Below are 70,075 nucleotides of genomic sequence, written 5' to 3'. Positions count from 1 at the left end.
ACATTTCTTCAGAGCTATCAGCCCAAAGAAAAAAAAGTGCCGCACCACCACCATGTGGGCTCGTACCTCCAACATTTCGGTTAACAGCGGATCGCGATAGCAAATTGCGCCACGGAGACAGTCATGCTCCACTCTCACCACCATCAGAACATATCTTCTAAGCTATCAGCCCAAAAAAAGCAACACAGCACTCCCGGGAGGGCTGGAACCTCAGACCTCTCAGTTAACAGCCGATCGCGCTAGCCAATTGCGCCACGGAGACAATCGTGCTCCACTCTCACCACCATCAGGACATATCTTCTAAGCTATCAGGCCAAAAAAAAAAAGCGCCGCACCTCCACCGAGTGGGCTCGTACCTCCAACCTTTCGGTTAACAGCCGATCGCGCTAGCCAATTGCGTCACGGAGACAGTCCTGCTTCACACTCACCACCATCAAAACATATTTTCAAAGCTATCAGCCCAAAATAAAAAAAGCAACACACCACTCCCGGGAGGGCTCGAACCTCCAACCTGTCGGTTAACAGCCGACCGCGCTAGCCAATTGCGCCACGGAGACAGTCGTGCTCCACTCTCACCACCATCAGAACATTTCTTCAAAGCTATCAGCCCAAAGAAAAAAAAGCGCCGCACCACCACCGGGTGGGCTCGTACCTCCAACCTCTCGGTTAACACTAATCGCGCTAGCCAATTGCGCCACGGAGACAGTCCTGCTCCACTCTCACCACCATGAGAACATATCTTCAAAGCTATCAGCCCAAAGAAAAAAAAAGCAACACACCACTCCCGGGAGGGCTCCAACCTCCAGCCTTTCAGTTAACAGCCGATCGCATAGCCAATTGCGCCACGAAGACAGTCGTGCTCCACTCTCACCACCGTCAGAACATTTCTTCAGAGCTATCAGCCCAAAGAAAAAAAAGCGCCACACCACCACCGGGTGGGCTCGTACCTCCAAACTTTCGGTTAACAGCCGATCGCGCTAGCCAATTGCGCCACGGAGACAGTCGTGCTCCACTCTCACCACCATCAGAACATATTTTCAAAGCTATCAGCCCAAAGAAAAAAAAGCAATACACCACTCCCGGGAGGACTCGAACCTCCAACCTTTCAGTTAATAGCCGATCGCATAGCCAATTGCGCCATGGAGACAATCGTGCTCCACTCTCACCACCGTCAGAACATTTCTTCAGAGCTATCAGCCAAAAGGAAAAAAATCGCCGCACCACCACCGGGTGGGCTCCAACCTCCAACCTCTCGGTTAACAGCAGATCGCGCTAGCCAATTGCGCAAGGAGACAGTCGTGCTCCACTCTCACCACCATCAGAACATATCTTCAAAGCTATCAGCCCAAAAAAAAAGCGCCGCACCTCAACCGGGTAGGCTCGTACCTCCAACCTTTCGGTTAACAGCCGATCGCGCTAGCCAATTGCGCCACGGAGACAGTCCTGCTCCACACTCACCACCATCAGAACATATTTTCAAAGCTCTAAGCCCAAAATAAAAAAAGCAACACACCACTCCCGGGAGGGCTCGAACCTCCAACCTTTCGGTTAACAGCCGATCGCGCTTGCCAATTGCGCCACGGAGACAGTCGTGCTCCACTCACACCACCGTCAGAACATTTCTTCAGAGCTATCAGCCCAAAGAAAAAAAAGTGCCGCACCACCACCGTGTGGGCTCGTACCTCCAACCTTTCGGTTAACAGCCGATCGCGATAGCAAATTGCGCCACGGAGACAGTCGTGCTCCACTCTCACCACCATCAGAACATATCTTCTTAGCTATCAGCCCAAAAAAAGAAACACACCACTCCCGGGAGGGCTGGAACCTCCAACCTTTCAGTTAACAGCCGATCGCATAGCCACTTGCGCCATGGAGACAGTCGTGCTCCACTCTCACCACCGTCAGAACATTTTTTCAGAGCTATCAGCCCAAAAGGAAAAAATCGCCGCATCACCACCGGGTGGGCTCGAACCTCCAACCTCTCGGTTAACAGCCGATCTCGCTAGCCAATTACGCCACGAAGACAGTCGTGCTCCACTCTCACCACCATCAGGACATATCTTCAAAGCTATCAGTCCAAAGAAAAAAAAGCGCCGCACCTCCACCGGGTGGGCTCGTACCTCCAACCTTCCGGTTAACAGCCTTTCGCATAGCCAATTGCGCCACGGAGACAGTCGTGCTCCACTCTCACCACCATCAGAACATTTCTTCAAAGCTATCAGCCCAAAGAAAAAAAAGCGCCGCACCACCAACGGGTGGGCTCGTACCTCCAACCTCTCGGTTAACAGCCGATCGCGCTAGCCAATTGCGCCACGGAGACAGTCGTTCTCCACTCTCACCACCATCAGGACATATCTTCAAAGCTATCAGCCCAAAGAAAAAAAAGCGCCGCACCTCCACCGGGTGGGCTCGTACCTCCAACCTTTCGGTTAACAGCCGTTCGCGCTAGCCAATTGCGTCACGGAGACAGTCCTGCTCCACTCTCACCACCATCAGAACATATCTTCAAAGCTATCAGCCCAAAGAAAAAAAGCAACACACCACTCCCGGGAGGGCTCGAACCTCCAACCTTCCGGTTACCAGCCTTTCGCATAGCCAATTGCGCCACGGAGACAGTCGTGCTCCACTCTCACCACCGTCAGAACATTTCTTCAGAGCTATCAGCCCAAAGAAAAAAAAAGTGCCAACCACCACCGTGTGGGCTCGTACCTCCAACCTTTCGGTTAACAGCCGATCGCGATAGCAAATTGCGCCACGGAGACAATCGTGCTCCACTCTCACCACCATCAGAACATATCTTCTAAGCTATCAGCCCAAAAAAAAGCAACACACCACTCCCGGGAGGGCTGGAACCTCCAACCTTTCAGTTAACAGCAGATCGCATAGCCACTTGCGCCATGGAGACAGTCGTGCTCCACTCTCACCACCGTCAGGACATATCTTCAAAGCTATCAGGCCAAAGAAAAAAAAGCGCCGCACGTCCACCGGGTGGGCTCGTACCTCCAACCTTTCGGTTAACAGCCGATCGCGCTAGCCAATTGCGTCACGGAGACAGTCCTGCTTCACACTCACCACCATCAAAACATATTTTCAAAGCTATCAGCCCAAAATAAAAAAAGCAACACACAACTCCCGGGAGGGCTCGAACCTCCAACCTGTCGGTTAACAGCCGACCGCGCTAGCCAATTGCGCCACGGAGACAGTCGTGCTCCACTCTCACCACCATCAGAACATTTCTTCAAAGCTATCAGCCCAAAGAAAAAAAAGCGCCGCACCACCACCGGGTGGGCTCGTACCTCCAACCTCTCGGTAACAGCCAATCGCGCTAGCCAATTGCGCCACGGAGACAGTCCTGCTCCACTCTCACCACCATGAAAACATATCTTCAAAGCTATCAGCCCAAAGAAAAAAAAGCAACACACCACTCCCGGGAGGACTCGAACCTCCAACCTTCCTGTTAACAGCCTTTCGCATAGCCAATTGCGCCACGGCGACAGTCGTGCTCCACTCTCACCACCGTCAGAACATTTCTTCAGAGCTATCAGCCCAAAGAAAAAAAAAGTGCCGCACCACCACCATGTTGGCTCGTACCTCCAACCTTTCGGTTAACAGCCGATCGCGATAGCAAATTGCGCCACGGAGACAGTCGTGCTCCACTCTCACCACCATCAGAACATTTCTTCAAAGCTATCAGCCCAAAGAAAAAAAAGCGCCGCACCACCACCGGGTGGGCTCGTACCTCCAACCTCTCGGTAACAGCCAATCGCGCTAGCCAATTGCGCAACGGAGACAGTCCTGCTCCACTCTCACCACCATGAGAACATATCTTCAAAGCTATCAGCCCAAAGAAAAAAAAGCAACACACCACTCCCGGGAGGGCTCGAACCTCCAACCTTCCTGTTAACAGCCTTTCGCATAGCCAATTGCGCCACGGAGACAGTCGTGCTCCACTCTCACCACCGTCAGAACATTTCTTCAGAGCTATCAGCCCAAAGAAAAAAAAGTGCCGCACCACCACCATGTGGGCTCGTACCTCCAACATTTCGGTTAACAGCCGATCGCGATAGCAAATTGCGCCACGGAGACAGTCATGCTCCACTCTCACCACCATCAGAACATATCTTCTAAGCTATCAGCCCAAAAAAAGCAACACAGCACTCCCGGGAGGGCTGGAACCTCAGACCTCTCAGTTAACAGCCGATCGCGCTAGCCAATTGCGCCACGGAGACAATCGTGCTCCACTCTCACCACCATCAGGACATATCTTCAAAGCTATCAGGCCAAAGAAAAAAAAGCGCCGCACCTCCACCGAGTGGGCTCGTACCTCCAACCTTTCGGTTAACAGCCGATCGCGCTAGCCAATTGCGTCACGGAGACAGTCCTGCTTCACACTCACCACCATCAAAACATATTTTCAAAGCTATCAGCCCAAAATAAAAAAAGCAACACACCACTCCCGGGAGGGCTCGAACCTCCAACCTGTCGGTTAACAGCCGACTGCGCTAGCCAATTGCGCCACGGAGACAGTCGTGCTCCACTCTCACCACCATCAGAACATTTCTTCAAAGCTATCAGCCCAAAGAAAAAAAAGCGCCGCACCACCACCGGGTGGGCTCGTACCTCCAACCTCTCGGTTAACACTAATCGCGCTAGCCAATTGCGCCACGGAGACAGTCCTGCTCCACTCTCACCACCATGAGAACATATCTTCAAAGCTATCAGCCCAAAGAAAAAAAAAGCAACACACCACTCCCGGGAGGGCTCCAACCTCCAGCCTTTCAGTTAACAGCCGATCGCATAGCCAATTGCGCCACGAAGACAGTCGTGCTCCACTCTCACCACCGTCAGAACATTTCTTCAGAGCTATCAGCCCAAAGAAAAAAAAGCGCCACACCACCACCGGGTGGGCTCGTACCTCCAAACATTCGGTTAACAGCCGATCGCGCTAGCCAATTGCGCCACGGAGACAGTCGTGCTCCACTCTCACCACCATCAGAACATATTTTCAAAGCTATCAGCCCAAAGAAAAAAAAGCAATACACCACTCCCGGGAGGACTCGAACCTCCAACCTTTCAGTTAATAGCCGATCGCATAGCCAATTGCGCCATGGAGACAATCGTGCTCCACTCTCACCACCGTCAGAACATTTCTTCAGAGCTATCAGCCAAAAGGAAAAAAATTGCCGCACCACCACCGGGTGGGCTCCAACCTCCAACCTCTCGGTTAACAGCAGATCGCGCTAGCCAATTGCGCAAGGAGACAGTCGTGCTCCACTCTCACCACCATCAGAACATATCTTCAAAGCTATCAGCCCAAAAAAAAAGCGCCGCACCTCAACCGGGTAGGCTCGTACCTCCAACCTTTCGGTTAACAGCCGATCGCGCTAGCCAATTGCGCCACGGAGACAGTCCTGCTCCACACTCACCACCATCAGAACATATTTTCAAAGCTCTAAGCCCAAAATAAAAAAAGCAACACACCACTCCCGGGAGGGCTCGAACCTCCAACCTTTCGGTTAACAGCCGATCGCGCTTGCCAATTGCGCCACGGAGACAGTCGTGCTCCACTCACACCACCGTCAGAACATTTCTTCAGAGCTATCAGCCCAAAGAAAAAAAAGTGCCGCACCACCACCATGTGGGCTCGTACCTCCAACCTTTCGGTTAACAGCCGATCGCGATAGCAAATTGCGCCACGGAGACAGTCGTGCTCCACTCTCACCACCATCAGAACATTTCTTCAAAGCTATCAGCCCAAAGAAAAAAAAGCGCCGCACCACCACCGGGTGGGCTCGTACCTCCAAACTTTCGGTTAACAGCCGATCGCGCTAGCCAATTGCGCCACGGAGACAGTCGTGCTCCACTCTCACCACCATCAGAACATATCTTCAAAGCTATCAGCCCAAAGAAAAAAAAGCGCCGCACCACCACCGGGTGGGCTCGTACCTCCAAACTTTCGGTTAACAGCCGATCGCGCTAGCCAATTGCGCCACGGAGACAGTCGTGCTCCACTCTCACCACCATCAGAACATATCTTCAAAGCTATCAGCCCAAAGAAAAAAAAGCAATACAGCACTCCCGGGAGGACTGGAACCTCCAACCTTTCAGTTAACAGCCGATCGCATAGCCAATTGCGCCATGGAGACAATCGTGCTCCACTCTCACCACCGTCAGAACATTTCTTCAGAGCTATCAGCCAAAAGGAAAAAAATCGCCGCACCACCACCGGGTGGGCACCAACCTCCAACCTCTCGGTTAACAGCCGATCGCGCTAGCCAATTGCGCCAAGGAGACAGTCGTGCTCCACTCTCTCCACCATCAGAACATATCTTCAAAGCTATCAGCCCAAAGAAAAAAAAGCGCCGCACCTCCACCGGGTAGGCTCGTACCTCCAACCTTTCGGTTAACAGCCCATCGCGCTAGCCAATTGCGCCACGGAGACAGTCCTGCTCCACACTCACCACCATCAGAACATATTTTCAAAGCTATCAGCCCAAAATAAAAAAAAGCAACACACCACTCCCGGGAGGGCTCGAACCTCCAACCTTTCGGTTAACAGCCGATCGCGCTAGCCAATTGCGCCACGGAGACAGTCGTGCTCCACTCACACCACTGTCAGAACATTTCTTCAGAGCTATCAGCCCAAAAAAAAGCGCCGCACCACCACCGGGTGGGCTCGTACCTCTAACCTTTCGGTTAACAGCCGATCGCGCTAGCCGATTGCGCCACGGAGACAGTCGTGCTCCACTCTCACCACCATCAGAACATATCTTCAAAGCTATCAGCCCAAAGAATAAAAAGCAACACACCACTCCTTGGAGGGCTCGTACCTCCAACCTTTCGGTTAAGAGCCGATCGCGCTAGCCTATTGCGCCACGGAGACAGTCGTGCTCCACTCTCACCACCATCAGAACATATCTTCAAAGCGATCAGCCCAAAAAGAAGCAACACACCACTCCCGGGAGGGCTCGAACCTCCAACCTGTCGGTTAACAGCCGACCGCGTAGCCAATTGCGCCACGGAGACAGTCGTGCTCCACTCTCACCACCATCAGAACATTTCTTCAAAGCTATCAGCCCAAAGAAAAAAAAGCGCCGCACCACCACCGGGTGGGCTCGTACCTCCAACCTCTCGGTAACAGCCAATCGCGCTAGCCAATTGCGCCACGGAGACAGTCCTGCTCCACTCTCACCACCATGAGAACATATCTTCAAAGCTATCAGACCAAAGAAAAAAAAGCAACACACCACTCCCGGTAGGGCTCGAACCTCCAACCTTCCTGTTAACAGCCTTTCGCATAGCCAATTGCGCCACGGAGACAGTCGTGCTCCACTCTCACCACCGTCAGAACATTTCTTCAGAGCTATCAGCCCAAAGAAAAAAAAGTGCCGCACCACCACCATGTGGGCTCGTACCTCCAACATTTCGGTTAACAGCCGATCGCGATAGCAAATTGCGCCACGGAGACAGTCCTGCTCCACACTCACCACCATCAGAACATATTTTCAAAGCTATCAGCCCAAAATAAAAAAAGCAACACACCACTCCCGAGAGGGCTCGAACCTCCAACCTTTCGGTTAACAGCCGATCGCGCTAGCCAATTGCGCCACGGAGACAGTCATGCTCCACTCTCACCACCATCAGAACATATCTTCTAAGCTATCAGCCCAAAAAAAGCAACACAGCACTCCCGGGAGGGCTGGAACCTCAGACCTCTCAGTTAACAGCCCATCGCGCTAGCCAATTGCGCCACGGAGACAATCGTGCTCCACTCTCACCACCATCAGGACATATCTTCAAAGCTATCAGGCCAAAGAAAAAAAAGCGCAGCACCTCCACCGGGTGGACTCGTACCTCAAACCTTTCGGTTAACAGCCGATCGTGCTAGCCAATTGCGTCACGGAGACAGTCCTGCTTCACACTCACCACCATCAAAACATATTTTCAAAGCTATCAGCCCAAAGAAAAAAAAGCGCCGCACCTCCACCGGGTAGGCTCGTACCTCCAACCTTTCGGTTAACAGCCCATCGCGCTAGCCAATTGCGCCACGGAGACAGTCCTGCTCCACACTCACCACCATCAGAACATATTTTCAAAGCTATCAGCCCAAAATAAAAAAAAGCAACACACCACTCCCTGGAGGGCTCGAACCTCCAACCTTTCGGTTAACAGCCGATCGCGCTAGCCAATTGCGCCATGGAGACAGTCATGCTCCACTCTCACCACCATCAGAACATATCTTCTAAGCTATCAGCCCAAAAAAAAAGCAACACAGCACTCCCGGGAGGGCTGGAACCTCAGACCTCTCAGTTAACAGCCGATCGCGCTAGCCAATTGTGCCACGGAGACAATCGTGCTCCACTCTCACCACCATCAGGACATATCTTCAAAGCTATCAGGCCAAAGAAAAAAAAGTGCCGCACCTCCACCGGGTGGGCTCGTACCTCCAACCTTTCGGTTAACAGCCGATCGTGCTAGCCAATTGCGTCACGGAGACAGTCCTGCTTCACAGTCACCACCATCAAAACATATTTTCAAAGCTATCAGCCCAAAATAAAAAAAGCAACACACCACTCCCGGGAGGGCTCGAACCTCCAACCTGTCGGTTAACAGCCGACCGCGCTAGCCAATTGCGCCACGGAGACAGTCGTGCTCCACTCTCACCACCATCAGAACATTTCTTCAAAGCTATCAGCCCAAAGAAAAAAAAGCGCCGCACCACCACCGGGTGGGCTCGTACCTCCAACATCTCGGTTAACACCAATCGCGCTAGCCAATTGCGCCACGGAGACAGTCCTGCTCCACTCTCACCACCATGAGAACATATCTTCAAAGCTATCAGCCCAAAGAAAAAAAAAGCAACACACCACTCCCGGGAGGGCTCCAACCTCCAGCCTTTCAGTTAACAGCCGATCGCATAGCCAATTGCGCCACGAAGACAGTCGTGCTCCACTCTCACCACCGTCAGAACATTTCTTCAGAGCTATCAGCCCAAAGAAAAAAAAGCGCCACACCACCACCGGGTGGGCTCGTACCTCCAAACCTTCGGTTAACAGCCGATCGCGCTAGCCAATTGCGCCACGGAGACAGTCGTGCTCCACTCTCACCACCATCAGAACATATTTTCAAAGCTATCAGCCCAAAGAAAAAAAAGCAATACACCACCACCGGGTGGGCTCGTACCTCCAAACTTTCGGTTAACAGCCGATCGCGCTAGCCAATTGCGCCACGGAGACAGTCCTGCTCCACACTCACCACCATCAGAACATATTTTCAAAGCTCTAAGCCCAAAATAAAAAAAGCAACACACCACTCCCGGGAGGGCTCGAACCTCCAACCTTTCGGTTAACAGCCGATCGCGCTAGCCAATTGCGCCACGGAGACAGTCGTGCTCCACTCACACCACCGTCAGAACATTTCTTCAGAGCTATCAGCCCAAAGAAAAAAAAAGTGCCGCACCACCACCATGTGGGCTCGTACCTCCAACCTTTCGGTTAACAGCCGATCGCGATAGCAAATTGCGCCACGGAGACAGTCGTGCTCCACTCTCACCACCATCAGAACATTTCTTCAAAGCTATCAGCCCAAAGAAAAAAAAGCGCCGCACCACCACCGGGTGGGCTCGTACCTCCAAACTTTCGGTTAACAGCCGATCGCGCTAGCCAATTGCGCCACGGAGACAGTCGTGCTCCACTCTCACCACCATCAGAACATATCTTCAAAGCTATCAGCCCAAAGAAAAAAAAGCGCCGCACCACCACCGGGTGGGCTCGTACCTCCAAACTTTCGGTTAACAGCCGATCGCATAGCCAATTGCGCCATGGAGACAATCGTGCTCCACTCTCACCACCGTCAGAACATTTCTTCAGAGCTATCAGCCAAAAGGAAAAAAATCGCCGCACCACCACCGGGTGGGCTCCAACCTCCAACCTCTCGGTTAACAGCCGATCGCGCTAGCCAATTGCGCCAAGGAGACAGTCGTGCTCCACTCTCTCCACCATCAGAACATATCTTCAAAGCTATCAGCCCAAAGAAAAAAAAGTGCCGCACCTCCACCGGGTGGGCTCGTACCTCCAACCTTTCGGTTAACAGCCGATCGTGCTAGCCAATTGCGTCACGGAGACAGTCCTGCTTCACAGTCACCACCATCAAAACATATTTTCAAAGCTATCAGCCCAAAATAAAAAAAGCAACACACCACTCCCGGGAGGGCTCGAACCTCCAACCTGTCGGTTAACAGCCGACCGCGCTAGCCAATTGCGCCACGGAGACAGTCGTGCTCCACTCACACCACTGTCAGAACATTTCTTCAGAGCTATCAGCCCAAAAAAAAGCGCCGCACCACCACCGGGTGGGCTCGTACCTCTAACCTTTCGGTTAACAGCCGATCGCGCTAGCCGATTGCGCCACGGAGACAGTCGTGCTCCACTCTCACCACCATCAGAACATATCTTCAAAGCTATCAGCCCAAAGAATAAAAAGCAACACACCACTCCTTGGAGGGCTCGTACCTCCAACCTTTCGGTTAAGAGCCGATCGCGCTAGCCTATTGCACCACGGAGACAGTCGTGCTCCACTCTCACCACCATCAGAACATATCTTCAAAGCGATCAGCCCAAAGAAAAAAAAGCGCCGCACCACCACCAGGTGGACTCGTACCTCCAACCTTTCGGTTAACAGCCAATCGCGCTAGCCAATTGCGCCACGGAGACAGTCCTGCTCCACTCTCACCACCATCAGAACATATCTTCAAAGCTATCAGCTCAAAGAAAAAAAAGCAACACACCACTCCCGGGAGGGCTCGAACCTCCAACCTTCCGGTTAACAGCCTTTCGCATAGCCAATTGCGCCACGGAGACAGTCGTGCTCCACTCTCACCACCGTCAGAACATTTCTTCAGAGCTATCAGCCTAAAAAAAAGTGCCGCACCACCACTGTGTGGGCTCGTACCTCCAACCTTTGGGTTAACAGCCGATCGCGATAGCATATTGCGCCACGGAGACAGTCGTGCTCCACTCTCACCACCATCAGAACATATCTTCTTAGCTATCAGCCCAAAAAAAAGCAACACACCACTCCCGAGAGGGCTGGAACCTCCAAACTTTCAGTTAACAGCCGATCGCATAGCCACTTGCGCCATGAAGACAGTCGTGCTCCACTCTCACCACCATCAGAACTTTTTTCAGAGCTATCAGCCCAAAGGGAAAAAATCGCCGCATCACCACCGGGTGGGCTCGTACCTCCAACCTCTCGGTAACAGCCAATCGCGCTAGCCAATTGCGCCACGGAGACAGTCCTGCTCCACTCTCACCACCATGAAAACATATCTTCAAAGCTATCAGCCCAAAGAAAAAAAAGCAACACACCACTCCCGGGAGGGCTCTAACCTCCAACCTTCCTGCTAACAGCCTTTCGCATAGCCAATTGCGCCACGGAGACAGTCGTGCTCCACTCTCACCACCGTCAGAACATTTCTTCAGAGCTATCAGCCCAAAGAAAAAAAAGTGCCGCACCACCACCATGTGGGCTCGTACCTCCAACATTTCGGTTAACAGCCGATCGCGATAGCAAATTGCGCCACGGAGACAGTCGTGCTCCACTCTCACCACCATCAGAACATATCTTCTAAGCTATCAGCCCAAAAAAAAGCAACACAGCACTCCCGGGAGGGCTGGAACCTCAGACCTCTCAGTTAACAGCCGATCGCGCTAGCCAATTGCGCCACGGAGACAATCGTGCTCCACTCTCAGCACCATCAGGACATATCTTCAAAGCTATCAGGCCAAAGAAAAAAAAGCGCCCCACCTCCACCGGGTGGGCTCGTACCTCCAACCTTTCAGTTAACAGCCGATCGCGCTAGCCAATTGCGTCACGGAGACAGTCCTGCTTCACACTCACCACCATCAAAACATATTTTCAAAGCTATCAGCCCAAAATAAAAAAAGCAACACACCACTCCCGGGAGGGCTCGAACCTCCAACCTGTCGCTTAACAGCCGACCGCGCTAGCCAATTGCGCCACGGAGACAGTCGTGCTCCACTCTCACCACCATCTGAACATTTCTTCAAAGCTATCAGCCCAAAGAAAAAAAAGCGCCGCACCACCACCGGGTGGGCTCGTACCTCCAACCTCTCGGTTAACACCAATCGCGCTAGCCAATTGCGCCACGGAGACAGTCCTTCTCCACTCTCACCACCATGAGAACATATCTTCAAAGCTATCAGCCCAAAGAAAAAAAAAGCAACACACCACTCCCGGGACGGCTCCAACCTCCAGCCTTTCAGTTAACAGCCGATCGCATAGCCAATTGCGCCACGAAGACAGTCGTGCTCCACTCTCACCACCGTCAGAACATTTCTTCAGAGCTATCAGCCCAAAGAAAAAAAAGCGCCACACCACCACCGGGTGGGCTCGTACCTCCAAACTTTCGGTTAACAGCCGATCGCGCTAGCCAATTGCGCCACGGAGACAGTCGTGCTCCACTCTCACCACCATCAGAACATATTTTCAAAGCTATCAGCCCAAAGAAAAAAAAGCAATACACCACTCCCGGGAGGACTCGAACCTCCAACCTTTCAGTTAACAGCCGATCGCATAGCCAATTGCGCCATGGAGACAATCGTGCTCCACTCTCACCACCGTCAGAACATTTCTTCAGAGCTATCAGCCAAAAGGAAAAAAATCGCCGCACCACCACCGGGTGGGCTCCAACCTCCAACCTCTCGGTTAACAGCCGATCGCGCTAGCCAATTGCGCAAGGAGACAGTCGTGCTCCACTCTCACCACCATCAGAACATATCTTCAAAGCTATCAGCCCAAAGAAAAAAAAGCGCCGCACCTCCACCGGGTAGGCTCGTACCTCCAACCTTTCGGTTAACAGCCGATCGCGCTAGCCAATTGCGCCACGGAGACAGTCCTGCTCCACACTCACCACCATCAGAACATATTTTCAAAGCTCTAAGCCCAAAATAAAAAAAGCAACACACCACTCCCGGGAGGGCTCGAACCTCCAACCTTTCGGTTAACAGCCGATCGCGCTAGCCAATTGCGCCACGGAGACAGTCGTGCTCCACTCACACCACCGTCAGAACATTTCTTCAGAGCTATCAGCCCAAAGAAAAAAAAAGTGCCGCACCACCACCATGTGGGCTCGTACCTCCAACCTTTCGGTTAACAGCCGATCGCGATAGCAAATTGCGCCACAGAGACAGTCGTGCTCCACTCTCACCACCATCAGAACATTTCTTCAAAGCTATCAGCCCAAAGAAAAAAAGCGCCGCACCACCACCGGGTGGGCTCGTACCTCCAAACTTTCGGTTAACAGCCGATCGCGCTAGCCAATTGCGCCACGGAGACAGTCGTGCTCCACTCTCACCACCATCAGAACATATCTTCAAAGCTATCAGCCCAAAGAAAAAAAAGCGCCGCACCACCACCGGGTGGGCTCGTACCTCCAAACTTTCGGTTAACAGCCGATCGCGCTAGCCAATTGCGCCACGGAGACAGTCGTGCTCCACTCTCACCACCATCAGAACATATCTTCAAAGCTATCAGCCCAAAGAAAAAAAAGCAATACACCACTCCCGGGAGGACTGGAACCTCCAACCTTTCAGTTAACAGCCGATCGCATAGCCAATTGCGCCATGGAGACAATCGTGCTCCACTCTCACCACCGTCAGAACATTTCTTCAGAGCTATCAGCCAAAAGGAAAAAAATCGCCGCACCACCACCGGGTGGGCTCCAACCTCCAACCTCTCGGTTAACAGCGGATCGCGCTAGCCAATTGCGCCAAGGAGACAGTCGTGCTCCACTCTCTCCACCATCAGAACATATCTTCAAAGCTATCAGCCCAAAGAAAAAAAAGGGCCGCACCTCCACCGGGTAGGCTCGTACCTCCAACCTTTCGGTTAACAGCCCATCGCGCTAGCCAATTGCGCCACGGAGACAGTCCTGCTCCACACTCACCACCATCAGAACATATTTTCAAAGCTATCAGCCCAAAATAAAAAAAGCAACACACCACTCCCGGGAGGACAGGAACCTCCAACCTTTCAGTTAACAGCCGATCGCATAGCCAATTGCGCCATGGAGACAATCGTGCTCCACTCTCACCACCGTCAGAACATTTCTTCAGAGCTATCAGCCAAAAGGAAAAAAATCGCCGCACCACCACCGGGTGGGCTCCAACCTCCAACCTCTCGCTTAACAGCCGATCGCGCTAGCCAATTGCGCCAAGGAGACAGTCGTGCTCCACTCTCTCCACCATCAGAACATATCTTCAAAGCTATCAGCCCAAAGAAAAAAAAGCGCCGCACCTCCACCGGGTAGGCTCGTACCTCCAACCTTTCGGTTAACAGCCCATCGCGCTGGCCAATTGCGCCACGGAGACAGTCCTGCTCCACACTCACCACCATCAAAACATATTTTCAAAGCTATCAGCCCAAAATAAAAAAAGCAACACACCACTCCCGGGAGGGCTCGAACCTCCAACCTTTCGGTTAACAGCCGATCGCGCTAGCCAATTGCGCCACGGAGACAGTCGTGCTCCACTCACACCTTTGTCAGAACATTTCTTCAGAGCTATCAGCCCAAAAAAAGCGCCGCACCACCACCGGGTGGGCTCGTACCTCTAACCTTTCAGTTAACAGCCGATCGCGCTAGCCGATTGCGCCACGGAGACAGTCATGCTCCACTCTCACCACCATCAGAACATATCTTCAAAGCTATCAGCCCAAAGAATAAAAAGCAACACACCACTCCTTGGAGGGCTCGTACCTCCAACCTTTCGGTTAAGAGCCGATCGCGCTAGCCTATTGCGCCACGGAGACAGTCGTGCTCCACTCTCACCACCATCAGAACATATCTTCAAAGCGATCAGCCCAAAGAAAAAAAAGCGCCGCACCACCACCGGGTGGACTCGTACCTCCAACCTTTCGGTTAACAGCCAATCGCGCTAGCCAATTGCGTCACGGAGACAGTCCTGCTCCACTCTCACCACCATCAGAACATATCTTCAAAGCTATCAGCCCAAAGAAAAAAAGCAACACACCACTCCCGGGAGGGCTCGAACCTCCAACCTTCCGGTTAACAGCCTTTCGCATAGCCAATTGCGCCACGGAGACAGTCGTGCTCCACTCTCACCACCATGAGAACATTTCTTCAAAGCTATCAGCCCAAAGAAAAAAAAGCGCCGCACCACCAACGGGTGGGCTCGTACCTCCAACCTCTCGGTTAACAGCCGATCGCGCTAGCCAATTGCGCCACGGAGACAGTCGTTCTCCACTCTCACCACAATCAGGACATATCTTCAAAGCTATCAGCCCAAAGAAAAAAAGCGCCGCACCTCCATCGGGTGGGCTCGTACCTCCAACCTTTCGGTTAACAGCCGATCGCGCTAGCCAATTGCGTCACGGAGACAGTCCTGCTCCACTCTCACCACCATCAGAACATATCTTCAAAGCTATCAGCCCAAAGAAAAAAAGCAACACACCACTCCCGGGAGGGCTCGAACCTCCAACCTTCCGGTTAACAGCCTTTCGCATAGCCAATTGCGCCACGGAGACAGTCGTGCTCCACTCTCACCACCGTCAGAACATTTCTTCAGAGCTATCAGCCTAAAAAAAAGTGCCGCACCACCACCGTGTGGGCTCGTACCTCCAACCTTTGGGTTAACAGCCGATCGCGATAGCAAATTGCGCCACGGAGACAGTCGTGCTCCACTCTCACCACCATCAGAACATATCTTCTTAGCTATCAGCCCAAAAAAAGCAACACACCACTCCCGAGAGGGCTGGAACCTCCAACCTTTCAGTTAACAGCCGATCGCATAGCCACTTGCGCCATGGAGACAGTCGTGCTCCACTCTCACCACCATCAGAACTTTTTTCAGAGCTATCAGCCCAAAGGGAAAAAATCGCCGCATCACCACCGGGTGGGCTCGTACCTCCAACCTCTCGGTAACAGCCAATCGCGCTAGCCAATTGCGCCACGGAGACAGTCCTGCTCCACTCTCACCACCAAGAAAACATATCTTCAAAGCTATCAGCCCAAAGAAAAAAAAGCAACACACCACTCCCGGGAAGGCTCGAACCTCCAACCTTCCTGTTAACAGCCTTTCGCATAGCCAATTGCGCCACGGAGACAGTCGTGCTCCACTCTCACCACCGTCAGAACATTTCTTCAGAGCTATCAGCCCAAAGAAAAAAAAGTGCCGCACCACCACCATGTGGGCTCGTACCTCCAACATTTCGGTTAACAGCCGATCGCGATAGCAAATTGCGCCACGGAGACAGTCGTGCTCCACTCTCACCACCATCAGAACATATCTTCTAAGCTATCAGCCCAAAAAAAGCAACACAGCACTCCCGGGAGGTCTGGAACCTCAGACCTCTCAGTTAACAGCCGATCGCGCTAGCCAATTGCGCCACGGAGACAATCGTGCTCCACTCTCACCACCATCAGGACATATCTTCAAAGCTATCAGGCCAAAGAAAAAAAAGCGCCCCACCTCCACCGGGTGGGCTCGTACCTCCAACCTTTCAGTTAACAGCCGATCGCGCTAGCCAATTGCGTCACGGAGACAGTCCTGCTTCACACTCACCACCATCAAAACATATTTTCAAAGCTATCAGCCCAAAATAAAAAAAGCAACACACCACTCCCGGGAGGGCTCGAACCTCCAACCTGTCGCTTAACAGCCGACCGCGCTAGCCAATTGCGCCACGGAGACAGTCGTGCTCCACTCTCACCACCATCTGAACATTTCTTCAAAGCTATCAGCCCAAAGAAAAAAAAGCGCCGCACCACCACCGGGTGGGCTCGTACCTCCAACCTCTCGGTTAACACCAATCGCGCTAGCCAATTGCGCCACGGAGACAGTCCTTCTCCACTCTCACCACCATGAGAACATATCTTCAAAGCTATCAGCCCAAATAAAAAAAAAGCAACACACCACTCCCGGGACGGCTCCAACCTGCAGCCTTTCAGTTAACAGCTGATCGCATAGCCAATTGCGCCACGAAGACAGTCGTGCTCCACTCTCACCACCGTCAGAACATTTCTTCAGAGCTATCAGCCCAAAGAAAAAAAAGCGCCACACCACCACCGGGTGGGCTCGTACCTCCAAACTTTCGGTTAACAGCCGATCGCGCTAGCCAATTGCGCCACGGAGACAGTCGTGCTCCACTCTCACCACCATCAGAACATATTTTCAAAGCTATCAGCCCAAAGAAAAAAAAGCAATACACCACTCCCGGGAGGACTCGAACCTCCAACCTTTCAGTTAACAGCCGATCGCATAGCCAATTGCGCCATGGAGACAATCGTGCTCCACTCTCACCACCGTCAGAACATTTCTTCAGAGCTATCAGCCAAAAGGAAAAAAATCGCCGCACCACCACCGGGTGGGCTCCAACCTCCAACCTCTCGGTTAACAGCCGATCGCGCTAGCCAATTGCGCAAGGAGACAGTCGTGCTCCACTCTCACCACCATCAGAACATATCTTCAAAGCTATCAGCCCAAAGAAAAAAAAGCGCCGCACCTCCACCGGGTAGGCTCGTACCTCCAACCTTTCGGTTAACAGCCGATCGCGCTAGCCAATTGCGCCACGGAGACAGTCCTGCTCCACACTCACCACCATCAGAACATATTTTCAAAGCTCTAAGCCCAAAATAAAAAAAGCAACACACCACTCCCGGGAGGGCTCGAACCTCCAACCTTTCAGTTAACAGCCGATCGCATAGCCACTTGCGCCATGGAGACAGTCGTGCTCCACTCTCACCACCGTCAGGACATATCTTCAAAGCTATCAGGCCAAAGAAAAAAAAGCGCCGCACGTCCACCGGGTGGGCTCGTACCTCCAACCTTTCGGTTAACAGCCGATCGCGCTAGCCAATAGCGTCACGGAGACAGTCCTGCTTCACACTCACCACCATCAAAACATATTTTCAAAGCTATCAGCCCAAAATAAAAAAAGCAACACACAACTCCCGGGAGGGCTCGAACCTCCAACCTGTCGGTTAACAGCCGACCGCGCTAGCCAATTGCGCCACGGAGACAGTCGTGCTCCACTCTCACCACCATCAGAACATTTCTTCAAAGCTATCAGCCCAAAGAAAAAAAAGCGCCGCACCACCACCGGGTGGGCTCGTACCTCCAACCTCTCGGTAACAGCCAATCGCGCTAGCCAATTGCGCCACGGAGACAGTCCTGCTCCACTCTCACCACCATGAAAACATATCTTCAAAGCTATCAGCCCAAAGAAAAAAAAGCAACACACCACTCCCGGGAGGACTCGAACCTCCAACCTTCCTGTTAACAGCCTTTCGCATAGCCAATTGCGCCACGGCGACAGTCGTGCTCCACTCTCACCACCGTCAGAACATTTCTTCAGAGCTATCAGCCCAAAGAAAAAAAAAGTGCCGCACCACCACCATGTTGGCTCGTACCTCCAACCTTTCGGTTAACAGCCGATCGCGATAGCAAATTGCGCCACGGAGACAGTCGTGCTCCACTCTCACCACCATCAGAACATTTCTTCAAAGCTATCAGCCCAAAGAAAAAAAAGCGCCGCACCACCACCGGGTGGGCTCGTACCTCCAACCTCTCGGTAACAGCCAATCGCGCTAGCCAATTGCGCAACGGAGACAGTCCTGCTCCACTCTCACCACCATGAGAACATATCTTCAAAGCTATCAGCCCAAAGAAAAAAAAGCAACACACCACTCCCGGGAGGGCTCGAACCTCCAACCTTCCTGTTAACAGCCTTTCGCATAGCCAATTGCGCCACGGAGACAGTCGTGCTCCACTCTCACCACCGTCAGAACATTTCTTCAGAGCTATCAGCCCAAAGAAAAAAAAGTGCCGCACCACCACCATGTGGGCTCGTACCTCCAACATTTCGGTTAACAGCCGATCGCGATAGCAAATTGCGCCACGGAGACAGTCATGCTCCACTCTCACCACCATCAGAACATATCTTCTAAGCTATCAGCCCAAAAAAAGCAACACAGCACTCCCGGGAGGGCTGGAACCTCAGACCTCTCAGTTAACAGCCGATCGCGCTAGCCAATTGCGCCACGGAGACAATCGTGCTCCACTCTCACCACCATCAGGACATATCTTCAAAGCTATCAGGCCAAAGAAAAAAAAGCGCCGCACCTCCACCGAGTGGGCTCGTACCTCCAACCTTTCGGTTAACAGCCGATCGCGCTAGCCAATTGCGTCACGGAGACAGTCCTGCTTCACACTCACCACCATCAAAACATATTTTCAAAGCTATCAGCCCAAAATAAAAAAAGCAACACACCACTCCCGGGAGGGCTCGAACCTCCAACCTGTCGGTTAACAGCCGACCGCGCTAGCCAATTGCGCCACGGAGACAGTCGTGCTCCACTCTCACCACCATCAGAACATTTCTTCAAAGCTATCAGCCCAAAGAAAAAAAAGCGCCGCACCACCACCGGGTGGGCTCGTACCTCCAACCTCTCGGTTAACACTAATCGCGCTAGCCAATTGCGCCACGGAGACAGTCCTGCTCCACTCTCACCACCATGAGAACATATCTTCAAAGCTATCAGCCCAAAGAAAAAAAAAGCAACACACCACTCCCGGGAGGGCTCCAACCTCCAGCCTTTCAGTTAACAGCCGATCGCATAGCCAATTGCGCCACGAAGACAGTCGTGCTCCACTCTCACCACCGTCAGAACATTTCTTCAGAGCTATCAGCCCAAAGAAAAAAAAGCGCCACACCACCACCGGGTGGGCTCGTACCTCCAAACATTCGGTTAACAGCCGATCGCGCTAGCCAATTGCGCCACGGAGACAGTCGTGCTCCACTCTCACCACCATCAGAACATATTTTCAAAGCTATCAGCCCAAAGAAAAAAAAGCAATACACCACTCCCGGGAGGACTCGAACCTCCAACCTTTCAGTTAATAGCCGATCGCATAGCCAATTGCGCCATGGAGACAATCGTGCTCCACTCTCACCACCGTCAGAACATTTCTTCAGAGCTATCAGCCAAAAGGAAAAAAATCGCCGCACCACCACCGGGTGGGCTCCAACCTCCAACCTCTCGGTTAACAGCAGATCGCGCTAGCCAATTGCGCAAGGAGACAGTCGTGCTCCACTCTCACCACCATCAGAACATATCTTCAAAGCTATCAGCCCAAAAAAAAGCGCCGCACCTCAACCGGGTAGGCTCGTACCTCCAACCTTTCGGTTAACAGCCGATCGCGCTAGCCAATTGCGCCACGGAGACAGTCCTGCTCCACACTCACCACCATCAGAACATATTTTCAAAGCTCTAAGCCCAAAATAAAAAAAGCAACACACCACTCCCGGGAGGGCTCGAACCTCCAACCTTTCGGTTAACAGCCGATCGCGCTTGCCAATTGCGCCACGGAGACAGTCGTGCTCCACTCACACCACCGTCAGAACATTTCTTCAGAGCTATCAGCCCAAAGAAAAAAAAGTGCCGCACCACCACCATGTGGGCTCGTACCTCCAACCTTTCGGTTAACAGCCGATCGCGATAGCAAATTGCGCCACGGAGACAGTCGTGCTCCACTCTCACCACCATCAGAACATTTCTTCAAAGCTATCAGCCCAAAGAAAAAAAAGCGCCGCACCACCACCGGGTGGGCTCGTACCTCCAAACTTTCGGTTAACAGCCGATCGCGCTAGCCAATTGCGCCACGGAGACAGTCGTGCTCCACTCTCACCACCATCAGAACATATCTTCAAAGCTATCAGCCCAAAGAAAAAAAAGCGCCGCACCACCACCGGGTGGGCTCGTACCTCCAAACTTTCGGTTAACAGCCGATCGCGCTAGCCAATTGCGCCACGGAGACAGTCGTGCTCCACTCTCACCACCATCAGAACATATCTTCAAAGCTATCAGCCCAAAGAAAAAAAAGCAATACAGCACTCCCGGGAGGACTGGAACCTCAAACCTTTCAGTTAACAGCCGATCGCATAGCCAATTGCGCCATGGACAATCGTGCTCCACTCTCACCACCGTCAGAACATTTCTTCAGAGCTATCAGCCAAAAGGAAAAAAATCGCCGCACCACCACCGGGTGGGCTCCAACCTCCAACCTCTCGGTTAACAGCCGATCGCGCTAGCCAATTGCGCCAAGGAGACAGTCGTGCTCCACTCTCTCCACCATCAGAACATATCTTCAAAGCTATCAGCCCAAAGAAAAAAAAGCGCCGCACCTCCACCGGGTAGGCTCGTACCTCCAACCTTTCGGTTAACAGCCCATCGCGCTAGCCAATTGCGCCACGGAGACAGTCCTGCTCCACACTCACCACCATCAGAACATATTTTCAAAGCTATCAGCCCAAAATAAAAAAAAGCAACACACCACTCCCGGGAGGGCTCGAACCTCCAACCTTTCGGTTAACAGCCGATCGCGCTAGCCAATTGCGCCACGGAGACAGTCGTGCTCCACTCACACCACTGTCAGAACATTTCTTCAGAGCTATCAGCCCAAAAAAAAGCGCCGCACCACCACCGGGTGGGCTCGTACCTCTAACCTTTCGGTTAACAGCCGATCGCGCTAGCCGATTGCGCCACGGAGACAGTCGTGCTCCACTCTCACCACCATCAGAACATATCTTCAAAGCTATCAGCCCAAAGAATAAAAAGCAACACACCACTCCTTGGAGGGCTCGTACCTCCAACCTTTCGGTTAAGAGCCGATCGCGCTAGCCTATTGCGCCACGGAGACAGTCGTGCTCCACTCTCACCACCATCAGAACATATCTTCAAAGCGATCAGCCCAAAAAGAAGCAACACACCACTCCCGGGAGGGCTCGAACCTCCAACCTGTCGGTTAACAGCCGACCGCGTAGCCAATTGCGCCACGGAGACAGTCGTGCTCCACTCTCACCACCATCAGAACATTTCTTCAAAGCTATCAGCCCAAAGAAAAAAAAGCGCCGCACCACCACCGGGTGGGCTCGTACCTCCAACCTCTCGGTAACAGCCAATCGCGCTAGCCAATTGCGCCACGGAGACAGTCCTGCTCCACTCTCACCACCATGAGAACATATCTTCAAAGCTATCAGACCGAAGAAAAAAAAGCAACACACCACTCCCGGTAGGGCTCGAACCTCCAACCTTCCTGTTAACAGCCTTTCGCATAGCCAATTGCGCCACGGAGACAGTCGTGCTCCACTCTCACCACCGTCAGAACATTTCTTCAGAGCTATCAGCCCAAAGAAAAAAAAGTGCCGCACCACCACCATGTGGGCTCGTACCTCCAACATTTCGGTTAACAGCCGATCGCGATAGCAAATTGCGCCACGGAGACAGTCCTGCTCCACACTCACCACCATCAGAACATATTTTCAAAGCTATCAGCCCAAAATAAAAAAAGCAACACACCACTCCCGAGAGGGCTCGAACCTCCAACCTTTCGGTTAACAGCCGATCGCGCTAGCCAATTGCGCCACGGAGACAGTCATGCTCCACTCTCACCACCATCAGAACATATCTTCTAAGCTATCAGCCCAAAAAAAGCAACACAGCACTCCCGGGAGGGCTGGAACCTCAGACCTCTCAGTTAACAGCCCATCGCGCTAGCCAATTGCGCCACGGAGACAATCGTGCTCCACTCTCACCACCATCAGGACATATCTTCAAAGCTATCAGGCCAAAGAAAAAAAAGTGCAGCACCTCCACCGGGTGGACTCGTACCTCAAACCTTTCGGTTAACAGCCGATCGTGCTAGCCAATTGCGTCACGGAGACAGTCCTGCTTCACACTCACCACCATCAAAACATATTTTCAAAGCTATCAGCCCAAAGAAAAAAAAGCGCCGCACCTCCACCGGGTAGGCTCGTACCTCCAACCTTTCGGTTAACAGCCCATCGCGCTAGCCAATTGCGCCACGGAGACAGTCCTGCTCCACACTCACCACCATCAGAACATATTTTCAAAGCTATCAGCCCAAAATAAAAAAAAGCAACACACCACTCCCTGGAGGGCTCGAACCTCCAACCTTTCGGTTAACAGCCGATCGCGCTAGCCAATTGCGCCACGGAGACAGTCATGCTCCACTCTCACCACCATCAGAACATATCTTCTAAGCTATCAGCCCAAAAAAAAGCAACACAGCACTCCCGGGAGGGCTGGAACCTCAGACCTCTCAGTTAACAGCCGATCGCGCTAGCCAATTGTGCCACGGAGACAATCGTGCTCCACTCTCACCACCATCAGGACATATCTTCAAAGCTATCAGGCCAAAGAAAAAAAAGTGCCGCACCTCCACCGGGTGGGCTCGTACCTCCAACCTTTCGGTTAACAGCCGATCGTGCTAGCCAATTGCGTCACGGAGACAGTCCTGCTTCACAGTCACCACCATCAAAACATATTTTCAAAGCTATCAGCCCAAAATAAAAAAAGCAACACACCACTCCCGGGAGGGCTCGAACCTCCAACCTGTCGGTTAACAGCCGACCGCGCTAGCCAATTGCGCCACGGAGACAGTCGTGCTCCACTCTCACCACCATCAGAACATTTCTTCAAAGCTATCAGCCCAAAGAAAAAAAAGCGCCGCACCACCACCGGGTGGGCTCGTACCTCCAACATCTCGGTTAACACCAATCGCGCTAGCCAATTGCGCCACGGAGACAGTCCTGCTCCACTCTCACCACCATGAGAACATATCTTCAAAGCTATCAGCCCAAAGAAAAAAAAAGCAACACACCACTCCCGGGAGGGCTCCAACCTCCAGCCTTTCAGTTAACAGCCGATCGCATAGCCAATTGCGCCACGAAGACAGTCGTGCTCCACTCTCACCACCGTCAGAACATTTCTTCAGAGCTATCAGCCCAAAGAAAAAAAAGCGCCACACCACCACCGGGTGGGCTCGTACCTCCAAACCTTCGGTTAACAGCCGATCGCGCTAGCCAATTGCGCCACGGAGACAGTCGTGCTCCACTCTCACCACCATCAGAACATATTTTCAAAGCTATCAGCCCAAAGAAAAAAAAGCAATACACCACCACCGGGTGGGCTCGTACCTCCAAACTTTCGGTTAACAGCCGATCGCGCTAGCCAATTGCGCCACGGAGACAGTCCTGCTCCACACTCACCACCATCAGAACATATTTTCAAAGCTCTAAGCCCAAAATAAAAAAAGCAACACACCACTCCCGGGAGGGCTCGAACCTCCAACCTTTCGGTTAACAGCCGATCGCGCTAGCCAATTGCGCCACGGAGACAGTCGTGCTCCACTCACACCACCGTCAGAACATTTCTTCAGAGCTATCAGCCCAAAGAAAAAAAAAAGTGCCGCACCACCACCATGTGGGCTCGTACCTCCAACCTTTCGGTTAACAGCCGATCGCGATAGCAAATTGCGCCACGGAGACAGTCGTGCTCCACTCTCACCACCATCAGAACATTTCTTCAAAGCTATCAGCCCAAAGAAAAAAAAGCGCCGCACCACCACCGGGTGGGCTCGTACCTCCAAACTTTCGGTTAACAGCCGATCGCGCTAGCCAATTGCGCCACAGAGACAGTCGTGCTCCACTCTCACCACCATCAGAACATATCTTCAAAGCTATCAGCCCAAAGAAAAAAAAGCGCCGCACCACCACCGGGTGGGCTCGTACCTCCAAACTTTCGGTTAACAGCCGATCGCATAGCCAATTGCGTCACGGAGACAGTCCTGCTTCACAGTCACCACCATCAAAACATATTTTCAAAGCTATCAGCCCAAAATAAAAAAAGCAACACACCACTCCCGGGAGGGCTCGAACCTCCAACCTGTCGGTTAACAGCCGACCGCGCTAGCCAATTGCGCCACGGAGACAGTCGTGCTCCACTCACACCACTGTCAGAACATTTCTTCAGAGCTATCAGCCCAAAAAAAAGCGCCGCACCACCACCGGGTGGGCTCGTACCTCTAACCTTTCGGTTAACAGCCGATCGCGCTAGCCGATTGCGCCACGGAGACAGTCGTGCTCCACTCTCACCACCATCAGAACATATCTTCAAAGCTATCAGCCCAAAGAATAAAAAGCAACACACCACTCCTTGGAGGGCTCGTACCTCCAACCTTACGGTTAAGAGCCGATCGCGCTAGCCTATTGCACCACGGAGACAGTCGTGCTCCACTCTCACCACCATCAGAACATATCTTCAAAGCGATCAGCCCAAAGAAAAAAAAGCGCCGCACCACCACCAGGTGGACTCGTACCTCCAACCTTTCGGTTAACAGCCAATCGTGCTAGCCAATTGCGCCACGGAGACAGTCCTGCTCCACTCTCACCACCATCAGAACATATCTTCAAAGCTATCAGCTCAAAGAAAAAAAAGCAACACACCACTCCCGGGAGGGCTCGAACCTCCAACCTTCCGGTTAACAGCCTTTCGCATAGCCAATTGCGCCACGGAGACAGTCGTGCTCCACTCTCACCACCGTCAGAACATTTCTTCAGAGCTATCAGCCTAAAAAAAAGTGCCGCACCACCACTGTGTGGGCTCGTACCTCCAACCTTTGGGTTAACAGCCGATCGCGATAGCATATTGCGCCACGGAGACAGTCGTGCTCCACTCTCACCACCATCAGAACATATCTTCTTAGCTATCAGCCCAAAAAAAAGCAACACACCACTCCCGAGAGGGCTGGAACCTCCAAACTTTCAGTTAACAGCCGATCGCATAGCCACTTGCGCCATGAAGACAGTCGTGCTCCACTCTCACCACCATCAGAACTTTTTTCAGAGCTATCAGCCCAAAGGGAAAAAATCGCCGCATCACCACCGGGTGGGCTCGTACCTCCAACCTCTCGGTAACAGCCAATCGCGCTAGCCAATTGCGCCACGGAGACAGTCCTGCTCCACTCTCACCACCATGAAAACATATCTTCAAAGCTATCAGCCCAAAGAAAAAAAAGCAACACACCACTCCCGGGAGGGCTCTAACCTCCAACCTTCCTGCTAACAGCCTTTCGCATAGCCAATTGCGCCACGGAGACAGTCGTGCTCCACTCTCACCACCGTCAGAACATTTCTTCAGAGCTATCAGCCCAAAGAAAAAAAAGTGCCGCACCACCACCATGTGGGCTCGTACCTCCAACATTTCGGTTAACAGCCGATCGCGATAGCAAATTGCGCCACGGAGACAGTCGTGCTCCACTCTCACCACCATCAGAACATATCTTCTAAGCTATCAGCCCAAAAAAAAGCAACACAGCACTCCCGGGAGGGCTGGAACCTCAGACCTCTCAGTTAACAGCCGATCGCGCTAGCCAATTGCGCCACGGAGACAATCGTGCTCCACTCTCAGCACCATCAGGACATATCTTCAAAGCTATCAGGCCAAAGAAAAAAAAGCGCCCCACCTCCACCGGGTGGGCTCGTACCTCCAACCTTTCAGTTAACAGCCGATCGCGCTAGCCAATTGCGTCACGGAGACAGTCCTGCTTCACACTCACCACCATCAAAACATATTTTCAAAGCTATCAGCCCAAAATAAAAAAAGCAACACACCACTCCCGGGAGGGCTCGAACCTCCAACCTGTCGCTTAACAGCCGACCGCGCTAGCCAATTGCGCCACGGAGACAGTCGTGCTCCACTCTCACCACCATCTGAACATTTCTTCAAAGCTATCAGCCCAAAGAAAAAAAAGCGCCGCACCACCACCGGGTGGGCTCGTACCTCCAACCTCTCGGTTAACACCAATCGCGCTAGCCAATTGCGCCACGGAGACAGTCCTTCTCCACTCTCACCACCATGAGAACATATCTTCAAAGCTATCAGCCCAAAGAAAAAAAAAAGCAACACACCACTCCCGGGACGGCTCCAACCTCCAGCCTTTCAGTTAACAGCCGATCGCATAGCCAATTGCGCCACGAAGACAGTCGTGCTCCACTCTCACCACCGTCAGAACATTTCTTCAGAGCTATCAGCCCAAAGAAAAAAAAGCGCCACACCACCACCGGGTGGGCTCGTACCTCCAAACTTTCGGTTAACAGCCGATCGCGCTAGCCAATTGCGCCACGGAGACAGTCGTGCTCCACTCTCACCACCATCAGAACATATTTTCAAAGCTATCAGCCCAAAGAAAAAAAAGCAATACACCACTCCCGGGAGGACTCGAACCTCCAACCTTTCAGTTAACAGCCGATCGCATAGCCAATTGCGCCATGGAGACAATCGTGCTCCACTCTCACCACCGTCAGAACATTTCTTCAGAGCTATCAGCCAAAAGGAAAAAAATCGCCGCACCACCACCGGGTGGGCTCCAACCTCCAACCTCTCGGTTAACAGCCGATCGCGCTAGCCAATTGCGCAAGGAGACAGTCGTGCTCCACTCTCACCACCATCAGAACATATCTTCAAAGCTATCAGCCCAAAGAAAAAAAAGCGCCGCACCTCCACCGGGTAGGCTCGTACCTCCAACCTTTCGGTTAACAGCCGATCGCGCTAGCCAATTGCGCCACGGAGACAGTCCTGCTCCACACTCACCACCATCACAACATATTTTCAAAGCTCTAAGCCCAAAATAAAAAAAGCAACACACCACTCCCGGGAGGGCTCGAACCTCCAACCTTTCGGTTAACAGCCGATCGCGCTAGCCAATTGCGCCACGGAGACAGTCGTGCTCCACTCACACCACCGTCAGAACATTTCTTCAGAGCTATCAGCCCAAAGAAAAAAAAAGTGCCGCACCACCACCATGTGGGCTCGTACCTCCAACCTTTCGGTTAACAGCCGATCGCGATAGCAAATTGCGCCACAGAGACAGTCGTGCTCCACTCTCACCACCATCAGAACATTTCTTCAAAGCTATCAGCCCAAAGAAAAAAAGCGCCGCACCACCACCGGGTGGGCTCGTACCTCCAAACTTTCGGTTAACAGCCGATCGCGCTAGCCAATTGCGCCACGGAGACAGTCGTGCTCCACTCTCACCACCATCAGAACATATCTTCAAAGCTATCAGCCCAAAGAAAAAAAAGCGCCGCACCACCACCGGGTGGGCTCGTACCTCCAAACTTTCGGTTAACAGCCGATCGCGCTAGCCAATTGCGCCACGGAGACAGTCGTGCTCCACTCTCACCACCATCAGAACATATCTTCAAAGCTATCAGCCCAAAGAAAAAAAAGCAATACACCACTCCCGGGAGGACTGGAACCTCCAACCTTTCAGTTAACAGCCGATCGCATAGCCAATTGCGCCATGGAGACAATCGTGCTCCACTCTCACCACCGTCAGAACATTTCTTCAGAGCTATCAGCCAAAAGGAAAAAAATCGCCGCACCACCACCGGGTGGGCTCCAACCTCCAACCTCTCGGTTAACAGCGGATCGCGCTAGCCAATTGCGCCAAGGAGACAGTCGTGCTCCACTCTCTCCACCATCAGAACATATCTTCAAAGCTATCAGCCCAAAGAAAAAAAAGGGCCGCACCTCCACCGGGTAGGCTCGTACCTCCAACCTTTCGGTTAACAGCCCATCGCGCTAGCCAATTGCGCCACGGAGACAGTCCTGCTCCACACTCACCACCATCAGAACATATTTTCAAAGCTATCAGCCCAAAATAAAAAAAGCAACACACCACTCCCGGGAGGACAGGAACCTCCAACCTTTCAGTTAACAGCCGATCGCATAGCCAATTGCGCCATGGAGACAATCGTGCTCCACTCTCACCACCGTCAGAACATTTCCTCAGAGCTATCAGCCAAAAGGAAAAAAATCGCCGCACCACCACCGGGTGGGCTCCAACCTCCAACCTCTCGGTTAACAGCCGATCGCGCTAGCCAATTGCGCAAGGAGACAGTCGTGCTCCACTCTCACCACCATCAGAACATATCTTCAAAGCTATCAGCCCAAAGAAAAAAAAGCGCCGCACCTCCACCGGGTAGGCTCGTACCTCCAACCTTTCGGTTAACAGCCGATCGCGCTAGCCAATTGCGCCACGGAGACAGTCCTGCTCCACACTCACCACCATCACAACATATTTTCAAAGCTCTAAGCCCAAAATAAAAAAAGCAACACACCACTCCCGGGAGGGCTCGAACCTCCAACCTTTCGGTTAACAGCCGATCGCGCTAGCCAATTGCGCCACGGAGACAGTCGTGCTCCACTCACACCACCGTCAGAACATTTCTTCAGAGCTATCAGCCCAAAGAAAAAAAAAGTGCCGCACCACCACCATGTGGGCTCGTACCTCCAACCTTTCGGTTAACAGCCGATCGCGATAGCAAATTGCGCCACAGAGACAGTCGTGCTCCACTCTCACCACCATCAGAACATTTCTTCAAAGCTATCAGCCCAAAGAAAAAAAGCGCCGCACCACCACCGGGTGGGCTCGTACCTCCAAACTTTCGGTTAACAGCCGATCGCGCTAGCCAATTGCGCCACGGAGACAGTCGTGCTCCACTCTCACCACCATCAGAACATATCTTCAAAGCTATCAGCCCAAAGAAAAAAAAGCGCCGCACCACCACCGGGTGGGCTCGTACCTCCAAACTTTCGGTTAACAGCCGATCGCGCTAGCCAATTGCGCCACGGAGACAGTCGTGCTCCACTCTCACCACCATCAGAACATATCTTCAAAGCTATCAGCCCAAAGAAAAAAAAGCAATACACCACTCCCGGGAGGACTGGAACCTCCAACCTTTCAGTTAACAGCCGATCGCATAGCCAATTGCGCCATGGAGACAATCGTGCTCCACTCTCACCACCGTCAGAACATTTCTTCAGAGCTATCAGCCAAAAGGAAAAAAATCGCCGCACCACCACCGGGTGGGCTCCAACCTCCAACCTCTCGGTTAACAGCGGATCGCGCTAGCCAATTGCGCCAAGGAGACAGTCGTGCTCCACTCTCTCCACCATCAGAACATATCTTCAAAGCTATCAGCCCAAAGAAAAAAAAGGGCCGCACCTCCACCGGGTAGGCTCGTACCTCCAACCTTTCGGTTAACAGCCCATCGCGCTAGCCAATTGCGCCACGGAGACAGTCCTGCTCCACACTCACCACCATCAGAACATATTTTCAAAGCTATCAGCCCAAAATAAAAAAAGCAACACACCACTCCCGGGAGGACAGGAACCTCCAACCTTTCAGTTAACAGCCGATCGCATAGCCAATTGCGCCATGGAGACAATCGTGCTCCACTCTCACCACCGTCAGAACATTTCCTCAGAGCTATCAGCCAAAAGGAAAAAAATCGCCGCACCACCACCGGGTGGGCTCCAACCTCCAACCTCTCGCTTAACAGCCGATCGCGCTAGCCAATTGCGCCAAGGAGACAGTCGTGCTCCACTCTCTCCACCATCAGAACATATCTTCAAAGCTATCAGCCCAAAGAAAAAAAAGCGCCGCACCTCCACCGGGTAGGCTCGTACCTCCAACCTTTCGGTTAACAGCCCATCGCGCTGGCCAATTGCGCCACGGAGACAGTCCTGCTCCACACTCACCACCATCAAAACATATTTTCAAAGCTATCAGCCCAAAATAAAAAAAGCAACACACCACTCCCGGGAGGGCTCGAACCTCCAACCTTTCGGTTAACAGCCGATCGCGCTAGCCAATTGCGCCACGGAGACAGTCGTGCTCCACTCACACCTTTGTCAGAACATTTCTTCAGAGCTATCAGCCCAAAAAAAGCGCCGCACCACCACCGGGTGGGCTCGTACCTCTAACCTTTCAGTTAACAGCCGATCGTGCTAGCCGATTGCGCCACGGAGACAGTCATGCTCCACTCTCACCACCATCAGAACATATCTTCAAAGCTATCAGCCCAAAGAATAAAAAGCAACACACCACTCCTTGGAGGGCTCGTACCTCCAACCTTTCGGTTAAGAGCCGATCGCGCTAGCCTATTGCGCCACGGAGACAGTCGTGCTCCACTCTCACCACCATCAGAACATATCTTCAAAGCGATCAGCCCAAAGAAAAAAAAGCGCCGCACCACCACCGGGTGGACTCGTACCTCCAACCTTTCGGTTAACAGCCAATCGCGCTAGCCAATTGCGTCACGGAGACAGTCCTGCTCCACTCTCACCACCATCAGAACATATCTTCAAAGCTATCAGCCCAAAGAAAAAAAGCAACACACCACTCCCGGGAGGGCTCGAACCTCCAACCTTCCGGTTAACAGCCTTTCGCATAGCCAATTGCGCCACGGAGACAGTCGTGCTCCACTCTCACCACCATGAGAACATTTCTTCAAAGCTTTCAGCCCAAAGAAAAAAAAGCGCCGCACCACCAACGGGTGGGCTCGTACCTCCAACCTCTCGGTTAACAGCCGATCGCGCTAGCCAATTGCGCCACGGAGACAGTCGTTCTCCACTCTCACCACAATCAGGACATATCTTCAAAGCTATCAGCCCAAAGAAAAAAAGCGCCGCACCTCCATCGGGTGGGCTCGTACCTCCAACCTTTCGGTTAACAGCCGATCGCGCTAGCCAATTGCGTCACGGAGACAGTCCTGCTCCACTCTCACCACCATCAGAACATATCTTCAAAGCTATCAGCCCAAAGAAAAAAAGCAACACACCACTCCCGGGAGGGCTCGAACCTCCAACCTTCCGGTTAACATCCTTTCGCATAGCCAATTGCGCCACGGAGACAGTCGTGCTCCACTCTCACCACCGTCAGAACATTTCTTCAGAGCTATCAGCCTAAAAAAAAGTGCCGCACCACCACCGTGTGGGCTCGTACCTCCAACCTTTGGGTTAACAGCCGATCGCGATAGCAAATTGCGCCACGGAGACAGTCGTGCTCCACTCTCACCACCATCAGAACATATCTTCTTAGCTATCAGCCCAAAAAAAAGCAACACACCACTCCCGAGAGGGCTCGAACCTCCAACCTTTCAGTTAATAGCCGATCGCATAGCCACTTGCGCCATGGAGACAGTCGTGCTCCACTCTCACCACCATCAGAACTTTTTTCAGAGCTATCAGCCCAAAGGGAAAAAATCGCCGCATCACCACCGGGTGGGCTCGTACCTCCAACCTCTCGGTAACAGCCAATCGCGCTAGCCAATTGCGCCACGGAGACAGTCCTGCTCCACTCTCACCACCAAGAAAACATATCTTCAAAGCTATCAGCCCAAAGAAAAAAAAGCAACACACCACTCCCGGGAGGGCTCGAACCTCCAACCTTCCTGTTAACAGCCTTTCGCATAGCCAATTGCGCCACGGAGACAGTCGTGCTCCACTCTCACCACCGTCAGAACATTTCTTCAGAGCTATCAGCCCAAAGAAAAAAAAGTGCCGCACCACCACCATGTGGGCTCGTACCTCCAACATTTCGGTTAACAGCCGATCGCGATAGCAAATTGCGCCACGGAGACAGTCGTGCTCCACTCTCACCACCATCAGAACATATCTTCTAAGCTATCAGCCCAAAAAAAGCAACACAGCACTCCCGGGAGGGCTGGAACCTCAGACCTCTCAGTTAACAGCCGATCGCGCTAGCCAATTGCGCCACGGAGACAATCGTGCTCCACTCTCACCACCATCAGGACATATCTTCAAAGCTATCAGGCCAAAGAAAAAAAAGCGCCCCACCTCCACCGGGTGGGCTCGTACCTCCAACCTTTCAGTTAACAGCCGATCGCGCTAGCCAATTGCGTCACGGAGACAGTCCTGCTTCACAGTCACCACCATCAAAACATATTTTCAAAGCTATCAGCCCAAAATAAAAAAAGCAACACACCACTCCCGGGAGGGCTCGAACCTCCAACCTGTCGCTTAACAGCCGACCGCGCTAGCCAATTGCGCCACGGAGACAGTCGTGCTCCACTCTCACCACCATCTGAACATTTCTTCAAAGCTATCAGCCCAAAGAAAAAAAAGCGCCGCACCACCACCGGGTGGGCTCGTACCTCCAACCTCTCGGTTAACACCAATCGCGCTAGCCAATTGCGCCACGGAGACAGTCCTTCTCCACTCTCACCACCATGAGAACATATCTTCAAAGCTATCAGCCCAAATAAAAAAAAAGCAACACACCACTCCCGGGACGGCTCCAACCTGCAGCCTTTCAGTTAACAGCCGATCGCATAGCCAATTGCGCCACGAAGACAGTCGTGCTCCACTCTCACCACCGTCAGAACATTTCTTCAGAGCTATCAGCCCAAAGAAAAAAAAGCGCCACACCACCACCGGGTGGGCTCGTACCTCCAAACTTTCGGTTAACAGCCGATCGCGCTAGCCAATTGCGCCACGGAGACAGTCGTGCTCCACTCTCACCACCATCAGAACATATTTTCAAAGCTATCAGCCCAAAGAAAAAAAAGCAATACACCACTCCCGGGAGGACTCGAACCTCCAACCTTTCAGTTAACAGCCGATCGCATAGCCAATTGCGCCATGGAGACAATCGTGCTCCACTCTCACCACCGTCAGAACATTTCTTCAGAGCTATCAGCCAAAAGGAAAAAAATCGCCGCACCACCACCGGGTGGGCTCCAACCTCCAACCTCTCGGTTAACAGCCGATCGCGCTAGCCAATTGCGCAAGGAGACAGTCGTGCTCCACTCTCACCACCATCAGAACATATCTTCAAAGCTATCAGCCCAAAGAAAAAAAAGCGCCGCACCTCCACCGGGTAGGCTTGTACCTCCAACCTTTCGGTTAACAGCCGATCGCGCTAGCCAATTGCGCCACGGAGACAGTCCTGCTCCACACTCACCACCATCAGAACATATTTTCAAAGCTCTAAGCCCAAAATAAAAAAAGCAACACACCACTCCCGGGAGGGCTCGAACCTCCAACCTTTCGGTTAACAGCCGATCGCGCTAGCCAATTGCGCCACGGAGACAGTCGTGCTCCACTCACACCACCGTCAGAACATATCTTCAAAGCTATCAGCCCAAAGAAAAAAAAGCGCCGCACCACCACCGGGTGGGCTCGTACCTCCAAACTTTCGGTTAACAGCCGATCGCGCTAGCCAATTGCGCCACGGAGACAGTCGTGCTCCACTCTCACCACCATCAGAACATATCTTCAAAGCTATCAGCCCAAAGAAAAAAAAGCAATACACCACTCCCGGGAGGACTGGAACCTCCAACCTTTCAGTTAACAGCCGATCGCATAGCCAATTGCGCCATGGAGACAATCGTGCTCCACTCTCACCACCGTCAGAACATTTCTTCAGAGCTATCAGCCAAAAGGAAAAAAATCGCCGCACCACCACCGGGTGGGCTCCAACCTCCAACCTCTCGGTTAACAGCGGATCGCGCTAGCCAATTGCGCCAAGGAGACAGTCGTGCTCCACTCTCTCCACCATCAGAACATATCTTCAAAGCTATCAGCCCAAAGAAAAAAAGGGCCGCAACTCCACCGGGTAGGCTCGTACCTCCAACCTTTCGGTTAACAGCCCATCGCGCTAGCCAATTGCGCCATGGAGACAGTCCTGCTCCACACTCACCACCATCAGAACATATTTTCAAAGCTATCAGCCCAAAATAAAAAAAGCAACACACCACTCCCGGGAGGACAGGAACCTCCAACCTTTCAGTTAACAGCCGATCGCATAGCCAAATGCGCCATGGAGACAATCGTGCTCCACTCTCACCACCGTCAGAACATTTCTTCAGAGCTATCAGCCAAAAGGAAAAAAATCGCCGCACCACCACCGGGTGGGCTCCAACCTCCAACCTCTCGCTTAACAGCCGATCGCGCTAGCCAATTGCGCCAAGGAGACAGTCGTGCTCCACTCTCTCCACCATCAGAACATATCTTCAAAGCTATCAGCCCAAAGAAAAAAAAGCGCCGCACCTCCACCGGGTAGGCTCGTACCTCCAACCTTTCGGTTAACAGCCCATCGCGCTAGCCAATTGCGCCACGGAGACAGTCCTGCTCCACACTCACCACCATCAAAACATATTTTCAAAGCTATCAGCCCATAATAAAAAAAGCAACACACCACTCCCGGGAGGGCTCGAACCTCCAACCTTTCGGTTAACAGCCGATCGCGCTAGCCAATTGCGCCACGGAGACAGTCGTGCTCCACTCACACCTTTGTCAGAACATTTCTTCAGAGCTATCAGCCCAAAAAAAGCGCCGCACCACCACCGGGTGGGCTCGTACCTCTAACCTTTCAGTTAACAGCCGATCGCGCTAGCCGATTGCGCCACGGAGACAGTCATGCTCCACTCTCACCACCATCAGAACATATCTTCAAAGCTATCAGCCCAAAGAATAAAAAGCAACACACCACTCCTTGGAGGGCTCGTACCTCCAACCTTTCGGTTAAGAGCCGATCGCGCTAGCCTATTGCGCCACGGAGACAGTCGTGCTCCACTCTCACCACCATCAGAACATATCTTCAAAGCGATCAGCCCAAAGAAAAAAAAGCGCCGCACCACCACCGGGTGGACTCGTACCTCCAACCTTTCGGTTAACAGCCAATCGCGCTAGCCAATTGCGTCACGGAGACAGTCCTGCTCCACTCTCACCACCATCAGAACATATCTTCAAAGCTATCAGCCCAAAGAAAAAAAGCAACACACCACTCCCGGGAGGGCTCGAACCTCCAACCTTCCGGTTAACAGCCTTTCGCATAGCCAATTGCGCCACGGAGACAGTCGTGCTCCACTCTCACCACCATGAGAACATTTCTTCAAAGCTATCAGCCCAAAGAAAAAAAAGCGCCGCACCACCAACGGGTGGGCTCGTACCTCCAACCTCTCGGTTAACAGCCGATCGCGCTAGCCAATTGCGCCACGGAGACAGCCGTTCTCCACTCTCACCACCATCAGGACATATCTTCAAAGCTATCAGCCCAAAGAAAAAAAGCGCCACACCTCCACTGGGTGGGCTCGTACCTCCAACCTTTCGGTTAACAGCCGATCGCGCTAGCCAATTGCGTCACGGAGACAGTCCTGCTCCACTCTCACCACCATGAGAACATATCTTCAAAGCTATCAGCCCAAAGAAAAAAAGCAACACACCACTCCCGGGAGGGCTCGAACCTCCAACCTTCCGGTTAACAGCCTTTCGCATAGCCAATTGCGCCACGGAGACAGTCGTGCTCCACTCTCACCACCGTCAGAACATTTCTTCAGAGCTATCAGCCCAAAGAAAAAAAAAGTGCCGCATCACCACCGTGTGGGCTCGTACCTCCAACCTTTCGGTTAACAGCCGATCGCGATAGCAAATTGCGCCACGGAGACAGTCGTGCTCCACTCTCACCACCATCAGAACATATCTTCTAAGCTATCAGCCCAAAAAAAAGCAACACACCACTCCCGGGAGGGCTGGAACCTCCAACCTTTCAGTTAACAGCCGATCGCATAGCCAATTGCGCCATGGAGACAATCGTGCTCCACTCTCACCACCGTCAGAACATTTCTTCAGAGCTATCAGCCAAAAGGAAAAAAATCGCCGCACCACCACCGGGTGGGCTCCAACCTCCAACCTCTCGCTTAACAGCCGATCGCGCTAGCCAATTGCGTCACGGAGACAGTCCTGCTTCACACTCACCACCATCAAAACATATTTTCAAAGCTATCAGCCCAAAATAAAAAAAGCAACACACCACTACCGGGAGGGCTCGAACCTCCAACCTGTCGGTTAACAGCCGACCGCGCTAGCCAATTGCGCCACGGAGACAGTCGTGCTCCACTCTCACCACCATCAGAACATTTCTTCAAAGCTATCAGCCCAAAGAAAAAAAAGCGCCACACCACCACCGGGTGGGCTCGTACCTCCAACCTCTCGGTAACAGCCAATCGCGCTAGCCAATTGCGCCACGGAGACAGTCCTGCTCCACTCTCACCACCATGAAAACATATCTTCAAAGCTATCAGCCCAAAGAAAAAAAGCAACACACCACTCCCGGGAGGGCTCGAACCTCCAACCTTCCTGTTAACAGCCTTTCGCATAGCCAATTGCGCCACGGCGACAGTCGTGCTCCACTCTCACCACCGTCAGAACATTTCTTCAGAGCTATCAGCCCAAAGAAAAAAAAAGTGCCGCACCACCACCATGTGGGCTCGTACCTCCAACCTTTCGGATAACAGCCGATCGCGATAGCAAATTGCGCCACGGAGACAGTCGTGCTCCCCTCTCACCACCATCAGAACATATCTTCTAAGCTATCAGCCCAAAAAAAAGCAACACACCACTCCCGGGAGGGCTCGTACCTCCAACCTTTCGGTTAACAGCCGATCGCGCTAGCCAAATGCGTCACGGAGACAGTCCTGCTCCACACTCACCACCATCAAAACATATTTTCAAAGCTATCAGCCCAAAATAAGAAAAAAGCTACACACCACTCCCGGGAGGGCTCGAACCTCCAACCTTTTGGTTAACAGCCGACCGCGCTAGCCAATTGCGCCACGGAGACAGTGGTGCTCCACTCTCACCACCATCAGAACATTTCTTCAAAGCTATCAGCCAAAAGAAAAAAAAGCGCCGCACCACCAACGGGTGGGCTCGTACCTCCAACCTCTCGGTTAACAGCCGATCGCGCTAGCCAATTGCGCCACGGAGACAGTCGTGCTCCGCTCTCACCACCATCAGAACATTTCTTCAAAGCTATCAGCCCAAAGAAAAAAAAGCGCTGCACCACCACCGGGTGGGCTCGTACCTCCAAACTTTCGGTTAACAGCCGATCGCGCTAGCCAATCGCGCCACGGAGACAGTCGTGCTCCGTTCTCACCACCATCAGAACATATCTTCAAAGCTATCAGCCCAAAGAAAAAAAAGCAATACACCACTCCCGGGAGGACTGGAACCTCCAACCTTTCAGTTAACAGCCGATCGCATAGCCAATTGCGCCATGGAGACAATCGTGCTCCACTCTCACCACCGTCAGAACATTTCTCAGAGCTATCAGCCAAAAGGAAAAAAATCGCCGCACCACCACCGGGTGGGCTCCAACCTCCAACCTCTCGCTTAACAGCCGATCGCGCTAGCCAATTGCGCCAAGGAGACAGTCGTGCTCCACTCTCTCCACCATCAGAACATATCTTCAAAGCTATCAGCCCAAAGAAAAAAAAGCGCCGTACCTCCACCGGGTAGGCTCGTACCTCCAACCTTTTGGTTACCAGCCCATCGCGCTAGCCAATTGCGCCACGGAGACAGTCCTGCTCCACACTCACCACCATCAAAACATATTTTCAAAGCTATCAGCCAAAAATAAAAAAAGCAACACACCACTCCCGGGAGGGCTCGAACCTCCAACCTTTCGGTTAACAGCCGATCGCGCTAGCCAATTGCGCCACGGAGACAGTCGTGCTCCACTCACACCTTTGTCAGAACATTTCTTCAGAGCTATCAGCCCAAAAAAAGCGCCGCACCACCACCGGGTGGGCTCGTACCTCTAACCTTTCAGTTAACAGCCGATCGCGCTAGCCGATTGCGCCACGGAGACAGTCATGCTCCACTCTCACCACCATCAGAACATATCTTCAAAGCTATCAGCCCAAAGAATAAAAAGCAACACACCACTCCTTGGAGGGCTCGTACCTCCAACCTTTTGGTTAAGAGCCGATCGCGCTAGCCTATTGCGCCACGGAGACAGTCGTGCTCCACTCTCACCACCATCAGAACATATCTTCAAAGCGATCAGCCCAAAGAAAAAAAAGCGCCGCACCACCACCGGGTGGACTCGTACCTCCAACCTTCCGGTTAACAGCCTTTCGCATAGCCAATTGCGCCATGGAGACAGTCGTGCTCCACTCTCACCACCGTCAGAACATTTCTTCAGAGCTATCAGCCCAAAGAAAAAAAAAGTGCCGCACCACCACCGTGTGGGCTCGTACCTCCAACCTTTCGGTTAACAGCCGATCGCGATAGCAAATTGCGCCACGGAGACAGTCGTGCTCCACTCTCACCACCATCAGAACATATCTTCTAAGCTATCAGCCCAAAAAAAGCAACACATCACTCCCGGGAGGGCTGGAACCTCCAACCTTTCAGTTAACAGCCGATCGCATAGCCACTTGCGCCATGGAGACAGTCGTGCTCCACTCTCACCACCGTCAGGACATATCTTCAAAGCTATCAGGCCAAAGAAAAAAAAGCGCCGCACGTCCACCGGGTGGACTCGTACCTCCAACCTTTCGGTTAACAGCCGATCGCGCTAGCCAATTGCGTCACGGAGACAGTCCTGCTTCACACTCACCACCATCAAAACATATTTTCAAAGCTATCAGCCCAAAATAAAAAAAGCAACACATCACTACCGGGAGGGCTCGAACCTCCAACCTGTCGGTTAACAGCCGACCGCGCTAGCCAATTGCGCCACGGAGACAGTCGTGCTCCACTCTCACCACCATCAGAACATTTCTTCAAAGCTATCAGCCCAAAGAAAAAAAAGCGCCGCACCACCACCGGGTGGGCTCGTACCTCCAACCTCTCGGTAACAGCCAATCGCGCTAGCCAATTGCGCCACGGAGACAGTCCTGCTCCACTCTCACCACCATGAAAACATATCTTCAAAGCTATCAGCCCAAAGAAAAAAAAGCAACACACCACTCCCGGGAGGGCTCGAACCTCCAACCTTCCTGTTAACAGCCTTTCGCATAGCCAATTGCGCCACGGCGACAGTCGTGCTCCACTCTCACCACCGTCAGAACATTTCTTCAGAGCTATCAGCCCAAAGAAAAAAAAAGTGCCGCACCACCACCATGTGGGCTCGTACCTCCAACCTTTCGGTTAACAGCCGATCGCGATAGCAAATTGCGCCACGGAGACAGTCGTGCTCCCCTCTCACCACCATCAGAACATATCTTCTAAGCTATCAGCCCAAAAAAAAGCAACACACCACTCCCGGGAGGGCTCGAACCTCCAACCTGTCGGTTAACAGCCGACCGCACTAGCCAATTGCGTCACGGAGACAGTCCTGCTTCACACTCACCACCATCAAAACATATTTTCAAAGCTATCAGCGCAAAATAAAAAAAGCAACACACCACTCCCGGGAGGGCTCGAACCTCCAACCTGTCGGTTAACAGCCGACCGCGCTAGCCAATTGCGCCACGGAGACAGTCGTGCTCCACTCTCACCACCATCAGAACATTTCTTCAAAGCTATCAGCCCAAAGAAAAAAAAGCGCCGCACCACCACCGGGTGGGCTCGTACCTCCAACCTTTCGGTTAACAGCCGATCGCGCTAGCAAATTGCGTAACGGAGACAGTCCTGCTTCACACTCACCACCATCAAAACATATTTTCAAAGCTATCAGCCCAAAGAAAAAAAAAGCAACACACCACTCCCGGGAGGGCTCCAACCTCCAGCCTTTCAGTTAACAGCCGATCGCATAGCCAATTGCGCCACGAAGACAGTCGTGCTCCACTCTCACCACCGTCAGAACATTTCTTCAGAGCTATCAGCCCAAAGAAAAAAAAGCGCCACACCACCACCGGGTGGGCTCGTACCTCCAAACTTTCAGTTAACAGCCGATCGCGCTAGCCAATTGCGCCACGGAGACAGTCGTGCTCCACTCTCCCCACCATCAGAACATATTTTCAAAGCTATCAGCCCAAAGAAAAAAAAGCAATACACCACTCCCGGGAGGACTCGAACCTCCAACCTTTCAGTTAACAGCCGATCGCATAGCCAATTGTGCCATGGAGACAATCGTGCTCCACTCTCACCACCGTCAGAACATTTCTTCAGAGCTATCAGCCAAAAGGAAAAAAATCGCCGCACCACCACCGGGTGGGCTCCAACCTCCAACCTCTCGGTTAACAGACGATCGCGCTAGCCAATTGCGCAAGGAGACAGTCGTGCTCCACTCTCACCACCATCAAAACATATTTTCAAAGCTATCAGCCCAAAATAAAAAAGCAACACACCACTCCCGGGAGGGCTCGAACCTCCAACCTTTCGGTTAACAGCCGATCGCGCTAGCCAATTGCGCCACGGAGACAGTCGTGCTCCACTCACACCTTTGTCAGAACATTTCTTCAGAGCTATGAGCCCAAAAAAAAGCGCCGCACCACCACCGGGTGGGCTCGTACCTCTAACCTTTCAGTTAAGAGCCGATCGCGCTAGCCGATTGCGCCACGGAGACAGTCATGCTCCACTCTCACCACCATCAGAACATATCTTCAAAGCTATCAGCCCAAAGAATAAAAAGCAACACACCACTCCTTGGAGGGCTCGTACCTCCAACCTTTCGGTTAAGAGCCGATCGCGCTAGCCTATTGCGCCACGAAGACAGTCGTGCTCCACTCTCACCACCATCAGAACATATCTTCAAAGCGATCAGCCCAAAGAAAAAAAAGCGCCGCACCACCACCGGGTGGACTCGTACCTCCAACCTTCCGGTTAACAGCCTTTCGCATAGCCAATTGCGCCACGGAGACAGTCGTGCTCCACTCTCACCACCGTCAGAACATTTTTTCAGAGCTATCAGCCCAAAGGTAAAAAATCGCCGCATCACCACCGGGTGGGCTCGAACCTCCAACCTCTCGGTTAACAGCCGATCTCGCTAGCCAATTACGCCACGAAGACAGTCGTGCTCCACTCTCACCACCATCAGGACATATCTTCAAAGCTATCAGTCCAAAGAAAAAAAAGCGCCGCACCTCCACCGGGTGGGCTCGTACCTCCAACCTTTCGGTTAACAGCCGATCGCGCTAGCCAAATGCGTCACGGAGACAGTCCTGCTCCACACTCACCACCATCAAAACATATTTTCAAAGCTATCAGCCCAAAATAAAAAAAAGCTACACACCACTCCCGGGAAGGCTCGTACCTCCAACCTCTCGGTTAACAGCCGATCGCGCTAGCCAATTGCGCCACGGAGACAGTCGTTCTCCACTCTCACCACCATCAGGACATATCTTCCAAGCTATCAGCCCAAAGAAAAAAAGCGCCGCACCTCCACCGGGTGGGCTCGTACCTCCAACCTTTCGGTTAACAGCCGATTGCGCTAGCCAATTTGTCACGGAGACAGTCCTGCTCCACTCTCACCACCATCAGAACATATCTTCAAAGCTATCAGCCCAAAAAAAAGCAACACACCACTCCCGGGAGGGCTCGAACCTCCAACCTTCCGGTTAACAGCCTTTCGCATAGCCAATTGCGCCACGGAGACAGTCGTGCTCCACTCTCACCACCGTCAGAACATTTCTTCAGAGCTATCAGCCCTAAGAAAAAAAAAGTGCCGCACCACCACCGTGTGGGCTCGTACCTCCAACCTTTCGGTTAACAGCCGATTGCGATAGCGAATTGCGCCACGGAGACAGTCGTGCTCCACTCTCACCACTATCAGAACATATCTTCTAAGCTATCAGCCCAAAAAAAGCAACACACCACTCCCGGGAGGGCTGGAACCTCCAACCTTTCAGTTAACAGCCGATCGCATAGCCACTTGCGCCATGGAGACAGTCGTGCTCCACTCTCACCACCTTCAGGACATATCTTCAAAGCTATCAGGCCAAAGAAAAAAAAGCGCCGCACGTCCACCGGGTGGACTCGTACCTCCAACCTTTCGGTTAACAGCCGATCGCGCTAGCCAATTGCGTCACGGAGACAGTCCTGCTTCACACTCACCACCATCAAAACATATTTTCAAAGCTATCAGCCCAAAATAAAAAAAAGCAACACACCACTCCCGGGAGGGCTCGAACCTCCAACCTGTCGGTTAACAGCCGACCGCGCTAGCCAATTGCGCCACGGAGACAGTCGTGCTCCACTCTCACCACCATCAGAACATTTCTTCAAAGCTATCAGCCCAAAGAAAAAAAAGCGCCGCACCACCACCGGGTGGGCTCGTACCTCCTACCTCTCGGTAACAGCCAATCGCGCTAGCCAATTGCGCCACGGAGACAGTCCTGCTCCACTCTCACCACCATGAAAACATATCTTCAAAGCTATCAGCCCAAAGAAAAAAAAGCAACACACCACTCCCGGGAGGGCTCGAACCTCCAACCTTCCTGTTAACAGCCTTTCGCATAGCCAATTGCGCCACGGCGACAGTCGTGCTCCACTCTCACCACCGTCAGAACATTTCTTCAGAGCTATCAGCCCAAAGAAAAAAAAAGTGCCGCACCACCACCATGTGGGCTCGTACCTCCAACCTTTCGGTTAACAGCCGATCGCGATAGCAAATTGCGCCACGGAGACAGTCGTGCTCCCCTCTCACCACCATCAGAACATATCTTCTAAGCTATCAGCCCAAAAAAAAGCAACACACCACACCCGGGAGGGCTCGAACCTCCAACCTGTCGGTTAACAGCCGACCGCGCTAGCCAATTGCGCCACGGAGACAGTCGTACTCCACTCTCACCACCATCAGAACATTTCTTCAAAGCTATCAGCCCAAAGAAAAAAAAGCGCCGCACCAACACCGGGTGGGCTCGTACCTCCAACCTCTCGGTAACAGCCAATCGCGCTAGCCAATTGCGCCACGGAGACAGTCCTGCTCCACTCTCACCACCATGAGAACATATCTTCAAATCTATCAGCCCAAAGAAAAAAAAGCAACACACCACTCCCGGGAGGGCTCGAACCTCCAACCTTCCTGTTAACAGCTTTTCGCATAGCCAATTGCGCCACGGAGACAGGCGTGCTCCACTCTCACCACCGTAAGAACATTTCTTCAGAGCTATCAGCCCAAAGAAAAAAAAGTGCCGCACCACCACCATGTGGGCTCGTACCTCCAACATTTCGGTTAACAGCCGATCGCGATAGCAAATTGCGCCACGGAGACAGTCATGCTCCACTCTCACCACCATCAGAACATATCTTCTAAGCTATCAGCCCAAAAAAAGCAACACAGCACTCCCGGGAGGGCTGGAACCTCAGACCTCTCGGTTAACAGCCGATCGCACTAGCCAATTGCGCCACGGAGACAATCGTGCTCCACTCTCACCACCATCAGGACATATTTTCAAAGCTATCAGGCCAAAGAAAAAAAAGCGCCGCACCTCCACCGGGTGGGCTCGTACCTCCAACCTCTCGGTTAACACCAATCGCGCTAGCCAATTGCGCCACGGAGACAGTCCTGCTCCACTCTCACCACCATGAGAACATATCTTCAAAGCTATCAGCCCAAAGAAAAAAAAAGCAACACACCACTCCCGGGAGGGCTCCAACCTCCAGCCTTTCAGTTAACAGCCGATCGCATAGCCAATTGCGCCACGAAGACAGTCGTGCTCCACTCTCACCACCGTCAGAACATTTCTTCAGAGCTATCAGCCCAAAGAAAAAAAAGCGCCACACCACCACCGGGTGGGCTCGTACCTCCAAACTTTCAGTTAACAGCCGATCGCGCTAGCCAATTGCGCCACGGAGACAGTCGTGCTCAACTCTCCCCACCATCAGAACATATTTTCAAAGCTATCAGCCCAAAGAAAAAAAAGCAATACACCACTCCCGGGAGGACTCGAACCTCCAACCTTTCAGTTAACAGCCGATCGCATAGCCAATTGCGCCATGGAGACAATCGTGCTCCACTCTCACCACCGTCAGAACATTTCTTCAGAGCTATCAGCCAAAAGGAAAAAAATCGCCGCACCACCACCAGGTGGGCTCCAACCTCCAACCTCTCGGTTAACAGACGATCGCGCTAGCCAATTGCGCAAGGAGACAGTCGTGCTCCACTCTCACCACCATCAGGACATATCTTCAAAGCTATCAGTCCAAAGAAAAAAAAGCGCCGCACCTCCACCGGGTGGGCTCGTACCTCCAACCTTTCGGTTAACAGCCGATCGCGCTAGCCAAATGCGTCACGGAGACAGTCCTGCTCCACACTCACCACCATCAAAACATATTTTCAAAGCTATCAGCCCAAAATAAAAAAAAGCTACACACCACTCCCGGGAAGGCTCGAACCTCCAACCTTTTGGTTAACAGCCGACCGCGCTAGCCAATTGCACCACGGAGACAGTCGTGCTCCACTCTCACCACCATCAGAACATTTCTTCAAAGCTATCAGCCCAAAGAAAAAAAAGCGCCGCACCACCAACGGGTGGGCTCGTACCTCCAACCTCTCGGTTAACAGCCGATCGCGCTAGCCAATTGCGCCACGGAGACAGTCGTTCTCCACTCTCACCACCATCAGGACATATCTTCCAAGCTATCAGCCCAAAGAAAAAAAGCGCCGCACCTCCACCGGGTGGGCTCGTACCTCCAACCTTTCGGTTAACAGCCGATCGCGCTAGCCAATTTGTCACGGAGACAGTCCTGCTCCACTCTCACCACCATCAGAACATATCTTCAAAGCTATCAGCCCAAAAAAAAGCAACACACCACTCCCGGGAGGGCTCGAACCTCCAACCTTCCGGTTAACAGCCTTTCGCATAGCCAATTGCGCCACGGAGACAGTCGGGCTCCACTCTCACCACCGTCAGAACATTTCTTCAGAGCTATCAGCCCTAAGAAAAAAAAAGTGCCGCACCACCACCGTGTGGGCTCGTACCTCCAACCTTTCGGTTAACAGCCGATCGCGATAGCGAATTGCGCCACGGAGACAGTCGTGCTCCACTCTCACCACTATCAGAACATATCTTCTAAGCTATCAGCCCCAAAAAAGCAACACACCACTCCCGGGAGAGCTGGAACCTCCAACCTTTCAGTTAACAGCCGATCGCATAGCCACTTGCGCCATGGAGACAGTCGTGCTCCACTCTCACCACCTTCAGGACATATCTTCAAAGCTATCAGGCCAAAGAAAAAAAAGCGCCGCACGTCCACCGGGTGGACTCGTACCTCCAACCTTTCGGTTAACAGCCGATCGCGCTAGCCAATTGCGTCACGGAGACAGTCCTGCTTCACACTCACCACCATCAAAACATATTTTCAAAGCTATCAGTCCAAAATAAAAAAAGCAACACACCCCTCCCGGGAGGGCTCGAACCTCCAACCTGTCGGTTAACAGCCGACCGCGCTAGCCAATTGCGCCACGGAGACAGTCGTGCTCCACTCTCACCACCATCAGAACATTTCTTCAAAGCTATCAGCCCAAAGAAAAAAAAGCGCCGCACCACCACCGGGTGGGCTCGTACCTCCTACCTCTCGGTAACAGCCAATCGCGCTAGCCAATTGCGCCACGGAGACAGTCCTGCTCCACTCTCACCACCATGAAAACATATCTTCAAAGCTATCAGCCCAAAGAAAAAAAAGCAACACACCACTCCCGGGAGGGCTCGAACCTCCAACCTTCGTGTTAACAGCCTTTCGCATAGCCAATTGCGCCACGGCGACAGTCGTGCTCCACTCTCACCACCGTCAGAACATTTCTTCAGAGCTATCAGCCCAAAGAAAAAAAAAAGTGCCGCACCACCACCATGTGGGCTCGTACCTCCAACCTTTCGGTTAACAGCCGATCGCGATAGCAAATTGCGCCACGGAGACAGTCGTGCTCCCCTCTCACCACCATCAGAACATATCTTCTAAGCTATCAGCCCAAAAAAAGCAACACACCACACCCGGGAGGGCTCGAACCTCCAACCTGTCGGTTAACAGCCGACCGCGCTAGCCAATTGCGCCACGGAGACAGTCGTGCTCCACTCTCACCACCATCAGAACATTTCTTCAAAGCTATCAGCCCAAAGAAAAAAAAGCGCCGCACCAACACCGGGTGGGCTCGTACCTCCAACCTCTCGGTAACAGCCAATCGCGCTAGCCAATTGCGCCACGGAGACAGTCCTGCTCCACTCTCACCACCATGAGAACATATCTTCAAAGCTATCAGCCCAAAGAAAAAAAAGCAACACACCACTCCCGGGAGGGCTCGAACCTCCAACCTTCCTGTTAACAGCTTTTCGCATAGCCAATTGCGCCACGGAGACAGGCGTGCTCCACTCTCACCACCGTAAGAACATTTCTTCAGAGCTATCAGCCCAAAGAAAAAAAAGTGCCGCACCACCACCATGTGGGCTCGTACCTCCAACATTTCGGTTAACAGCCGATCGCGATAGCAAATTGCGCCACGGAGACAGTCATGCTCCACTCTCACCACCAACAGAACATATCTTCTAAGCTATCAGCCCAAAAAAAGCAACACAGCACTCCCGGGAGGGCTGGAACCTCAGACCTCTCGGTTAACAGCCGATCGCACTAGCCAATTGCGCCACGGAGACAATCGTGCTCCACTCTCACCACCATCAGGACATATTTTCAAAGCTATCAGGCCAAAGAAAAAAAAGCGCCGCACCTCCACCGGGTGGGCTCGTACCTCCAACCTCTCAGTTAACACCAATCGCGCTAGCCAATTGCGCCACGGAGACAGTCCTGCTCCACTCTCACCACCATGAGAACATATCTTCAAAGCTATCAGCCCAAAGAAAAAAAAAGCAACACACCACTCCCGGGAGGGCTCCAACCTCCAGCCTTTCAGTTAACAGCCGATCGCATAGCCAATTGCGCCACGAAGACAGTCGTGCTCCACTCTCACCACCGTCAGAACATTTCTTCAGAGCTATCAGCCCAAAGAAAAAAAAGCGCCACACCACCACCGGGTGGGCTCGTACCTCCAAACTTTCAGTTAACAGCCGATCGCGCTAGCCAATTGCGCCACGGAGACAGTCGTGCTCCACTCTCCCCACCATCAGAACATATTTTCAAAGCTATCAGCCCAAAGAAAAAAAAGCAATACACCACTCCCGGGAGGACTCGAACCTCCAACCTTTCAGTTAACAGCCGATCGCATAGCCAATTGCGCCATGGAGACAATCGTGCTCCACTCTCACCACCGTCAGAACATTTCTTCAGAACTATCAGCCAAAAGGAAAAAAATCGCCGCACCACCACCGGGTGGGCTCCAACCTCCAACCTCTCGGTTAACAGACGATCGCGCTAGCCAATTGCGCAAGGAGACAGTCGTGCTCCACTCTCACCACCATCAGAACATATCTTCAAAGCTATCAGCCCAAAGAAAAAAACGCGCCGCACCTCCACCGGGTAGGCTCGTACCTCCAACCTTTCGGTTAACAGCCGATCGCGCTAGCCAATTGCGCCACGGAGACAGTCCAGCTCCACACTCACCACCATCAGAACATATTTTCAAAGCTCTAAGCCCAAAATAAAAAAAGCAACACACCACTCCCGGGAGGGCTCGAACCTCCAACCTTTCGGTTAACAGCCGATGGCGCTAGCCAATTGCGCCACGGAGACAGTCGTGCTCCACTCACACCACCGTCAGAACATTTCTTCAGTGCTATCAGCCCAAAGAAAAAAAAAGTGCCGCACCACCACCATGTGGGCTCGTACCTCCAACCTTTCGGTTAACAGCCGATCGCGATAGCAAATTGCGCCACGGAGACAGTCGTGCTCCACTCTCACCACCATCAGAACATAACATCTAAGCTATCAGCCCAAAAAAGCAACACACCACTCCCGGGAGGGCTCGAACCTCCAACCTGTCGGTTAACAGCCGACCGCGCTAGCCAATTGCGCCACGGAGACAGTCGTGCTCCACTCTCACCACCATCAGAACATTTCTTCAAAGCTATCAGCCCAAAGAAAAAAAAGCGCCGCACCACCACCGGGTGGGCTCGTACCTCCAACCTCTCGGTAACAGCCAATCGCGCTAGCCAATTGCGCCACGGAGACAGTCCTGCTCCACTCTCACCACCATGAGAACATATCTTCAAAGCTATCAGCCAAAAGAAAAAAAAGCAACACACCAATCCCGGGAGGGCTCGAACCTCCAACCTTCCTTTTAACAGCCTTTCGCATAGCCAATTGCGCCAAGGAGACAGTCGTGCTCCACTCTCACCACCGTCAGAACATTTCTTCAGAGCTATCAGCCAAAAGAAAAAAAAAGTGCCGCACCACCACCATGTGGGCTCGTACCTCCAACCTTTCGGTTAACAGCCGATCGCGATAGCAAATTGCGCCACGGAGACAGTCGTGCTCCACTCTCACCACCATCAGAACATATCTTCAAAGCTATCAGCCCAAAGAAAAAAAAGCAATACACCACTCCCGGGAGGACTGTAACCTCCAACCTTTCAGTTAACAGCCGATCGCATAGCCAATTGCGCCATGCAGACAATCGTGCTCCACTCTCACCACCGTCAGAACATTTCTTCAGAGCTATCAGCCAAAAGGAAAAAAATCGCCGCACCACCACCGGGTGGGCTCCAACCTCCAACCTCTCGGTTAACAGCCGATCGCGCGAGCCAATTGCGCCAAGGAGACAGTCGTGCTCCACTCTCACCACCATCAGAACATATCTTAAAAGCTATCAGCCCAAAGAAAAAAAAGCGCCGCACCTCCACCGGGTAGGCTCGTACCTCGTTAACAGCCGATCGCGCTAGCCAATTGCGCCACGGAGACAGTCCTGCTCCACACTCACCACCATCAGAATATGTTTTCAAAGCTATCAGCCCAAAATGAAAAAAGCAACACACCACTCCCGGGAGGGCTCGAACCTCCAACCTTTCGGTTAACAGCCGATCGCGCTAGCCAATTGCACCACGGAGACCGTCGTGCTCCACTCTCACCACCATCAGAACATATCTTCAAAGCTATCAGCCCAAAGAATAAAAAGCAACACACCACTCCCGGGAGGGCTCGTACCTCCAACCTTTCGGTTAACAGCCAATCGCGCTAGTCTATTGCGCCCCGGAGACAGTCGTGCTCCACTCTCACCACCATCAAAACATATCTTCAAAGCTATCAGCCCAAAGAAAAAAAGTGCCGCACCAACACCGTGTGGGCTCGTACCGCCAACCTTTCGGTTAACAGCCGATTGCGATAGCAAATTGCGCCACGGAGACAGTCGTGCTCCACTCTCACCACCATCACAACATATCTTCTAAGCTATCAGCCCAAAAAAAAGCAACACACAACTCCCGGGAGGGCTGGAACCTCCAACCTCTCGGTTAACAGCCGATCGCGCTAGCCAGTTGCGCCACGGAGACAGTCGTGCTCCACTCTCACCACCATCAGGACATATCTTCAAAGCTATCAGGCCAAAGAAAAAAAGCGCCGCACCACCACCGTGTGGGCTCGTACCTCCAACCTTTCAGTTAACAGCCGATCGCATAGCCACTTGCGCCATGGAGACAGTCGTGCTCCACTCTCACCACCGTCAGGACATATCTTCAAAGCTATCAGGCCAAAGAAAAAAAAGCGTCGCACCTCCACCGGGTGGGCTCGTACCTCCAACCTTTCGGTTAACAGCCGATCGCGCTAGCCAATTGCGTCACGGAGACAGTCCTGCTTCACACTCACCACCATCAAAGCATATTTTCAAAGCTATCAGCCCAAAATAAAAAAAGCAACACACCACTCCCGGGAGGGCTCGAACCTCCAACCTGTCGGTTAACAGCCGACCGCGCTAGCCAATTGCGCCACGGAGACAGTCGTGCTCCACTCTCACCACCATCAGAACATTTCTTCAAAGCTATCAGCCCAAAGAAAAAAAAGTGCCGCACCACCACCGGGTGGTTTGTACCTCCAACCTCTTGGTTAACAGCCAATCGCGCGAGCCAATTGCGCCACGGAGACAGTCCTGCTCCAGTCTCACCACCGTGATAACATATCTTCAAAGCTATCAGCCCAAAGAAAAAAAAGCAACACACCACTCCCGAGAGGGCTCCAACCTCCAACCTTTCAGTTAACAGCCGATCGCATAGCCAATTGCGCCACGAAGACAGTCGTGCTCCACTCTCACCACCGTCAGAACATTTCTTCAGAGCTATCAGCCCAAAGAAAAAGAAGCGCCACACCACCACCAGGTGGGCTCGTACCTCCAAACTTTCGGTTAACAGCCGATCGCGCTAGCCAATTGCGCCGCGGAGACAGTCGTGCTCCACTCTGACCACCATCAGAACATATCTTCAAAGCTATCAGCCCAAAGAAAAAAAGCAATACACCACTCCCGGGAGGACTGGAACCTCCAGCCTTTCAGTTAACAGCCGATCGCACAGCCAATTGCGCCATGGAGACAATCGTGCTCCACTCTCATCACCGTCAGAACATTTCTTCAGAGCTATCAGCCAAAAGGAAAAAAATCGCCCCACCACCACCGGGTGGGCTCCAACCTCCAACCTCTCGGTTAACAGCCGATCGCGCTAGCCAATTGCGCCAAGGAGACAGTCGTGCTCCACTCTCACCACATTCAGAACATATCTTCAAAGCTATCAGCCCAAAGAAAAAAAAGCGCCGCACCTCCACCGGGTAGGCTCGTACCTCCAACCTTTCGGTTAACAGCCCATCGCGCTAGCCAATTGCGCCACGGAGACAGTCCTGCTCCACACTCACCACCATCAGAACATATTTTCAAAGCTATCAGCCCAAAATAAAAAAAGCAACACACCACTCCCGGGAGGGCTCGAACCTCTAACCTTTCGGTTAACAGCCGATGGCGCTAGCCAATTGCGCCACGGAGACAGTCGTGCTCCACTCACACCACCGTCAGAACATTTCTTCAGAGCTATCAGCCCAAAGAAAAAAAAGTGCCGCACCACCACCATGTGGGCTCGTACCTCCAACCTTTCGGTTAACAGCCGATCGCGATAGCCAATTGCGCCACGGAGACAGTCGTGCTCCACTCTCACCACCATCAGAACATTTCTTCAAAGCTATCAGCCCAAAGAAAAAAAAGCGCCGCACCACCACCGGGTGGGCTCGTACCTCCAACCTCTCGGTTAACAGCCGATCGCGCTAGCCAATTGCGCCACGGAGACAGTCCTGCTCCAGTCTCACCACCGTGATAACATATCTTCAAAGCTATCAGCCCAAAGAAAAAAAAGCAACACACCACTCCCGAGAGGGCTCCAACCTCCAACCTTTCAGTTAACAGCCGATCGCATAGCCAATTGCGCCACGAAGACAGTCGTGCTCCACTCTCACCACCGTCAGAACATTTCTTCAGAGCTATCAGCCCAAAGAAAAAAAAGCGCCACACCACCACCAGGTGGGCTCGTACCTCCAAACTTTCGGTTAACAGCCGATCGCGCTAGCCAATTGCGCCGCGGAGACAGTCGTGCTCCACTCTCACCACCATCAGAACATATCTTCAAAGCTATCAGCCCAAAGAAAAAAAGCAATACACCACTCCCGGGAGGACTGGAACATCCAGCCTTTCAGTTAACAGCCGATCGCATAGCCACTTGCGCCATGGAGACAGTCGTGCTCCACTCTCACCACCGTCAGGACATATCTTCAAAGCTATCAGGCCAAAGAAAAAAAAGCGTCGCACCTCCACCGGGTGGGCTCGTACCTCCAACCTTTCGGTTAACAGCCGATCGCGCTAGCCAATTGCGTCACGGAGACAGTCCTGCTTCACACTCACCACCATCAAAGCATATTTTCAAAGCTATCAGCCCAAAATAAAAAAAGCAACACACCACTCCCGGGAGGGCTCGAACCTCCAACCTGTCGGTTAACAGCCGACCGCGCTAGCCAATTGCGCCACGGAGACAGTCGTGCTCCACTCTCACCACCATCAGAACATTTCTTCAAAGCTATCAGCCCAAAGAAAAAAAAGTGCCGCACCACCACCGGGTGGTTTGTACCTCCAACCTCTTGGTTAACAGCCAATCGCGCGAGCCAATTGGGCCACGGAGACAGTCCTGCTCCAGTCTCACCACCGTGATAACATATCTTCAAAGCTATCAGCCCAAAATAAAAAAAGCAACACACCACTCCCGGGAGGGCTCGAACCTCCAACCTTTCGGTTAACAGCCGATGGCGCTAGCCAATTGCGCCACGGAGACAGTCGTGCTCCACTCACACCACCGTCAGAACATTTCTTCAGAGCTATCAGCCCAAAGAAAAAAAAGTGCCGCACCACCACCATGTGGGCTCGTACCTCCAACCTTTCGGTTAACAGCCGATCGCGATAGCCAATTGCGCCACGGAGACAGTCGTGCTCCACTCTCACCACCATCAGAACATTTCTTCAAAGTTATCAGCCCAAAGAAAAAAAAGCGCCGCACCACCACCGGGTGGGCTCGTACCTCCAACCTCTCGGTTAACAGCCGATCGCGCTAGCCAATTGCGCCACGGAGACAGTCCTGCTCCAGTCTCACCACCGTGATAACATATCTTCAAAGCTATCAGCCCAAAGAAAAAAAAGCAACACACCACTCCCGAGAGGGCTCCAACCTCCAACCTTTCAGTTAACAGCCGATCGCATAGCCAATTGCGCCACGAAGACAGTCGTGCTCCACTCTCACCACCGTCAGAACATTTCTTCAGAGCTATCAGCCCAAAGAAAAAAAAGCGCCACACCACCACCAGGTGGGCTCGTACCTCCAAACTTTCGGTTAACAGCCGATCGCGCTAGCCAATTGCGCCGCGGAGACAGTCGTGCTCCACTCTCACCACCATCAGAACATATCTTCAAAGCTATCAGCCCAAAGAAAAAAAGCAATACACCACTCCCGGGAGGACTGGAACATCCAGCCTTTCAGTTAACAGCCGATCGCATAGCCAATTGCGCCATGGAGACAATCGTGCTCCACTCTCTTCACCGTCAGAACATTTCTTCAGAGCTATCAGCCAAAAGGAAAAAAATCGCCGCACCACCACCGGGTGGGCTCCAACCTCCAACCTCTCGGTTAACAGCCGATCGCGCTAGCCAATTGCGCCAAGGAGACAGTCGTGCTCCACTCTCACCACATTCAGAACATATCTTCAAAGCTATCAGCCCAAAGAAAAAAAAGCGCCGCACCTCCACCGGGTAGGCTCGTACCTCCAACCTTTCGGTTAACAGCCCATCGCGCTAGCCAATTGCGCCACGAAGACAGTCCTGCTCCACACTCACCACCATCAGAACATATTTTCAAAGCTATCAGCCCAAAATAAAAAAAGCAACACACCACTCCCGGGAGGGCTCGAACCTCCAACCTTTCGGTTAACAGCCGATGGCGCTAGCCAATTGCGCCACGGAGACAGTCGTGCTCCACTCTCACCACCATCAGAACATAACTTCTAAGCTATCAGCCCAAAAAAAAGCAACACACCACTCCCGGGAGGGCTCGAACCTCCAACCTGTCGGTTAACAGCCGACCGCGCTAGCCAATTGCGCCACGGAGACAGTCGTGCTCCACTCTCACCACCATCAGAACATTTCTTCAAAGCTATCAGCCCAAAGAAAAAAAAGCGCCGCACCACCACCGGGTGGGCTCGTACCTCCAACCTCTCGGTAACAGCCAATCGCGCTAGCCAATTGCGCCACGGAGACAGTCCTGCTCCACTCTCACCACCATGAGAACATATCTTCAAAGCTATCAGCCAAAAGAAAAAAAAGCAACACACCACTCCCGGGAGGGCTCGAACCTCCAACCTTCCTTTTAACAGCCTTTCGCATAGCCAATTGCGCCACGGAGACAGTCGTGCTCCACTCTCACCACCGTCAGAACATTTCTTCAGAGCTATCAGCCCAAAGAAAAAAAAAGTGCCGCACCACCACCATGTGGGCTCGTACCTCCAACCTTTCGGTTAACAGCCGATCGCGATAGCAAATTGCGCCACGGAGACAGTCGTGCTCCACTCTCACCACCATCAGAACATATCTTCTAAGCTATCAGCCCAAAAAAAGCGACACACCACCACCGGGTGGGCTCGTACCTCCAAACTTTCGGTTAACAGCTGATCGCGCTAGCCAATTGCGCCACGGAGACAGTCGTGCTCCACTCTCACCACCATCAGAACATATCTTCAAAGCTATCAGCCCAAAGAAAAAAAAGCAATACACCACTCCCGGGAGGACTGTAACCTCCAACCTTTCAGTTAACAGCCGATCGCATAGCCAATTGCGCCATGCAGACAATCGTGCTCCACTCTCACCACCGTCAGAACATTTCTTCAGAGCTATCAGCCAAAAGGAAAAAAATCGCCGCACCACCACCGGGTGGGCTCGTACCTCGTTAACAGCCGATCGCGCTAGCCAATTGCGCCACGGAGACAGTCCTGCTCCACACTCACCACCATCAGAATATGTTTTCAAAGCTATCAGCCCAAAATGAAAAAAGCAACACACCACTCCCGGGAGGGCTCGAACCTCCAACCTTTCGGTTAACAGCCGATCGCGCTAGCCAATTGCGCCACGGAGACAGTCATGCTCCACTCTCACCACCATCAGAACATATCTTCAAAGCTATCAGCCCAAAGAATAAAAAGCAACACACCACTCCCGGGAGGGCTCGTACCTCCAACCTTTCGGTTAACAGCCGATCGCGCTAGTCTATTGCGCCCCGGAGACAGTCGTGCTCCACTCTCACCAACATCAAAACATATCTTCAAAGCTATCAGCCCAAAGAAAAAAAGTGCCGCACCAACACCGTGTGGGCTCGTACCGCCAACCTTTCGGTTAACAGCCGATTGCGATAGCAAATTGCGCCACGCAGACAGTCGTGCTCCACTCTCACCACCATCAGAACATATCTTCTAAGCTATCAGCCCAAACAAAAGCAACACGCCACTCCCGGGAGGGCTGGAACCTCCAACCTTTCAGTTAACAGCCGATCGCATAGCCACTTGCGCCATGGAGACAGTCGTGCTCCACTCTCACCACCGTCAGGACATATCTTCAAAGCTATCAGGCCGAAGAAATAAAAGCGTCGCACCTCCACCGGGTGGGCTCGTACCTCCAACCTTTCGGTTAACAGCCGATCGCGCTAGCCAATTGCGTCACGAAGACAGTCCTGCTTCACACTCACCACCATCAAAGCATATTTTCAAAGCTATCAGCCCAAAATAAAAAAAGCAACACACCACTCCCGGGAGGGCTCGAACCTGCAACCTGTCGGTTAACAGCCGACCGCGCTAGCCAATTGCGCCACGGAGACAGTCGTGCTCCACTCTCACCACCATCAGAACATTTCTTCAAAGCTATCAGCCCAAAAAAAAGCGCCGCACCACCACCGGGTGGGCTCGTACCTCGAACCTCTCGGTTAACAGCCAATCGCGCTAGTCAATTGCGCCACGGAGACAGTCCTGCTCCACTCTCACCACCATGAGAAAATACCTTCAAAGCTATCAGCCCAAAGAAAAAAAAGCAACACACCACTCCCGGGAGGGCTCGAACCTCCAACCTTTCGGTTAACAGCCTTTCGCATAGCCAATTGCGCCACGGAGACAGTCGTGCTCCACTCTCACCACCATCAGAACATAACTTCTAAGCTATCAGCCCAAAAAAAGCAACACACCACTCCCGGGAGGGCTCGAACCTCCAACCTGTCGGTTAACAGCCGACCGCGCTAGCCAATTGCGCCACGGAGACAGTCGTGCTCCACTCTCACCACCATCAGAACATTTCTTCAAAGCTATCAGCCCAAAGAAAAAAAAGCGCCGCACCACCACCGGGTGGGCTCGTACCTCCAACCTCTCGGTAACAGCCAATCGCGCTAGCCAATTGCGCCACGGAGACAGTCCTGCTCCACTCTCACCACCATGAGAACATATCTTCAAAGCTATCAGCCAAAAGAAAAAAAAGCAACACACCACTCCCGGGAGGGCTCGAACCTCCAACCTTCCTTTTAACAGCCTTTCGCATAGCCAATTGCGCCACGGAGACAGTCGTGCTCCACTCTCACCACCGTCAGAACATTTCTTCAGAGCTATCAGCCCAAAGAAAAAAAAAGTGCCGCACCACCACCATGTGGGCTCGTACCTCCAACCTTTCGGTTAACAGCCGATCGCGATAGCAAATTGCTCCACGGAGACAGTCGTGCTCCACTCTCACCACCATCAGAACATATCTTCTAAGCTATCAGCCCAAAAAAAGCGACACACCACCACCGGGTGGGCTCGTACCTCCAAACTTTCGGTTAACAGCTGATCGCGCTAGCCAATTGCGCCACGGAGACAGTCGTGCTCCACTCTCACCACCATCAGAACATATCTTCAAAGCTATCAGCCCAAAGAATAAAAAGCAATACACCACTCCCGGGGGACTGTAACCTCCAACCTTTCAGTTAACAGCCGATCGCATAGCCAATTGCGCCATGCAGACAATCGTGCTCCACTCTCACCACCGTCAGAACATTTCTTCAGAGCTATCAGCCAAAAGGAAAAAAATCGCCGCACCACCACCGGGTGGGCTCGTACCTCGTTAACAGCCGATCGCGCTAGCCAATTGCGCCACGGAGACAGTCCTGCTCCACACTCACCACCATCACAATATGTTTTCAAAGCTATCAGCCCAAAATGAAAAAAGCAACACACCACTCCCGGGAGGGCTCGAACCTCCAACCTTTCGGTTAACAGCCGATCGCGCTAGCCAATTGCGCCACGGAGACAGTCGTGCTCCACTCTCACCACCATCAGAACATATCTTCAAAGCTATCAGCCCAAAGAATAAAAAGCAACACACCACTCCCGGGAGGGCTCGTACCTCCAACCTTTCGGTTAACAGCCGATCGCGCTAGTCTATTGCGCCCCGGAGACAGTCGTGCTCCACTCTCACCACCATCAAAACATATCTTCAAAGCTATCAGCCCAAAGAAAAAAAGTGCTGCACCAACACCGTGTGGGCTCGTACCGCCAACCTTTCGGTTAACAGCCGATTGCGATAGCAAATTGCGCCACGCAGACAGTCGTGCTCCACTCTCACCACCATCAGAACATATCTTCTAAGCTATCAGCCCAAAAAAAAGCAACACACCACTCCCGGGAGGGCTGGAACCTCCAACCTTTCAGTTAACAGCCGATCGCATAGCCACTTGCGCCATGGAGACAGTCGTGCTCCACTCTCACCACCGTCAGGACATATCTTCAAAGCTATCAGGCCAAAGAAAAAAAAGCGTCGCACCTCCACCGGGTGGGCTCGTACCTCCAACCTTTCGGTTAACAGCCGATCGCGCTAGCCAATTGCGTCACGGAGACAGTCCTGCTTCACACTCACCACCATCAAAGCATATTTTCAAAGCTATCAGCCCAAAATAAAAAAAGCAACACACCACTCCCGGGAGGGCTCGAACCTGCAACCTGTCGGTTAACAGCCGACCGCGCTAGCCAATTGCGCCACGGAGACAGTCGTGCTCCACTCTCACCACCATCAGAACATTTCTTCAAAGCTATCAGCCCAAAAAAAAGCGCCGCACCACCACCGGGTGGGCTCGTACCTCGAACCTCTCGGTTAACAGCCAATCGCGCTAGTCAATTGCGCCACGGAGACAGTCCTGCTCCACTCTCACCACCATGAGAAAATACCTTCAAAGCTATCAGCCCAAAGAAACAAAAGCAACACACCACTCCCGGGAGGGCTCGAACCTCCAACCTGTCGGTTAACAGCCGACCGCGCTAGCCAATTGCGCCACGGAGACAGTCGTGCTCCACTCTCACCACCATCAGAACATTTCTTCAAAGCTATCAGCCCAAAGAAAAAAAAGCGCCGCACCACCACCGGGTGGGCTCGTACCTCCAACCTCTCGGTAACAGCCAATCGCGCTAGCCAATTGCGCCACGGAGACAGTCCTGCTCCACTCTCACCACCATGAGAACATATCTTCAAAGCTATCAGCCAAAAGAAAAAAAAGCAACACACCACTCCCGGGAGGGCTCGAACCTCCAACCTTCCTTTTAACAGCCTTTCGCATAGCCAATTGCGCCACGGAGACAGTCGTGCTCCACTCTCACCACCGTCAGAACATTTCTTCAGAGCTATCAGCCCAAAGAAAAAAAAAGTGCCGCACCACCACCATGTGGGCTCGTACCTCCAACCTTTCGGTTAACAGCCGATCGCGATAGCAAATTGCGCCACGGAGACAGTCGTGCTCCACTCTCACCACCATCAGAACATATCTTCTAAGCTATCAGCCCAAAAAAAGCGACACACCACCACCGGGTGGGCTCGTACCTCCAAAATTTCGGTTAACAGCTGATCGCGCTAGCCAATTGCGCCACGGAGACAGTCGTGCTCCACTCTCACCACCATCAGAACATATCTTCAAAGCTATCAGCCCAAAGAAAAAAAAGCAATACACCACTCCCGGGAGGACTGTAACCTCCAACCTTTCAGTTAACAGCCGATCGCATAGCCAATTGCGCCATGCAGACAATCGTGCTCCACTCTCACCACCGTCAGAACATTTCTTCAGAGCTATCAGCCAAAAGGAAAAAAATCGCCGCACCACCACCGGGTGGGCTCGTACCTCGTTAACAGCCGATCGCGCTAGCCAATTGCGCCACGGAGACAGTCCTGCTCCACACTCACCACCATCAGAATATGTTTTCAAAGCTATCAGCCCAAAATGAAAAAAGCAACACACCACTCCCGGGAGGGCTCGAACCTCCAACCTTTCGGTTAACAGCCGATCGCGCTAGCCAATTGCGCCACGGAGACAGTCATGCTCCACTCTCACCACCATCAGAACATATCTTCAAAGCTATCAGCCCAAAGAATAAAAAGCAACACACCACTCCCGGGAGGGCTCGTACCTCCAACCTTTCGGTTAACAGCCGATCGCGCTAGTCTATTGCGCCCCGGAGACAGTCGTGCTCCACTCTCACCAACATCAAAACATATCTTCAAAGCTATCAGCCCAAAGAAAAAAAGTGCCGCACCAACACCGTGTGGGCTCGTACCGCCAACCTTTCGGTTAACAGCCGATTGCGATAGCAAATTGCGCCACGCAGACAGTCGTGCTCCACTCTCACCACCATCAGAACATATCTTCTAAGCTATCAGCCCAAACAAAAGCAACACGCCACTCCCGGGAGGGCTGGAACCTCCAACCTTTCAGTTAACAGCCGATCGCATAGCCACTTGCGCCATGGAGACAGTCGTGCTCCACTCTCACCACCGTCAGGACATATCTTCAAAGCTATCAGGCCGAAGAAATAAAAGCGTCGCACCTCCACCGGGTGGGCTCGTACCTCCAACCTTTCGGTTAACAGCCGATCGCGCTAGCCAATTGCGTCACGAAGACAGTCCTGCTTCACACTCACCACCATCAAAGCATATTTTCAAAGCTATCAGCCCAAAATAAAAAAAGCAACACACCACTCCCGGGAGGGCTCGAACCTGCAACCTGTCGGTTAACAGCCGACCGCGCTAGCCAATTGCGCCACGGAGACAGTCGTGCTCCACTCTCACCACCATCAGAACATTTCTTCAAAGCTATCAGCCCAAAAAAAAGCGCCGCACCACCACCGGGTGGGCTCGTACCTCGAACCTCTCGGTTAACAGCCAATCGCGCTAGTCAATTGCGCCACGGAGACAGTCCTGCTCCACTCTCACCACCATGAGAAAATACCTTCAAAGCTATCAGCCCAAAGAAAAAAAAGCAACACACCACTCCCGGGAGGGCTCGAACCTCCAACCTTTCGGTTAACAGCCTTTCGCATAGCCAATTGCGCCACGGAGACAGTCGTGCTCCACTCTCACCACCATCAGAACATAACTTCTAAGCTATCAGCCCAAAAAAAGCAACACACCACTCCCGGGAGGGCTCGAACCTCCAACCTGTCGGTTATCAGCCGACCGCGCTAGCCAATTGCGCCACGGAGACAGTCGTGCTCCACTCTCACCACCATCAGAACATTTCTTCAAAGCTATCAGCCCAAAGAAAAAAAAGCGCCGCACCACCACCGGGTGGGCTCGTACCTCCAACCTCTCGGTAACAGCCAATCGCGCTAGCCAATTGCGCCACGGAGACAGTCCTGCTCCACTCTCACCACCATGAGAACATATCTTCAAAGCTATCAGCCAAAAGAAAAAAAAGCAACACACCACTCCCGGGAGGGCTCGAACCTCCAACCTTCCTTTTAACAGCCTTTCGCATAGCCAATTGCGCCACGGAGACAGTCGTGCTCCACTCTCACCACCGTCAGAACATTTCTTCAGAGCTATCAGCCCAAAGAAAAAAAAAGTGCCGCACCACCACCATGTGGGCTCGTACCTCCAACCTTTCGGTTAACAGCCGATCGCGATAGCAAATTGCTCCACGGAGACAGTCGTGCTCCACTCTCACCACCATCAGAACATATCTTCTAAGCTATCAGCCCAAAAAAAGCGACACACCACCACCGGGTGGGCTCGTACCTCCAAACTTTCGGTTAACAGCTGATCGCGCTAGCCAATTGCGCCACGGAGACAGTCGTGCTCCACTCTCACCACCATCAGAACATATCTTCAAAGCTATCAGCCCAAAGAATAAAAAGCAATACACCACTCCCGGGGGACTGTAACCTCCAACCTTTCAGTTAACAGCCGATCGCATAGCCAATTGCGCCATGCAGACAATCGTGCTCCACTCTCACCACCGTCAGAACATTTCTTCAGAGCTATCAGCCAAAAGGAAAAAAATCGCCGCACCACCACCGGGTGGGCTCGTACCTCGTTAACAGCCGATCGCGCTAGCCAATTGCGCCACGGAGACAGTCCTGCTCCACACTCACCACCATCAGAATATGTTTTCAAAGCTATCAGCCCAAAATGAAAAAAGCAACACACCACTCCCGGGAGGGCTCGAACCTCCAACCTTTCGGTTAACAGCCGATCGCGCTAGCCAATTGCGCCACGGAGACAGTCGTGCTCCACTCTCACCACCATCAGAACATATCTTCAAAGCTATCAGCCCAAAGAATAAAAAGCAACACACCACTCCCGGGAGGGCTCGTACCTCCAACCTTTCGGTTAACAGCCGATCGCGCTAGTCTATTGCGCCCCGGAGACAGTCGTGCTCCACTCTCACCACCATCAAAACATATCTTCAAAGCTATCAGCCCAAAGAAAAAAAGTGCTGCACCAACACCGTGTGGGCTCGTACCGCCAACCTTTCGGTTAACAGCCGATTGCGATAGCAAATTGCGCCACGCAGACAGTCGTGCTCCACTCTCACCACCATCAGAACATATCTTCTAAGCTATCAGCCCAAAAAAAAGCAACACACCACTCCCGGGAGGGCTGGAACCTCCAACCTTTCAGTTAACAGCCGATCGCATAGCCACTTGCGCCATGGAGACAGTCGTGCTCCACTCTCACCACCGTCAGGACATATCTTCAAAGCTATCAGGCCAAAGAAAAAAAAGCGTCGCACCTCCACCGGGTGGGCTCGTACCTCCAACCTTTCGGTTAACAGCTGATCGCGCTAGCCAATTGCGTCACGGAGACAGTCCTGCTTCACACTCACCACCATCAAAGCATATTTTCAAAGCTATCAGCCCAAAATAAAAAAAGCAACACACCACTCCCGGGAGGGCTCGAACCTGCAACCTGTCGGTTAACAGCCGACCGCGCTAGCCAATTGCGCCACGGAGACAGTCGTGCTCCACTCTCACCACCATCAGAACATTTCTTCAAAGCTATCAGCCCAAAAAAAAGCGCCGCACCACCACCGGGTGGGCTCGTACCTCGAACCTCTCGGTTAACAGCCAATCGCGCTAGTCAATTGCGCCACGGAGACAGTCCTGCTCCACTCTCACCACCATGAGAAAATACCTTCAAAGCTATCAGCCCAAAGAAACAAAAGCAACACACCACTCCCGGGAGGGCTCGAACCTCCAACCTTTCGGTTAACAGCCTTTCGCATAGCCAATTGCGCCACGGAGACAGTCGTGCTCCACTCTCACCACCGTCAGAACATTTCTTCAGAGCTATCAGCCCAAAGAAAAAAAAAGTGCCGCACCACCACCGTGTGGGCTCGTACCTCCAACCTTTCGGTTAACAGCCGATCGCGATAGCAAATTGCGCCACGGAGACAGTCGTGCTCCACTCTCACCACCATCACAACATATCTTCTAAGCTATCAGCCCAAAAAAAAGCAACACACAACTCCCGGGAGGGCTGGAACCTCCAACCTCTCGGTTAACAGCCGATCGCGCTAGCCAATTGCGCCACGGAGACAGTCGTGCTCCACTCTCACCACCATCAGAACATATCTTCAAAGCTATCAGGCCAAAGAAAAAAAGCGCCGCACCACCACCGTGTGGGCTCGTACCTCTAACCTTTCGGTTAACAGCCGATCGCGCTAGCCAATTGCGCCACGGAGACAGTCCTGCTCCACACTCACCACCATCAGAACATATCTTCAAAGCTATCAGCCCAAAGAATAAAAAGCAACACACCACTCTTTGGAGGGCTCGTACCTCCAACCTTTCGGTTAAGAGCCGATCGCGCTAGCCTATTGCGCCACGGAGACAGTCGTGCTCCACTCTCACCACCATCAGAACATATCTTCAAAGCGATCAGCCCAAAGAAAAAAAAGCGCCGCACCACCACCGGGTGGACTCGTACTTCCAACCTTTCGGTTAACAGCCAATCGCGCTAGCCAATTGCGCCACGGAGACAGTCCTGCTCCACTCTCACCACCATCAGAACATATCTTCAATGCTATCAGCCCAAAGAAAAAAAAAACAACACACCACTCCCGGGAGGGCTCGAACCTCCAACCTTCCGGTTAACAGCCTTTCGCATAGCCAATTGCGCCACGGAGACAGTCGTGCTCCACTCTCACCACCGTCAGAACATTTCTTCAGAGCTATCAGCCCAAAGAAAAAAAAGTGCCGCACCACCAACGTGTGGGCTCGCACCTCCAACCTTTCGGTTAACAGCCGATCGCGATAGCAAATTGCGCCACGGAGACAGTCGTGCTCCACTCTCACCACCATCAGAACATATCTTCTTAGCTATCAGCCCAAAAAAAGCAACACACCACTCCCGGGAGGGCTGGAACCTCCAACCTTTCTGTTAACAGCCGATCGCATAGCCACTTGCGCCATGGAGACAGTCGTGCTCCACTCTCACCACCGTCAGAACATTTTTTCGGAGCTATCAGCCCAAAGGGAAAAAATCGCCGCATCACCACCGGGTGGGCTCGAACCTCCAACCTTCCGGTTAACAGCCTTTCGCCTAGCCAATTGCGCCACGGAGACAGTCGTGCTCCACTCTCACCACCGTCAGTACATTTCTTCAGAGCTATCAGCCCAAAGAAAAAAAAGTGCCGCACCACCACCGCGTGGGCTCGTACCTCCAACCTTTCGGTTAACAGCCGATCGCGATAGCAAATTGCGCCACGGAGACAGTCGTGCTCCACTCTCAACACCATCAGAACATATCTTCTAAGCTATTTGCCCAAAAAAAGCAACACACCACTCCCGGGAGGGCTGGAACCTCCAACCTTTCAGTTAACAGCCGATCGCATAGCCACTTGCGCCATGGAGACAGTCGTGCTCCACTCTCACCACCGTCAGGACATATCTTCAAAGCTATCAGGCCAAAGAAAAAAAAGCGCCGCACGTCCACCGGGTGGGCTCGTACCTCCAACCTTTCGGTTAACAGCCGATCGCGCTAGCCAATTGCGTCACGGAGACAGTCCTGCTTCGCACTCACCACCATCAAAACATATTTTCAAAGCTATCAGCCCAAAATAAAAAAAGCAACACACCACTCCCGGGAGGGCTCGAACCTCCAACCTGTCGGTTAACAGCCGACCGCGCTAGCCAATTGCGCCACGGAGACAGTCGTGCTCCACTCTCACCACCATCAGAACATTTCTTCAAAGCTATCAGCCCAAAGAAAAAAAAGCGCCGCACCACCACCGGGTGGGCTCGTACCTCCAACCTCTCGGTAACAGCCAATCGCGCTAGCCAATTGCGCCACGGAGACAGTCCTGCTCCACTCTCACCACATTGAGAACATATCTTCAAAGCTATCAGCCCAAAGAAAAAAAAGCAACACACCACTCCCGGGAGGGCTCGAACCTCCAACCTTCCTGTTAACAGCCTTTCGCATAGCCAATTGCGCCACGGAGACAGTCGTGCTCCACTCTCACCACCTTCAGAACATTTCTTCAGAGCTATCAGCCCAAAGAAAAAAAAAGTGCCGCACCACCACCATGTGGGCTCGTACCTCCAACCTTTCGGTTAACAGCCGATCGCGATAGCTAATTGCGCCACGGAGACAGTCGTGCTCCACTCTCACCACCATCAGAACATATCTTCTAAGCTATCAGCCCAAAAAAAAGCAACCCACCACTCCCGGGAGGGCTCGAACCTCCAACCTCTCTGTAACAGCCATTCGCGCTAGCCAGTTGCGCCACGGAGACAGTCCTGCTCCCCTCTCACCACCATGAGAACATATCTTCAAAGCTATCAGCCCAAAGAAAAAAAAGCAACACACCACTCCCGGGAGGGCTCGAACCTCCAACCTTCCTGTTAACAGCCTTTCGCATAGCCAATTGCGCCACGGAGACAGTCGTGCTCCACTCTCACCACCGTCAGAACATTTCTTCAGAGCTATCAGCCCAAAGAAAAAAAAAGTGCCGCACCACCACCATGTGGGCTCGTACCTCCAACCTTTCGGTTAACAGCCGATCGCGATAGCAAATTGCGCCACGGAGACAGTCGTGCTCCACTCTCACCACCATCAGAACATATCTTCTAAGCTATCAGCCCAAAAAAAGCAACACACCACTCCCGGGAGGGCTGGAACCTCAGACCTCTCGGTTAACAGCCGACCGCGCTAGCCAATTGCGCCACGGAGACAGTCGTGCTCCACTCTCACCACCATCAGAACATTTCTTCAAAGCTATCAGCCCAAAAAAAAGCGCCGCACCACCACCGGGTGGGCTCGTACCTCCAACCTCTCGGTTAACACCAATCGCGCTAGCCAATTGCGCCACGGAGACAGTCCTGCTCCACTCTCACCACCATGAGAACATATCTTCAAAGCTATCAGCCCAAAGAAAAAAAAGCAACACACCACTCCCGGGAGGGTTCCAACCTCCAGCCTTTCAGTTAACAGCCGATCGCATAGCCAATTGCGCCACGAAGACAGTCGTGCTCCACTCTCACCACCGTCAGAACATTTCTTCAGAGCTATCAGCCCAAAGAAAAAAAAGCGCCACACCACCACCGGGTGGGCTCGTACCTCCAAACTTTCGGTTAACAGCCGATCGCGCTAGCCAATTGCGCCACGGAGACAGTCGTGCCCCACTCTCACCACCATCAGAACATATTTTCAAAGCTATCAGCCCAAAGAAAAAAAAGCAATACACCACTCCCGGGAGGACTCGAACCTCCAACCTTTCAGTTAACAGCCGATCGCATAGCCAATTGCGCCATGGAGACAATCGTGCTCCACTCTCACCACCGTCAGAACATTTCTTCAGAGCTATCAGCCAAAAGAAAAAAAATCGCCGCACCACCACCGGGTGGGCTCCAACCTCCAACCTCTCGGTTAACAGCCGATCGCGCCAGCCAATTGTGCAAGGAGACAGTCGTGCTCCACTCTCATCACCATCAGAACATATCTTCAAAGCTATCAGCCCAAAGAAAAAAAAAGCGCCGCACCTCCACCGGGTAGGCTCATACCTCCAACCTTTCGGTTAACAGCCGATCGCGCTAACCAATTGCGCCACGGAGACAGTCCTGCTCCACACTCACCACCATCAGAACATATTTTCAAAGCTCTAAGCCCAAAATAAAAAAAGCAACACACCACTCCCGGGAGGGCTCGAACCTCCAACCTTTCGGTTAACAGCCGATCGCGCTAGCCAATTGCGCCACGGAGACAGTCGTGCTCCACTCACACCACCGTCAGAACATTTCTTCAGAGCTATCAGCCCAAAGAAAAAAAAAGTGCCGCACCACCACCATGTGGGCTCGTACCTCCAACTTTTCGGTTAACAGCCGATCGCGATAGCAAATTGCGCCACGGAGACAGTCGTGCTCTACTCTCACCACCATCAGAACATATCTTCTAAGCTATCAGCCCAAAAAAAGCAACACACCACTCCCGGGAGGGCTCGAACCTCCAACCTGTCGGTTAACAGCCGACCGCGCTAGCCAATTGCGCCACGGAGACAGTTGTGCTCCACTCTTACCACCGTCAGAACATTTCTTCAGAGCTATCAGCCAAAGAAAAAAAAAGTGCCGCACCACCACCATGTGGGCTCGTACCTCCAACCTTTCGGTTAACAGCCGATCGCGATAGCAAATTGCGCCACGGAGACAGTCGTGCTCCACTCTCACCACCATCAGAACATATCTTCTAAGCTATCAGCCCAAAAAAAAGCAACACACCACTCCCGGGAGGGCTGGAACCTCAGACCTCTCGGTTAACAGCTGATCGCGCTAGCCAATTGCGCCACGGAGACAGTCGTGCTCCACTCTCACCACCATCAGGACATATCTTCAAAGCTATCAGGCCAAAGAAAAAAAAGCGCCGCACCTCCACCGGTAGGGCTCGTACCTCCAATCTTTCGGTTAACAGCCGATCGCGCTAGCCAATTGCGTCACGGAGAGAGTCCTGCTTCACACTCACCACCATCAAAACATATTTTCAAAGCTATGAGCACAAAGAAAAAAAAGCGCCGCACCACCACCGGGTGGGCTCGTACCTCCAGACTTTCGGTTAACAGCCGATCGCGCTAGCCAATTGCGCCACGGAGACAGTCGTGCTCCACTCTCACCACCATCAGAACATATCTTCAAAGCTATCAGCCCAAAGAAAAAAAAGCAATACACCACTCCCGGGAGGACTGGAACCTCCAACCTTTCAGTTAACAGCCGATCGCATAGCCAATTGCGCCATGGAGACAATCGTGCTCCACTCTCGCCACCGTCAGAACATTTCTTCAGAGCTATCAGCCAAAAGGAAAAAAATCGCCGCACCACCACCGGGTGGGCTCCAACCTCCAACCTCTCGGTTAACAGCCGATCGCGCTAGCCAATTGCGCCAAGGAGACAGTCGTGCTCCACTCTCTCCACCATCAGAACATATCTTCATAGCTATCAGCCCAAAGAAAAAAAAGCGCCGCACCTCCACCGGGTAGGCTCGTACCTCCAACCTTTCGGTTAACAGCCCATCGCGCTAGTCAATTGCGCCACGGAGACAGTCCTGCTCCACACTCACCACCATCAGAACATATTTTTAAAGCTATCAGCCCAAAATAAAAAAAAGCAACACACCACTCCCGGGAGGGCTCGAACCTCCAACCTTTCGGTTAACAGCCGATCGCGCTAGCCAATTGTGCCACGGAGACAGTCGTGCTCCACTCACACCACTGTCAGAACGTTTCTTCAGAGCTATCAGCCCAAAAAAAGCGCCGCACCACCACCGGGTGGGCTCGTACCTCTAACCTTTCGGTTAACAGCCGATCGCGCTAGCCGATTGCGCCACGGAGACAGTCGTGCTCCACTCTCACCACCATCAGAACATATCTTCAAAGCTATCAGCCCAAAGAATAAAAAGCAACACACCACTCCTTGGAGGGCTCGTACATCCAACCTTTCGGTTAAGAGCCGATCGCGCTAGCCTATTGCGCCACGGAGACAGTCGTGCTCCACTCTCACCACCATCAGAACATATCTTCAAAGCGATCAGCCCAAAGAAAAAAAAGCGCCGCACCACCACCGGGTGGACTCGTACCTCTAAGCTTTCGGTTAACAGCCAATCGCGCTAGCCAATTGCGCCACGGAGACAGTCCTGCTCCACTCTCACCACCATCAGAACATATCTTCAAAGCTATCAGCCCAAAAAAAGCAACACACCACTCCCGGGAGGGCTGGAACCTCCAACCTTTCAGTTAACAGCTGATCGCATAGCCACTTGCGCCATGGAGACAGTCGTGCTCCACTCTCACCACCATCAGAACATTTTTTCAGAGCTATCAACCCAAAGGAAAAAAATCGCCGCATCACCACCGGGTGGGCTCGAACCTCCAACCTCTCGGTTAACAGCCGATCGCGCTAGCCAATTACGCCACGAAGACAGTCGTGCTCCACTCTCACCACCATCAGGACATATCTGCAAAGCTATCAGTCCAAAGAAAAAAAAGCGCCGCACCTCCACCGGGTGGGCTCGTACCTCCAACCTTTCGGTTAACAGCCGATCGCGCTAGCCAAATGCGTCACGGAGACAGTCCTGCTCCACACTCACCACCATCAAAACATATTTTCAAAGCTATCAGCCCAAAATAAAACAAAGCTACACACCACTCCCAGGAGGGCTCCAACCTCCAACCTTTTGGTTAACAGCCGACCGCGCTAGACAATTGCGCCACGGAGACAGTCATGCTCCACTCTCACCACCATCAGAACATTTCTTCAAAGCTATCAGCCCAAAGAAAAAAAAGCGCCGCACCACCAACGGGTGGGCTCGTACCTCCAACCTCTCGGTTAACAGCCGATCGCGCTAGCCGATTGCGCCACGGAGACAGTCGTTCTCCACTCTCACCACCATCAGGACATATCTTCAAAGCTATCAGCCCAAAGAAAAAAAAGCGCCGCACCTCCACCGCACCTCCACCGGGTGGGCTCGTACCTCCAACCTTTCGGTTAACAGCCGATCGCGCTAGCCAATTGCGTCACGGAGACAGTCCTGCTCCACTCTCACCACCATCAGAACATATCTTCAAAGCTATCAGCCCAAAGAAAAAAAGCAACACACCACTCCCGGGAGGGCTCGAACCTCCAACCTTTCAGTTAACAGCCGATCGCATAGCCAATTGCGCCATGGAGACAATCGTGCTCCACTCTCACCACCGTCAGAACATTTCTTCAGAGCTATCAGCCAAAAGGAAAAAAAGCGCCGCACCTCCACCGGTAGGGCTCGTACCTCCAACCTTTCGGTTAACAGCCGATCGCGCTAGCCAATTGCGTCACGGAGAGAGTCCTGCTTCACACTCACCACCATCAAAACATATTTTCAAAGCTATCAGCCCAAACAAAAAAAAGCGCCGCACCACCACCGGGTGGGCTCGTACCTCCAAACTTTCGGTTAACAGCCGATCGCGCTAGCCAATTGCGCCACGGAGACAGTCGTGCTCCACTCACACCACTGTCAGAACATTTCTTCAGAGCTATCAGCCCAAAAAAAAGCGCCGCACCACCACCGGGTGGGCTCGTACCTCTAACCTTTCGGTTAACAGCCGATCGCGCTAGCCGATTGCGCCACGGAGACAGTCGTGCTCCACTCTCACCACCATCAGAACATATCTTCAAAGCTATCAGCCCAAAGAATAAAAAGCAACACACCACTCCTTGGAGGGCTCGTACATCCAACCTTTCGGTTAAGAGCCGATCGCGCTAGCCTATTGCGCCACGGAGACAGTGGTGCTCCACTCTCACCACCATCAGAACATATCTTCAAAGCGATCAGCCCAAAGAAAAAAAAGCGCCGCACCACCACCGGGTGGACTCGTACCTCCAACCTTTCGGTTAACAGCCAATCGCGCTAGCCAATTGCGCAACGGAGACAGTCCTGCTCCACTCTCACCACCATCA

The 70,075-nt window shown here is 52.6% G+C and overlaps 23 non-coding genes across 23 annotated transcripts; all 23 read right to left on the bottom strand.

The window, feature by feature from the left end:
• Positions 1-483: 483 nt before the first annotated feature.
• TRNAN-GUU (transfer RNA asparagine (anticodon GUU)) lies at positions 484-560 on the bottom strand. Its single transcript has one exon. It is a non-coding gene; the product is annotated as a tRNA-Asn (tRNA).
• Positions 561-3,127: 2,567 nt separating this feature from the next.
• TRNAN-GUU (transfer RNA asparagine (anticodon GUU)) lies at positions 3,128-3,204 on the bottom strand. Its single transcript has one exon. It is a non-coding gene; the product is annotated as a tRNA-Asn (tRNA).
• Positions 3,205-4,451: 1,247 nt separating this feature from the next.
• On the bottom strand, positions 4,452-4,528 carry TRNAN-GUU (transfer RNA asparagine (anticodon GUU)). The gene has a single exon. It is a non-coding gene; the product is annotated as a tRNA-Asn (tRNA).
• Positions 4,529-8,571: 4,043 nt separating this feature from the next.
• TRNAN-GUU (transfer RNA asparagine (anticodon GUU)) lies at positions 8,572-8,648 on the bottom strand. The gene has a single exon. It is a non-coding gene; the product is annotated as a tRNA-Asn (tRNA).
• A 1,550-nt stretch (positions 8,649-10,198) lies between these two features.
• Positions 10,199-10,275, bottom strand: TRNAN-GUU (transfer RNA asparagine (anticodon GUU)). The gene has a single exon. It is a non-coding gene; the product is annotated as a tRNA-Asn (tRNA).
• Positions 10,276-17,984: 7,709 nt separating this feature from the next.
• On the bottom strand, positions 17,985-18,061 carry TRNAN-GUU (transfer RNA asparagine (anticodon GUU)). The gene has a single exon. It is a non-coding gene; the product is annotated as a tRNA-Asn (tRNA).
• A 1,247-nt stretch (positions 18,062-19,308) lies between these two features.
• Positions 19,309-19,385, bottom strand: TRNAN-GUU (transfer RNA asparagine (anticodon GUU)). The gene has a single exon. It is a non-coding gene; the product is annotated as a tRNA-Asn (tRNA).
• A 4,039-nt stretch (positions 19,386-23,424) lies between these two features.
• TRNAN-GUU (transfer RNA asparagine (anticodon GUU)) lies at positions 23,425-23,501 on the bottom strand. Its single transcript has one exon. It is a non-coding gene; the product is annotated as a tRNA-Asn (tRNA).
• A 1,255-nt stretch (positions 23,502-24,756) lies between these two features.
• Positions 24,757-24,833, bottom strand: TRNAN-GUU (transfer RNA asparagine (anticodon GUU)). Its single transcript has one exon. It is a non-coding gene; the product is annotated as a tRNA-Asn (tRNA).
• Positions 24,834-36,521: 11,688 nt separating this feature from the next.
• Positions 36,522-36,598, bottom strand: TRNAN-GUU (transfer RNA asparagine (anticodon GUU)). The gene has a single exon. It is a non-coding gene; the product is annotated as a tRNA-Asn (tRNA).
• A 2,570-nt stretch (positions 36,599-39,168) lies between these two features.
• TRNAN-GUU (transfer RNA asparagine (anticodon GUU)) lies at positions 39,169-39,245 on the bottom strand. The gene has a single exon. It is a non-coding gene; the product is annotated as a tRNA-Asn (tRNA).
• Positions 39,246-39,903: 658 nt separating this feature from the next.
• Positions 39,904-39,980, bottom strand: TRNAN-GUU (transfer RNA asparagine (anticodon GUU)). Its single transcript has one exon. It is a non-coding gene; the product is annotated as a tRNA-Asn (tRNA).
• A 2,569-nt stretch (positions 39,981-42,549) lies between these two features.
• On the bottom strand, positions 42,550-42,626 carry TRNAN-GUU (transfer RNA asparagine (anticodon GUU)). Its single transcript has one exon. It is a non-coding gene; the product is annotated as a tRNA-Asn (tRNA).
• Positions 42,627-46,366: 3,740 nt separating this feature from the next.
• On the bottom strand, positions 46,367-46,448 carry TRNAN-GUU (transfer RNA asparagine (anticodon GUU)). The gene has a single exon. It is a non-coding gene; the product is annotated as a tRNA-Asn (tRNA).
• A 1,827-nt stretch (positions 46,449-48,275) lies between these two features.
• On the bottom strand, positions 48,276-48,352 carry TRNAN-GUU (transfer RNA asparagine (anticodon GUU)). Its single transcript has one exon. It is a non-coding gene; the product is annotated as a tRNA-Asn (tRNA).
• Positions 48,353-50,180: 1,828 nt separating this feature from the next.
• TRNAN-GUU (transfer RNA asparagine (anticodon GUU)) lies at positions 50,181-50,257 on the bottom strand. Its single transcript has one exon. It is a non-coding gene; the product is annotated as a tRNA-Asn (tRNA).
• Positions 50,258-52,245: 1,988 nt separating this feature from the next.
• Positions 52,246-52,322, bottom strand: TRNAN-GUU (transfer RNA asparagine (anticodon GUU)). Its single transcript has one exon. It is a non-coding gene; the product is annotated as a tRNA-Asn (tRNA).
• Positions 52,323-53,865: 1,543 nt separating this feature from the next.
• Positions 53,866-53,942, bottom strand: TRNAN-GUU (transfer RNA asparagine (anticodon GUU)). Its single transcript has one exon. It is a non-coding gene; the product is annotated as a tRNA-Asn (tRNA).
• A 2,110-nt stretch (positions 53,943-56,052) lies between these two features.
• Positions 56,053-56,129, bottom strand: TRNAN-GUU (transfer RNA asparagine (anticodon GUU)). The gene has a single exon. It is a non-coding gene; the product is annotated as a tRNA-Asn (tRNA).
• A 1,967-nt stretch (positions 56,130-58,096) lies between these two features.
• On the bottom strand, positions 58,097-58,173 carry TRNAN-GUU (transfer RNA asparagine (anticodon GUU)). Its single transcript has one exon. It is a non-coding gene; the product is annotated as a tRNA-Asn (tRNA).
• A 2,110-nt stretch (positions 58,174-60,283) lies between these two features.
• TRNAI-GAU (transfer RNA isoleucine (anticodon GAU)) lies at positions 60,284-60,360 on the bottom strand. Its single transcript has one exon. It is a non-coding gene; the product is annotated as a tRNA-Ile (tRNA).
• Positions 60,361-64,233: 3,873 nt separating this feature from the next.
• On the bottom strand, positions 64,234-64,310 carry TRNAN-GUU (transfer RNA asparagine (anticodon GUU)). The gene has a single exon. It is a non-coding gene; the product is annotated as a tRNA-Asn (tRNA).
• Positions 64,311-66,579: 2,269 nt separating this feature from the next.
• Positions 66,580-66,656, bottom strand: TRNAN-GUU (transfer RNA asparagine (anticodon GUU)). The gene has a single exon. It is a non-coding gene; the product is annotated as a tRNA-Asn (tRNA).
• Positions 66,657-70,075: the final 3,419 nt, after the last annotated feature.

The sequence above is a fragment of the Rhipicephalus microplus genome, unplaced genomic scaffold (genome assembly GCF_043290135.1).
Source record: "Rhipicephalus microplus isolate Deutch F79 unplaced genomic scaffold, USDA_Rmic scaffold_13, whole genome shotgun sequence".
In the NCBI taxonomy this organism is placed as follows: Eukaryota; Metazoa; Arthropoda; class Arachnida; order Ixodida; family Ixodidae; genus Rhipicephalus; species Rhipicephalus microplus.
This window is presented reverse-complemented; position numbering and strand designations above follow the sequence as displayed.